General features: G+C 41.9%; 3 protein-coding genes and 1 non-coding gene across 6 annotated transcripts; 1 reads left to right on the top strand and 3 right to left on the bottom strand.

Moving 5' to 3' along the window:
• The first annotated feature begins 20,920 nt into the window (after positions 1 to 20,920).
• On the top strand, positions 20,921 to 23,585 carry ankrd53 (ankyrin repeat domain 53). Its single transcript, XM_041965615.1, has 6 exons — positions 20,921 to 20,973; positions 21,253 to 21,343; positions 22,031 to 22,230; positions 22,412 to 22,576; positions 22,663 to 22,783; positions 23,019 to 23,585. The coding sequence occupies exons 1-6, from the start codon at positions 20,921 to 20,923 to the stop codon at positions 23,583 to 23,585; spliced, it is 1,197 nt and encodes a 398-aa protein (XP_041821549.1).
• Positions 23,586 to 25,551: 1,966 nt separating this feature from the next.
• tex261 (testis expressed 261) lies at positions 25,552 to 32,631 on the bottom strand. Of its 2 annotated transcripts, XM_041965204.1 has the most exons (7): positions 32,538 to 32,631; positions 31,303 to 31,603; positions 28,597 to 28,676; positions 28,315 to 28,468; positions 28,007 to 28,074; positions 27,763 to 27,865; positions 25,552 to 26,832 (listed from the first exon to the last, which is right to left on the bottom strand). In XM_041965204.1, exons 2-7 carry the CDS (start codon positions 31,370 to 31,372, stop codon positions 26,717 to 26,719), a joined length of 591 nt encoding a protein of 196 aa, XP_041821138.1. In that variant the 5' UTR covers positions 31,373 to 31,603; positions 32,538 to 32,631; the 3' UTR covers positions 25,552 to 26,716. The 2 variants fall into 2 exon arrangements, with proteins under 2 accessions (XP_041821138.1, XP_041821139.1); XM_041965205.1 differs by lacking the exon at positions 32,538 to 32,631 and having other exon boundaries at positions 31,303 to 31,612.
• Positions 32,632 to 33,051: 420 nt separating this feature from the next.
• Positions 33,052 to 42,767, bottom strand: shtn2 (shootin 2). Of its 2 annotated transcripts, none has more exons than XM_041965291.1 (17): positions 42,629 to 42,767; positions 41,352 to 41,401; positions 40,879 to 40,939; positions 40,552 to 40,646; positions 39,542 to 39,734; positions 39,188 to 39,285; positions 39,029 to 39,110; positions 38,453 to 38,547; positions 36,130 to 36,276; positions 35,883 to 36,036; positions 34,785 to 34,914; positions 34,567 to 34,625; positions 34,365 to 34,462; positions 34,219 to 34,239; positions 34,065 to 34,118; positions 33,835 to 33,985; positions 33,052 to 33,420 (listed from the first exon to the last, which is right to left on the bottom strand). In XM_041965291.1, exons 1-17 carry the CDS (start codon positions 42,660 to 42,662, stop codon positions 33,263 to 33,265), a joined length of 1,680 nt encoding a protein of 559 aa, XP_041821225.1. In that variant the 5' UTR covers positions 42,663 to 42,767; the 3' UTR covers positions 33,052 to 33,262. The 2 variants fall into 2 exon arrangements, with proteins under 2 accessions (XP_041821225.1, XP_041821226.1); XM_041965292.1 differs by having other exon boundaries at positions 42,650 to 42,739.
• Positions 42,768 to 47,300: 4,533 nt separating this feature from the next.
• On the bottom strand, positions 47,301 to 47,383 carry trnal-cag. Its single transcript has one exon. It is a non-coding gene; the product is annotated as a tRNA-Leu (tRNA).
• Between the last annotated feature and the right edge of the window lie 22,573 nt (positions 47,384 to 69,956).

The raw sequence follows: 69,956 nt of genomic DNA, 5'->3' as shown, positions 1-69,956 counted from the left end.
ATCATTAAGCATTATTCGTTAACCGCTAATAAAGCCATTAGTTAACATTAGAGCTAAGCGTGCCTGATTAGAAAGCGGCACCTCTTTGCTTCTTTGTGCATATTATTAAGACAATATTTGGGGATTTTAACTTCACTCTTTTTCTGCAGATGTCACCACTCGGGGTGTAGCTGGCAAAGGGCGCAGTGGCGTCCAGCGTGCTGGACAGGTAGGTATTTGCATGAGCGTGGCTGTAAAGGTCACTGCTGGTCCATCGAGGGCGAGGATTTATATTGAACCTGATGGATCGTGAGGGGTTCCAGATTTGTCCCTCCTCCCGTCCCCTCCTTCGCCACCTCCCAGAGCGTGCATTTAGATAACGTTAGCCTTTCAGGATTCCACTTCTGAATTCCAGCCCATTCTGACCAGTTACATAAACCGCCCATGATCCAGCACAGGCCCTCTGGAGTCTCTGTGCCCAAAAATAGTTGCAGCGCCAAGGAGGGCCACGAAAGTACAAACTGTTCCTGCTGGGGTGAAGAGGTGGTCACGTGTCTGCGAGAAGAGGCGCTCAAACTTCAGCCAGTCCTGAAACAAGCGTTGCCTGTTGATGTGCGAGTTGTTCAGATTTTGATTGTGTAAGTGGTGGAAAACAGAATTATTACAGACATACACGGGAATTATGAGGCAAAAAATAAGTTTGCATTTTAGAAAAACAACAATGAATTAATCTCAGAAAACTGTCAAATATTGTTTAGTCTGTACCCAAAATACTGGTGGCGCGAGGGAGCACAAAACGTTCCTGCTGGGGTAAAATCAGACACTTAAAATGATTTTGAAATTCTGCTTCTGATGTGTAAAATGAGGAAATCAGAGTTTTTAGACGATGGTGTGCTGAAGATTTTCAACAAAGACAAAAAATAAAAAAGATTTGTCACCTGAGTCTGGCAGTTTTGTGCCTCTCTGTGTGTTTTACTTTCTCGCCTCTCGTTTCCTGAGCAGTGAGGAGGGGAGAGAGAGCGAGGAAGAGGAGACGATGCCGCAGATGATGAATCCCCCTCTGGACTGCATCCTTTCCGGCTGAGTGCGTCCAGTGGGCCAGAGCCAGGTCCTGGAATCTAGCTAATGAGACACACCCCCCCGAGGGCCCGGTGTCATCCTATTGGCTGAGAGGCTGGCGGCGGCCGAGACGATTGGCTGACGGAGTCCCGTGCAAGCAGCTGTCAGAGCGTGTTGCAAATCAAACTCACAGTATTCATATCCGGCATGGCACACAGTGAGGAAGCTAAATGAGCAGAGTGAAATATATACTCAAACTAACATTTGAAAGATCATAAAAAACAGTTGGTTGAATGTGAAGGCGGAGCTTCTGCTTCAGCCTTTTTAACACATGTGCAGATGAAGGATTGTTCACGTCTTCAGGAAAAAGGCATATTTCTCTAATTTTTTAACATTTTCATTTATGGCGACCTTTTTACCTCACCTGTTTTTAAAGCAATTTCACACACCACATTTAACTCTGTATCCAAAGCATACTCACTGTATGTGATCTTTTATGTCTTTAGCTTTCCTCTTAAGGCTGAATGAGTTATGATGCCTCTACAGAGAATCGTTTTTCAGGGCTGCAGTTCACTCTTTTTTAAAGGCCCCATTCAAAGTCATGTACATGATGGCTTACTTCCACTTACTGCAAAAAGAATACATATACATATAGAGTTTATTTATTTAGTGAGATATCTGAGGAGGGCTTTTGACAATGAGCGACATGCAGCGTATCTCGCAGCATGAATAAAATATTGTATTTTTTACTTCATGCAAAAGGCAGAACCTCTCATCTGGAATGTTCTACATATATTTTAGGTGCACTTGGAGTGGGATGAGCTGGCCTAACATCATGTGGACATTCGGTGTAACAAGGAACATCTTCAAAATTTACGTGCGACCGGGAAATTATATCTGAAATACTGGACCAAGAGGTGGACCAAGACAAGTTCCAGGAAGGGATGTGAAAAAGTCAAACCTTCCGCCTTTTCACCCGATCTTCGATGCTGTGCTTCTGTGTCTCGGCGACCTCCTCGGAGCTGTGAGGCGGGTTCAGCTGAAGGTCAGGGCGCAGGAAGAGCGGATGATGAACATTTGCGGTTAAAAGTGAGCGTCCTCTGATCAGCTCATGGTGGCAGGTGCCTGAAGGCTATATACAGCGGGAGAAAAGAGAGCAGCAGGGGGGAGGAAGAGGGTACGACTGGAAGCAAGAGGGAAATGGAGGTAAAGATGAAATCGAAGATGTGAAAATGTGGTGGAAGAAAAGCATGGATGGACTGTAAGACAACAGGTCCTGGGGCACAGACATGTAAAAGACCCCCCCGCCACCACTTTCGCATAGCAACACCCAGACTGAAAGAGACTTTGCAGTTGTTCATTATTTCATGTCACCTTTTGATGGTCTTTGTAGTTATTTTTTTAATTATGCATTAAGCATTTTGCATCTCTTTGTAGTCATTTTGGATCCCTTTGTGGTAGTTTTTCATCTCTTTGTGGTAGTTTTGCATCTCTTTGTAGTCATTTTGGATCCCTTTGTGGTAGTTTTTCATCTCTTTGTGGTAGTTTTGCATCTCTTAGTAGTCATTTTGGATCCCTTTGTGGTAGTTTTTCATCTCTTTGTGCTAGCTTTGCATCTCTTTGTAGTCATTTTGCATCTCTTTGTGGTCGTTTTGCATCTCTTGCTCAGTCATCTTGCACCGCTCTGTGGCTGTTCTGCGTCTCTCTTCGTGGTCACGTGACTTTCATTCACTTCAAACAGAGGCCCAGGAGGCCCTTCAGTAATCCATCCGTGGTAGAAAGGGATACGAGAGGAAAAGGCTCATGCAACAGAGGGCAAAATGAATGTACAGATCTGGGGTCAGCTGTGCGAGACAGAAAGCTTCTGTGTACTTTGATCCACACAGTCAGAGCAACACATCTTTGACTGTCAAACTGCATCAAGCAAAACACACTCGCATCCATGACCAGTCCTGTCAGTTCCTCTCTCCCGTCTCCTCCCACGTTCCCCTCTCTCTCTTTTCTCTCTTTCTCCTCTGTTTCATAGTTTGTCAATTTGCATCACTTCACGCTCTATGTTCGCTTTGCCCCTTTAATCATCCAGCGTGGGGGGAAGGATCATAGAGTCAGTGGGTACCATCATATTCGTCTAATTAATCAAAGCTACATCACGTAATAACAGATGTAGTATTGTCTGGATGCCCAGCAGCAGAGGTCAAAAGTTCACAGAAGACGAGCGCTGTCTAGTGGTGAACACAGCGTCGCATCAGTATGCTATGTTCTCTCTGGACTATGTGTTTTGCTTATCTTTTAATGCATGCAGATGTAAACTCTGAATGTATGCATGAATGTACACCCTTAGGAAATGTTAATTTCAGTGTATTTGCATCATGCTGTGATGTTTTTGTCCATGTATTTGTCTTTCGCTGTCCCGTCCTGTGTACTAACACACACACACACACAAACAGGGAGCCTAATCCAGAAGATCCTTGAATGCCCTGTTCACCTTATCTAAGATACATTATATAAGACTGGGAAAAAAGATTGGTATGACAGACGAGCAGGGAATTACATGGCTGTGTAAACTTCTTATGCACACACACACACTCATGTCAACTGCTGCAATAGAAACACAGATTTTTTTTTTTTTTACCTCTTCTGAACTATTTACTTTCTTAATCTCTTGATAAAAAAGAACAATTTCCACAATGTTGTAGTACAAAATGTCCAAGTTTATGCTGGCCTTAATCTCAAACATCAGGAAAGACAGTAACACCACGCACACACAAACACCCACACATCACCTGCTCCCCCAGGCCTCTGTAGAATATTCTATTGGAAAACACTCACACCTGATACCATTCAGTGGCCGTCGAGGCGGCATTTGGGTGGAAAAGCTCATTCAGCGAGCTGTCTGGCACCTTGTAACACCTAGAAAACGTTTTCTCTCACCTTTCCTCCGGGATTATACGGAAGGCGCAGTTATTCCATCTCAGGTTTATCTCGATTACCCTTATGAAAGTTTGATGTGCCGGCAGAGAGCGGGAGTCATGGCTCTGGAAGGATTGGAGAAGCAGATGAAAGATTAATTGAGTATGTAGAATGAAGTCAGTCTTGGAAGGAATATTATTCTTCTGCTTAGGACAAGTGTGTGCATGTGTAGACTGCAGGCTGCATGAACTAAATACATGCTAGGGGTAACCAAAATAACCACAACACCATATGATAGAGGACTTAAGAGCTGGATTGCGATTGAAATGAGCCATTTCTCTTGATTCTACTGCAGCAACCTGCTTGTTTCAAGCTCCTGACACACATTTCTAGAACAAGATGAAATAATCTGATTGATCTGGCAGAAAAATCAAGACTTTCTGGCTGGACAACCATTTTTGTGCAGTGCCAAACTAACTGCACGATTCAACGATTGCAAGCTCCAGTGATACCGTCGATGCCCGTAGTCACAAGATTAACCTGCAGTGCCCTACCACCTCCGTGCCTCTGGACCAAAGCTGTGCGCTATGAGCTATCTGGAAACAGCTTGAATCTAAGGCCACAAGGATTCACAACCTGAAATGCGACCTTCGCGATGTGGCAACACCTGAAGGACTGAAAATAAAGAAACATGATCTGATTGGTTGTTTGTCATCAGTTTATCCCACATTAAGGCAGAGGCTCTATCTGCAGAGAGGCAAAGGAGGCCCTCAGGTCAGCTCAGTATGGAGCTGTTTCATAGCACACCAAGCTGCTGCAGTCCAAGATTATCAGGTCTTAATACAAGATGCCATATATAAACAGGATTGGGCCATGAACACCACAGTAAAGTTCAATGCCATCCATGGCCTCAGCGGTCGGACCTCACACATCTTGGAAAGCAACAGAATATGAGGCCAGTTTTCTTTATTCCTAAAACACCAGGAGGCTTTTCTTGTGGCAGAAAGGTCAAATGTCCAACAACACACAGTTCAGAACTTGAATTACAGCATTCAGAGTAGAACTGGAGCTGTTCTATGGGCAAAACAGCGACCTTGGGCCTTATCAGGGGCTTATTAATAATATATTGCCTAGCTCTTTTGATCCTCTAATTACTCTGTAAAAAATATTCAACGCATGACTCATTATGTATTCTTCAAATCATCATAGACCAAAATATAACAGTCAAGTCATCAATTTTCTTCTACTTGCCTCATTTCCACTGCATATTATGGTTAAGGTCGACTCAGCTCACTTGGAGCTGCTCTTTTTTGGCTTTCCGCTGGCAAAAATTGTGGATAATACGCCATCCTTCTATATCCTGATACAAATGAGTGGAGTCGAGCTGAGCTGTACCGAGTGATCACTTCTTCACTGTCTTTTATTATATTCCTGCTCAAGATGTTGCTCCTCTACATGAGCTCGAGGAATTTAAAAACAAATCAATGAGCTTCAATGGAAAGGTACAAGGCCGGTGCTGCTGCTTCTGCTCGCCTCCACCGGGGAGGCGGATGGGTGGGAGGACATAATTTGCTCAGTGGCCGAGATGATGGGTCTCTCGTTGTTCACACACCCGTCTGACCTCCAACCACACGAATGCAGCATTTTAAACATTTGTTTCAGCTCAGATTAATTCTAGTGATTTGATTTTTTACCGCTAATTTAATGGGCACAAAGCAAAGACACTGATCCACTAGCTGCATGTAGCAACAGAGGAAAACCCAGTAAAAGCGAGGAAAAACACAGCTTACATTTGATTGAATCTACAATTTTGTTTTGTTTTTAACTACTTATTGTGTTTCTTCGCCTTGTGTGTTTTAAGTGGCTGTCTGTGCTTTGCTGTTGGTTAACTCGCCCTCTGTGGATGGACAAAGTCAATGAATAATTACTGCTATTATAATTATGCTGCCTCTTCGGGCAGGGCTCTCTCATAGAAGATATTTCAGCATTAATAGACCATCCGGGTGTAAGCAAATGAAATCTTTGATCAGTTTTCTTAAGGTCAAGCGTTTTGTCGGTCCCTCAAGTGCTACATGACAGGACGCAGTGTTGGTCTGTGGCAAAAACAGCGAGGGAAATGCTAAACAAAAAGAGACAGTGCTGGTAAAGTATGTCTTTGTGTATGCAAAGCGTCAAAGCCTGCAGCCTGCATGTTGTAGCCTGTGGAGAGCATGCAGAAGTGGGCCCTTGTGGTTACTGTAGCATTGCTGTGACTCACGATGTGCCTGAAGCTGTTAATGCATATATGCATCCTAGTCAGTTAAATTGGGTCTGCGGCGGGTTCAGCTGTGTGTATGAGTCACATGTAGAAGGTTAGGCCATTTAATTCACATTTCAGCCTGGGCTATGCTCTATATTCTTTCCAATACACTTAAATTTCTTCTATCAATCCTTGTCTGGACTGAGATTTGTCTTGAACCTGTTGCTTACAAAACACTACTGCCGAAGCCCTCGCATTTACTGTATATACAGAGGTGAAAGTACAGTTTATGCTCTATAGTTTCAAGATACAGGACGTGTGTGTGCTGCGGCAAAGCCCCAGAGCCCGTGAGCGAAGTAAATCGTTCAACCCCTGCAAGTAAGTAGGCCCACATCATAAAAAATGCACGCAGTGACATATGGTGTGCCAAGCTGCGTTAGAGGCAGCATGGCTACAGCCCATACACTCATAAATCCATATCCATTACTGCAATTTCTCTTTTTTTTTTAAAGGCAGAGGTCAATAGTTCACATCCCATCACACCGGAGAAACCCCTCAACATCTGCTGCTGTTGCCATGGCAACTGGCTGCTGCTGCTGTTGCCTGACAGCAGAGAGATAGGGAAGGGGAAAAGAGATAGAGAGAAAGAGTGAGAGTGAGTGAGAGAACAGGCTTTTTTATTGCTGCAGGTGCACTTTAATGCATTTTGACGCAAACTGGAGAGCAGTGACGCCCGCTTTTCAGGAGCACTGCAGGTCTCGGACCTCAATACTCTCACAACCCCGGACTATTACAAGTGTTTTTCCAACACATCGCAACACATCTTATTCACCTGCTCCTGAGGGAAAGGGGTGTCCAGAGGTGGCTTCTGTGGCTGATGTGCAGCACTGCACATCAGAGAAACCACAGCAACAAACGACCAATAGATTCAGAGTAGTCATAAGCACTACCAAAGCTCAAGTATTTATTTGTTGTGAGACAATTCTAGAATACAATTGAATAATCTCAGAATTTTCTCAAGAATTGAACAATGCCATTGGAGAATACTGAATAATGAATCTCATACAATTGTAAAATAGAGCTGAATACTCAAGAACTTCATACAATTCTGTTCTTGAAAACTCTGGAGATTGAAAAAAAATGTTCTAGAATACTGAAGTCCATCCCAAAATACTCGTTGGAATAAAGGACTACCATTTTATAAAAGTACATTAGATAGAATACGAGATTAAACAACTATATTGAGAAAAGTCCTTGAATATTCAAGAATACAGCAGAATGCTCTAGAGTTGTGGACAGTTCTGCTTTAGTCTACTCCGGAGACTGAACAATTCTATTTTTGAATACTCTCTGAAATAGAGTAATTCTGTTCCATTCTATTCTAAAATACTCTGAAGATTGAACAATCCTATCTTAGAATACTGTCCAGAACACTCTAGAATACAATGGAGTACTCTTATTCTATTCTATTCTATTCTATTCAATACTCCCAATGCACCCAGTACAGTAAAATTATTTTATAGTAATTAGTATTAGTATGAGCAATAGTTAGTATTACAGTAATGGAAAATTGGTGCAGTTCAGAAAGTCAGTGGCCCCACACTTCTACATCATCTAATAACTTGTAGATGTGCATTTAGACAGTACAACTGTACAGAAACATTTATTTATTTATTGGAAAAAAAGAGGCAGTATTAATGAAACATGAGAAACTCATGGCGTACCTGTAACATACTGAGGGATTCATGCAGGCAGCATGTAGCTTACCTGCATGCAAAAGGGAAAAGTAGTAAACAAGCATGACGTAGTAAGTGTGGTTGTTACATCAATTTTAAATGTTACTTCAAACCTTGACCTCGATTCAAACCATGCACACCAGCGGCTTCCTCTGAAAAGAGGGGAAAAAAATACATTGAGGAAATATATTTACTCAGTCATGAACTTACTGTGACCTAATTATGTTTGTATTCTGCCTCGACACGTGTTAACCTCCGTTTAACCGCTTCACTGTGAGGCACACACTAACCTCCTGGCTGTTTTAAAGGGGCGCGCGCACACACACACACACACACACACACACACACCAACACACACACACACCAATGGGGCTAGTGTTGTGTATGTACCACTGGAAGTCTACTTTAATTAAAGATTAAAGCAGCTGACATTAAATTCAAAAAGTACTATAGAGGGGATACAAAAAGAAATCTGCTATAGGTCTGATGTGATTATTGTCACATTTGTTGTCAATATTCAATTTTCTTAATGTTTTATTTTAACCTCTGTTAAATCTCTCCTCCTCTTGCCTACTTTGAAAAGAAATATTAGCATATTTCCACTGGCAAACAAATTGAGCTACTACACAAATTAATACTTAAATTAGCTGTTTGGAGTTTTTTTTCTTCCCCTCACAAACTGTGTTCAAATTTAAAACTAATTTCCCTGAATCTGTTTTCAAATTAACAAGAGGGTTAATGCAGGGCTATTAGAAAAATATTTTTCTCACCATCACATTAATTTAATTTCATGTTTAATCACTCGCACCAGAGATGGGAATAATAACAATAATAATGATGATAATAAAAAAGGCACCAATTAGTGGGCTCGTTTGTGGTTCTGATTGAGTGATGAATTATTCATGAAATCAGAGTCAACAAGAAGGAGAATGCAGGGGATCAGCTTGCCCACTGAGGAGGGATTTGGTATAAAGACGCTGCCTTTCTGAGAAGACACACATCCAGCCTGCTGCTGCTTGGTGGATACAACTGCTCAAATCAGGTACTTCTTCCTTGTACAAATATACCAGTTTATGCTGACACTACAACAATTTTGGGTATGTTTATAATTTGAAAAGCTACATTTAAATAATAGCACATTTTTCACAAGTATGACATTTTATAGTGCTATTTTATAAACATGAACCTTTAATTTCAGAAAACGACCCTTTTTTTTAAAAAATGCCACATATTTGTAAATATACGCTACTTTTACCTTTTTGCTTTGAATGAATAGTAGAAAATATCAAATCGGTCAAAGTCATGTATTTCTTTGCATGCTACAGTTTGTTAATATTTTATTAATTGCTAAAAAATTTAAACCTTTTTAGAGGCTATTTAGTCAAGTGGAATTTCAAAGATGATTGCTTTCAATTTCCCTTCATATACGCACAAGAAGAGGGAAAGTGAACAGAATTTTTTAAATAACCTTCATTATTTCTACTCTTCATTCAGCAACCTCATCATACAGGAAAACTTAGAAATTATTACCAGGACCTTCAACAAGGGGAGATCTTGAAAACGACAGTCTCTCGGACCCAGAAGCCTCAGCGTGGCCAAGTCCCTGCGCGCGGTGCATTCACAGTTCACAGGCATCTCGACCTAAATGCAATGTGACGGGAGAACCTTTACTGAAACAAACGGGAATATAGTATCAGGGAGGGCTGACCGAGCTGTGAACCGGGGCCCTAACATGGAGCAAATTAACATCAGCAAAAATAGCTCTGCGTTTTCAGATTGCTTATGTGCCAGGCAGCAAATGCATCAAGCCCTGTCAGGTCATTTTAGCCCGCACATGTCTCACAAATCAGGCCGATGTGAGAGGGCTCCTTCGGCCGGGCATCGTCCTCGAACTCTGACCACCGAGCTGGACCAGCTCCAGAGGTGCTGCTGTTTTGCGTCCCGCAGGCAAGCATCCCTGGGTCTGAGCTTTCAGTCACACGATCATTCGTCATGAGATCTTTTTCGTGGCGTCTTCGGCTGAGCTGAGTAGTCTAATGATGCTATCTTTGCCATTCCGCCCAGCCAGCTGAAAACACAGGGAGGAGAGGCTGCCTTCTATGAATGCAGCTTGATTTAAGGCCACTAAAGGGCTTCTCCCTGCATCCCTGCTCTTATGCAGCAGTTATGGATTCTGGTTGTGCAAGGTCAACTCCTCAGACCCATGACAGTGATGAACAGCTGTCATAGCAAAGCTTCTATTTCTGACTCACACACAGTCCATCATAGTCAGAGCACCATGCAGACCGGACTGGTTTAGGTCACATGCCAGTGGTGGGTCATGAGGAATCTATAGCAGCAACATGGCTGAGCTTGTTGTCGAAAAATTTCCAAAAACCATCCTGTTTCCTCAGTTAGGTAGGCAGTAAATATACAGAAACTAACCCACAAAAGCCATTTTTACAGCACAGAGGCTGCCGGACCCCAGCCGAGGCCAAGAACGAGGCTGATCCAACTCAAGGTACGCATCAGATTAAGACAAGTCATCAAAACAATAAAAACCTGACTGAAATCGAGGACATGCTGCTGTTTCATTAGGTGGAATGCATCACACGTGCCTTTTCATACCCATTTCACCATCTTACAGTATATTACTACACTACTACTACACTATAAGGTGTAGCGGATTAAGCTACTATTCCCTGTAGGGCAGAGATTCCCTCTTTTAAGCCGTTGTCTTCATAATCTTTCACTGTGTTCTTCTTTTCCTTCTCATCCTTTCTCGCTTTCTTTCTCTCACTGCTCTCCTCAGCTCTCTCCCACCACCACCCTCAGGCTAACCCCAATCTGATTTTGAGCACTTCAAGTGTGCGAACAGCTGGATATCTGAGCTGCAAACAGTCACCTTCACTCCAGCGTCTGTGTTTGTGTGTGAATATTGTCTTTGATTGAAGCTGGCTACAGTGCAGAAACACAGGTTAAAATGCTGCTATTTCAAAATCTTTCACATCATCTGCACTGGAGGATTTTGCCCCAAAAGCTCTGGAATCTGCATGTGAACTTGGTTTGCAGGTTCTGTATTTAGACCAGAAAATTCAGTGACAAAAATACTAAAAGGGTAGAGCTAAATCCCAGATTGTTCTTTTCAGAGCTTGAACTACAGAAATCAAACCAAAAGCTAGGTGAAGACCGAGGAGGGAAAAGGCAGATAGAGGTGCAAGGTAGTCAGTCCCCCCTCCCTTTGCTGCCTCACAGCCCATTAGGTCAGAGCAGAGCAGGGAGCGCTGCTCTTAGGCTGGCGGTGTAATATTGGCGAGGACACGGCTGAGGGAAGGACCGGGGAGGTTTTTAAAAGCCTGCGTTGTTGGCAGTGTGGGTGAGGTGAGGTGTCATTTCCTCTCACTGCCTGAGAGCACCATCGCAGTGATATAAAAGCATGCAGCTGCTGAAGGGTAGAGGCATCTGGAGCGGAGCAGGTAGACGATGAAGAAGATGAGGGAGGTACTGTTGGACAAACAGATTATTCAGATGTGTGCATATATAGCTGTTATTGATCAGAATCAAGTTTATAGTAGCAGTTATGTCCCACTTTTCTTCACGTACTATGTCTTTGCAGTAATAATAGCCGGTTTAGCATTAAAGATGAGTGTTTCCCAACTTGTTAGTCATCATCACTGGTTGGATATTTCTGTTATGACCATGTCAAGCAAAGAGTGATTTTTCAAAATTCAAGTCTCCATGATGAAAATCATCAAATTTTAGGGTGAAGACTTGGGTTTAGGTTAGAGTATGGTTAGGGCTTGGGCACATCTCCAGGAAATGAAAGTAAGTCTATGTAATGTCCTCTGACTATGACTGGTTTTCGTGGTCACTTTTTCCAAAAATAACACCCTGTTGCAAAAAATATCCCAGTGACATTGCACAGCAGGATGCAACTGAAACCTTTAAGGTCCAGTGTGTGGGACTTAGTGGCATCTAGTGGTGGGGCAGCAGATTGCAACCAGTGGCAGCACAACTCATGAACATGAAGGAAAGGCCCTCGTTACAGCCAGTGTTTTCTTTGTCCGTTCTGGACTAATGTAGGAACATGGTGGTGCAACATGGCAGACTCAGTGAAAGAGGGCCAGCTCCCTCTGTAGATATAAAGAGCTTATTCCAAGGCAACAAAAACACAATGATTCTTATTTGGTGATTATCCACCAATTAAAACAATTTAACAGTAGTTAACCATTGAATCAACAGCTTTCTTTTTCTTCACCTAAGGGAAGCCGCCACAACTCACACACTCTACTGTACGGCTGCATGTCTCCAGGGGAATTTTACATCGCTTTTAAAACTCTGAACCACTGGTGTTTGAGATGATAGAGAAGAGAGAGAACAATGGTAGCCTTTAGCAGACATGGATCCTTTCGAATCAGTTCTCCTCTCTGCACATTAGCATCATCTGAGGTGAGAGTACACCTGAGAACCAGAGGAGCCAGACTCCCGTCCGGGGTGTGATTTCACCCTGATTTCCCAGACTTCTTTTCACACTTGGCTCACAATTGTGAGGGCGACCTCGGGTCAATCATCTGCAGACACCCTCACCCGATGCAGGGAGGCAACACTGAGCATGCTCACGGGCCGGCTTTATGGGTCACACCGCTTTCCCCGAGGGTGTGCGAACGCATAACAAAACACACGAAGGCCTCCACACTCGCATGAAGAGAACCGAGTGAGCACATGAGCAGCATCCACACACTTGCAAATTAGATTAAATAAGATCATATAAATGTGTGTTTATTAAATATAATAAGCACACAGAGTGATAAACAGTACATCTGACAGAGTGTCTGAACCATATGGCGTAACACCACATGTTGCGGTGGATATACAGTTAACGTGTGACAGCAGGGAAGCGCATGGAGCTGCGGGGATGTGATAAAAAAAAAGAACTGGCATCGTCATGGATACAAAAACACACACTGGTTGCACGAACATAATACACACAGAACAATGGGTGTCGGCCTGCAGATTCGACTGAAAATGCAGAGAGAGCCCAAACATGCCAGACGGGATCAAACTCTGCTGCTCTGTGCCCCGCCGATGTCGCGACCCCCCGTAAGAGGAGCTGGACAAGAAGGGTGGCAGACCCTAGTGTCGGCACTGCGGGGGATGCTGGGGGAGGTGAGGATCACACACACAAGGCCGACCCACACACACACACACACACACACACACATGCTAACAGACATTCTGTATAGCATGTATGAGGGCGGGAACAACAAATGAGAATGAGAAAGCATGTTTTCTCTCTTTTTCACAACTGAGTCAGTCATTTTACGTCTACTTAAAGCTGCTCTTATCAATATTTCTATATTAACAATAGGTTAGATGACAGTGTAAGGTGTCACAGATAATAATCACCAAACTCAGCAGCTCCCCTCAGCTCTAAGATGCGCTTTAACATCCTTAAGCTCGTTGTTTTGGTTTTATGGCCCACAACTTTATTGTTTTTCCATCACAACAAAGCCGCTCTAAAACCATCTGACGCTACCCTGCCCAGCACCAAACAGCAGACAAGACAACGCCAGCGAATAGCTGGTGAACATAGTGGAGCATTTAGCAGCTAAAGAGCCTGGTGTTTCCCACAGCAGATGATGGAGACCAAAACGGAGCAAAAAGATAAGTGAATATTACACTTGATTTGCCAAGCTGCCAAAAAAAAAAGGACTCTCAATTAATGCTGATGTTGTTCTGTGTCTGCTGGATGTGTAAATCAACAACATGTCTGCTTTATAGGATGGATGGGTTGCCACTTGCAGTTAAAAGAAGAGTGAAAAGATTTGAATCACCAGAAACACCAAATAAACCTTTCAGCTGCAGCAAATGGAGTAATGGAGTCTTGTGGAAAGACGCTGAATTGATGCTTTACATTCTTCAGGCATTTGACTGTCAGCTCTTACAGGGTTTCCTTTTTTAATGGGAGAAGTTTGCCTGAACTTTGCGTCCGTGATGTCTTGCAGCCTTGAACTTTAAAAGTGTTTTAACTCCGACACTGGGGATTTTTACATCTGCTGAGAGGGGAATTCTTCCTCCAACCTCTTGAACTTATGAACCCTTTTCATAATCAGCCTGATAATGTGAAAAATGCTCACTTTCAAGCAGGAAAACAACACTATTTTCTTTCTCTGTGAAAAGTAAACACTCTGGTGATAGAACCTATTCATTCAACACTAATTAGAATGAAGTACCTTTTTTTTTAAATACTCTGAACACAAATGTATTTTTGTAATTTTCTTTTACCTAATTAGATTCACACCAGGAGATTATAGACAAATCAAGAAATCTCCTCGAGTGAGGTGTTTTTCTACTCATTTTACATCCAACGATCATAAACAGACACACATCTTGCTGATTATTGATGAGATTTAGATGAGCTGATATTTCCAGTGGAATTCACAAAGGAATTTTGTAATAAAGTACATGCATGTGTTCAAAATAGCACTTTTACAAAGAATCGATACCAATGAATTATCTCTAGTATTCAAATAATGTGTAATAATGTTCTGGTTTATGTGTAAATTATGAAATGTAAAGCCTTTGGGGTTAAGTTTAGGTCTGTTTCAGCGTCAGTTGAGCTTGATAAAACACTCAGCATCAATAATACAGCGATCAACATGTCCTACACAGGGTGTGAGGCTACATCCTTTCAGTCTTGTAGGTCCAAATTAATTTCAATGTTTCTGCATGTAGCCGCTATGCTGTTGAATTATTTAAGGCGGTAATTAGGTGATTGGGGTTGCTGTATCTCTCAGAAGGGGTGCAGTAACTGTCAGAACACAGTTTTTAGGAGGAGATCATCAGATCATCAGATAGCTGTCTAGCTATCAACCATCTGTTTGAAAGGCAAACCTCCCTCCACCCACCTTGTCAGCTTAGTGTGTTTATGTTGGCCTCATTCCAGCTCCTTCATAAAATGAGCAAAATACAAGCACTTTAATTGAATAGATGAAAAACCTCAGGCAAAAAATACCATTTACACTGTGTGCAGGGCTCTGTGAGCGTCTTTCGCTTCTTGTCGTGTCATGTTTGTCGAGGCAGACTGTGTACATATTATAAAGTGGCTGACTGTCCCGAAGCTGTTGTGGTATCGCTGTCCCAATGGCATTTGCATTTTTATGTCGTGTTATCTTTACCAGCACCACTTTTTATGAATATAATCAGGATGCGTGTCACGGGAACAATAGGCTTTGTGAAGCGTTGCCCTGCTGATGAACCGGGACGAGCCAATGCTCTGTGACCTGGATAGAAGCGGAGAGACCGCCATGTTAGAGAGGGTCATGGTGTCAGTGGCAACACACATGCGTGTAAGGGAAAGCAATCACATGCAATGCATACATCACATCAATGCAACTGCACGCACATGCAGCATTAGCACATTTAAATAGCGTGTGTCGTGGTGGTTGCGTTTCGGTTTGTCTCTCAATGCTTTATGTTCATGTGCATCTTAATAGTGCAAAGCAGTGACCTCTGCAGTTTCCTGGCAGAGAAGGTGTGTATGAAGTACATGTAAATTTGACCTTGTTAATGGTGTTGCTGAGCGGTTGATCTTCACAGCTTTACACTCAACCAGAGTGTGAGTTCACACAGCAGCTGAACCAGTAAACTCTGAGGTCATGGCAAAGTCCAGGAGGTTCATGTGGGAGGGGAAGGAAATACCAACTGCAATACTATCCTATAACCCTGACTCCAAAAAAGTTTGGACACTATGTAAAACATAATGTGATAATTTTGTTCATCCTTTCTGACATATACTCAACTGAAAACAGTTCAAAGACAATATATTTAATGTTTTACCTCATCAGCTTGATTGATTTTGTAAATATCTGCTTATTCTGAATTTGATGCAGCAACTCGTTTCAAACAAGTTAGGACAGGAGCAACCAAAGACTGGGAAAGATGTGGAACGCTCCAAAAACACCTGTTTGGAACAAGTTAATTGGTAACAGGTGATGTATCATGATTGCGTATGAAAGCTGCATCCTGTAAAGGCTCATTGACAGGCAAGGATGGAGCAAGGCTCAACACTCTGTGAACGTATGATTGTATAAAGGACAACACAATTTGTTTGCAAATGACTGAAATACTTTTTTATTTACGTTTTACACAGTGTGCTAACTTTTTTGGAAACAGGGTTGTATATGACTCTCACATAGAAATCAGGATTTTGATTATATCGCCCCTAAATCTAACTTTATTACAGGCTGTAAATGAGAAACGTGCCCTAATCAATTCAGGATTAGAATTTTTTTTAACTCAGCAAGGTTTTGGGGTATTTGAATCTGGATTTGACATTTAATTCTAAAACCTGGAAGCACACACATCGTCTGTTAGTGATCTGGAGCAGAGAATTAAAATCTGTTCAATTTACATTATGGTAATAAATAATAATATAGTGACTTTATTCCAGGATACTCACAGCTGTAAAGCATGTAACTATAGCACTAAACTGTCGTTCATGTATCTCCACCATATTTAATCCAAGCATCTGTTTTATTCCAACAACTGCTGAAGATTAGTGGATGACTTTTAGTAGAGTGGAGCTCACTGTTATCAGGTGTACAGCCTATGGCAGGCCGGCTTGAAAGCTGTGACAGCCAACAGATGGACAGAATCCCCCTCAGGTTTGATGGAGGAGAGACATGCTGCCCTCTTGAGAGTAATCACGACTTACAAATAAATAAAACGGGACAGGTCTGCCATGAGCTAGCCGGAGCTTTACAATCTCCTCCCATGCATAGACAAACGCACGCCTCTTTTCCTGTCCGCCATGGTAACACTGACCTTTAAGGCCTCCCTCACTCTTTTTCTCACTATCTCAGTCCTTTTATCTCTCTCCTTCCCTCCGGCCATTTCCGCTGAACTGTGAGGATTGAGAGGAACGTGTGCGAGGGATGTGGAAAAAAGGTCGGGATCATGGGAAGGTGTGATGGCGGGATGTCTGTCAGGACCTCGGGGCTGAAGGAGCGTGGCCTGACCTCAGGAAAGGAGAGGAGAGGTAAGAGTAAGGATACCCAACCCCTGCAGCAGAAAGAGCAAAAGCCAGGATAACCTGTTTTCTTCCTCCTCCCAGGACGATTATTGAAGGAGCAACACTTAAAATAATCGTTGAGAGAACCGAGATCGTCAGCAGCAGTGGTGGCTCAGCTGTTGGGTCATCGACAGGTGCAAAAATATTTGCTTTCCGCTATTCAAGAATCCACATTCATGACTCACAGAATAATCTGGTCACAGGGGCATTCGTTCATGCTTGTTGTGTGCTCCACGTGCTACAACTGCACACATGAGCACGGTACCTCCTCTGGTTTGACACTTTGATAATTCACACGTGTCTCAAAAATGTCTTTTTGGAGGGAGGAACTTAGGGTGCTTCAGCCCTTCTCAGCTGGCAGTCCATTTATCTCACTGTCATTTGATCTGATCATACCTGTCACTGGCAGTGCCCTGCTTCTTCTTCTCTCTTCCTCTCCTCCTTCATCCTCTATCCCGCCCCCACCACTCATACGCCATCCCACCCCACGCATCGCCTCCATCCTTGCCCTGAACAGGCCCCGGTACAGCACAACGCCTGTGTGCAGCGATACTGAGGGAGGTCGCCGTGCGGTCACTGCGCAAAGCCTCGTCGCATTGTGACTCGGAGCTGCAGAATGTGCCATGGTGCATTAGCGCGCTGCCGCCTGGCTGAGCATGAGGCACAGAGAGAGAGAGAGGGAGAGAGAGGAGGAGGAGGAAAAAGAGACAGAAGGAGGAGCTAAGGGATGGAGTAAAAGTAAAAAAAAGATGTGGTAGCAAAAGAGGGAGGAGGACCAGAGGAGGAGGGAGGGAGAAGGAGAAAAGTGAGGGCATCAGCGCACTTACACAAGCAGAGTTCAGAAGCCCCAGGGGCAAAGGGTCCTTGTAAGGCAGATCATTAAATATGAAGGCATATCAAGGCCGTGGGTTCACTCTAGTACCTACTCCTCATGTTCTCCTTCGCTCTGTTTTCTGTGTTTTCCACAGTCTCACTTTAACCCTCTTTACCTCCTTTCTCCCTCTCTGTTCACTGCTTCTGCTCTCCATCTTGTGCCTTCTTGAAATTCTCACTCACTGATACGACCACAATACTTTTTTTTAACATAAAAATGTCCTATATACCATTAAATGGTGATCTTTTAAGGAAGTTGTCTTCATTTTGCAGTGAAATCAATATATTTTCCCATAGAACATGTATTCCCAGCATGAGAGAGAGCCCATAAAGTGAAGCTAAATCCTGACAAAAACCCAAACTGAGGGTGCCTCGGAAGCCAATGTCCCCTGTTTGTTTCTGGCCAATGACCTTTATTGCATGCCCCTTCCTTTCCTGTCATCCCCTTACTATCCAAAACCCCAAATGAAGGGACACAATTTCATACATAACAAAAAAAAGTGTTTAGAACACACAACACTGAATGCATTTCCATCCCATGTGCACTGAGATCTGATAGCCAGTTGGCCAGGAGCCACTAGCCAAGCAGAAGCTTCTACTGCGCCACCAATAAAGACAGATGGGATGTGATTGGATGATGTAACAGACCAATGAGAGAGCCTGCCGCAAGCCTGCTGGGACATGATCTCATTTTCATCCTTGCCCTAAGCAGGTTTAGACATCTCTGATCGGCCCGTTGCTAATCTGCTCTGCACCAACTGAATGTGCAGTAGCTAATGCATGCATGCACGCTCACTGCATGCACACACGCACATGCACAGGTTTCATTGTATTTTGAGCACAATGAGCATTTCAAGCAGGAAGGAGAAATTGAGAAGGTACATCTTTGAATTTAGAATCAAAACACTCACATAAACTGTAGGTATAATCTACATGTCTTGGAAACTAAGCGACAGACGTCATGTGGCAGAAAGCTTTTAAGGTTTTGGTGCTTTTAAGGAGCATACGCTCATACAGACTGAATCTGACAGTACATGGACAATCAAACACACAAACAAACACACACACACACATGCATGCACACTCACTCACACTCAACTGTCAGAAGAAAGAGGTCATGTTGGGGGTTGTTGTCCAGGGAATTGCGCTGAAAGTCAAACATGAAAGAGCTCTACAATAAAGGTTCCGTACAACCTCCATGACATGTGACCGAGGTCGAGGGAAGCCACAGAGGCTGCAGCGGGGCCATGCTGTTCTCTTACTGTTAACTCATATACACTCACATGTACTGTGTACACACTCATGTGCACATACACACACACGGTTTACTCACTTTCTGCGCACACACATGCATGTGTCACCGAAGAAGCAGAATAGCCGTGTTGTGATAAAGGCGAAGGCGCTGGGGGGGTTGGCGCTCGGAGCAGAAAGCCAGGGGTCCGTGCCCTGTCCTTGACCCTCCAATGGATCTTGATGGCTTTGAGAGACTGAGAAAGACAGAGAATAAAAGGGAAAGTCACAAATTAAAGGACTGAATGAAAATATACAGCAGTTTTAAGACAGTTATGTTAGTCTGGAAAAGAGTAGTTAGTGAGATGCGGTGGAAAGCTCCAGAAGAAGATAGAAAGTGGACGTTGAACTGAAAATAAAGAAAAAGATGCCCAGTAACTGTCATTGTGATGATGATGGTGACAATGACAATGGTGATGATAGTGGTTGTTGTATTGTAACAGCAGTTTTTGTCACTCCTTTACAGTACAGCTACGTAAGTCGTTTTACTTGTTTCTCCTTTGTCTCATTTATTTTGGTATAATAAAGGTATTTGAGAACTGCATGAAAAAACCCAAACATTTGACAACCATAACTCTACAATAAGGTAGATTTAAGTGAGTCAGGTGGTCCTCAATCTTCTGAATCTCCTGAATTCAGAATTGCTAAAAAGTAAATAATGTGAACACGTGCTAAATCCAAACAATAGTACCATCTCTGCCATGACAGACATTGTTCTCTCACACATGTACCCAAAGTTCAGACAGGGGTCAACCGGTCAATGGCAGTGATCAGAGAGGCCCCGCTGCCTGATGAGCTCATCGACCCCTCAGCCCCACAGAGACATGGAGAACATATCTGTACTGCGGGTCTGGGCTGCAGTGGAATGAATGGGCCGTCTGAGGCCTCCACAGCATTGGCAGGATCGATCTGCTTTACTCGGGGCCAAGTGCGAGCTGACAATCCTAATGCACCATCAATACAAGCTCACCATGTATGAGGAGAGAGCTGCGGACTACACGGGAGGGTGGAAGTATCCGTTTCTGCCGTGCCTGCGGCCACTCATCTGCCTGTGTCAGTCACAAGCCATTACAATGACTCAAACACAACATGTGTTACCGAACATGCTGTACTGTAAGTGGGCTTTTATTTTCAGTTTTATTCAAGAGATGGAAGAACAGCTAGCAATTCTGAAGGCTATAGCTATGATGTTCAGTGTTGTGGCTGCATAAAAATAGTCTTACATCAGGTGGCTGTCCCAGGATACTCATTTACCACGTTTTCTTTTCTGAATTGGGCACGTGCAGCCTGTTTGCTATATTTCAGCATAAATAAGTCAAAAAATAAGAAAGTTCTTTCAATTCACAGTTTATATCTAAAATTCAACTTATTGCTTTAGTTACATTTTTAAAAAATGAAAAAAATGGACCCCAAATAAGAAGTATGGGACTGCTGTATCGTGACTATACAGTGCAAAACCAAGAAAATGAAATAAGAAATTAAGAAATAAGATTTTTTTTTTTATCAGCTTACAAAACAGAAAGATAAGTCTACCCTTACAGAAAGGTTTATATCCTCTTTAACTGTGTTAAGAAAAAAAGGTTTACCAAGCCTGTACTAAATCCGTTGGGGAAAGTCCTCATGGGACTAAATAAAAGAAGACACCATAAACTATAGGTTAAACTCAAGTACGCACCTCAGATTAAGTAATGACATATTGGATATCTGTAATATCTCTTACCTAAATCAGAAAGCTGTTGTAAATCAGGGTTCACTTCCTGGTTACCGCGTTGCCATGCAACCATGGAACCTGCCAACAAATCCGGGGAAAGGAGACGTAACGGACGTAAAAACTGGTAAATAACGTAAAGAATTTTTTTTTTCTGTGCGTACAGCCTACATTTAAACTTTTAGATATTAGTCAAGCTAGCAGCTTTGAGCGCTTAGTTAGTTATATTGGCCATTTTCAACGTTACAGGACTGTATTCAGTGTAACCTGCTAGTTATCCTGGCTAGTTATCGTACTGGAAGCGTTCGCCGTTTTAAATTTTGGGGAAAGTTGTCTTAAATCTCTCTTGTTCCTTGTGATCGACGCTAGCATTTACAACCGCAGTTTCTGTATGGTTTCCTTGTAGCAGGAAGCTAACCCACAGAGCTCCCCCGGACGGCCACATGTTTCCAGCTGTTGGGAGCCTGGAGAGACTGGATGTCAGCGTGAACAAGCAGGTAGGCTCCCTAATATCATAGTACGGTGAAGGATATGCTGCTGTACGTAGTGAAAAGAGTGTATAGTGTAGAATATACACCAATGCACGCAAAAAGCAGTGGTGAAAAAAGTACTCACAACACAAATACCCTGCTGCGACTACAAGTTCTGCATTTAAAATAATTAAAAAGTACAAAAACATTCGCATCAAGATATACTTAGGACACTAAAATCGAAAGGACTCATCATGCAGAATGGCTCATTTCAGATTAATTACTGCATGATTATTACTGATGCATCGATGTAATGTTGTTAACTTTAAGTCTTCTACTGCTGGGTGTGAATTTCCCCCATGGATCAATAAAACCTTATCTTAACCTAAAATAATCCATCCGAATTTTTTCCTTGATTATATGTATTTTGTATCATTATTCTGAATCTGCAAAATAACCATTAACTACAGTAATATAATCCAAATACTTGGAAAGGCAGCACACACAATTTGAGTATAAAAGTCTTAGAAGTACTGAGTGAGAAAAAAGTTGCTTTGAAGTGATTATTGATGTGTCATCCAGTATGCTGAATTTTTCTGGATTTTACTATTGTGGCTGGTAAAGTAAAAAATAAAAAAAATGCAATTAAATGAACAAGGGTAAAGCTTAATCTGCAAAGTAAATACTTGCTTGTTTTTGTGTTTCATCCTCCAGGGTCTGCCAGCGCTCCACGTGGCCTGCCTCTATGGCCAGCTGGCTTCCATTCAGCTCCTCGTGGAGTCCAGGCCGGGGTGGATCAACAGCAGCGATTTCCAGGGTCGCCGGCCTGTTCACATGCTTCTGTCCTCCCAGAGCGCACCCAGCGCCTCCTCCTGCCTCAGATACCTGCTGGAGCATGGGGCAGATGTCAACGTGTAAGTTATTAGGCAGGTTTTATTTTCTATTATGTGTTAGTTTAGAAAACTGGTGCTCAGATCTTTATTCAAACTCTTTTCATCAAAGTAAAGTGCTTTAATATTTGTGATGCACTGACGGTGATTATGATAACAATGAAGATTTGGCAGAGTTTTTGAAATAATTTTGACTTATTACCAGTACCACAGATTCAGGGACGACCCCATTGCACCTGGCTGCCTCTGAAGGCCTCCTGGACTGCGCAGAGATCCTCGTCCAGGCTGGAGCAGATGTGTTGGCACAGGACAGCACAGGACACACTCCTCTGGATCTAGCCCGGATCTGGTGCCGCAGGAAGGTCGCAAGGTAACGAGCTGAAAGAACAATTCACATTCAAATGTTCAGTTAAAATTGACAGATTTTTTTAACAGACTTCCTGTGTTTTTGTGTAGGTACCTGAAAAGCTGCATGTGGGACAAAGATAAGAAGAAAGAAATGCAGGAGAGGACGCTAGTACAAGCTTTGTACTGTGATCTCGTGGATATGGCCGAGCTGAATGATCTCAATAAAAAGGTTAGTTCGTGTGTTGCAGAAATCCTTTCATCCCACATTTAGGGGTAATGTGCAAATCGCCTCAAAACTGTGACAGAATCAGAGAAACATTCACATATTTAACACACTTGTTGTAATCAGCTCAACAGTCTTGGACAATTTGATCAATGTTCACATCACATTCTCTTAATCTTGATACATCCGTACTAAGTGTACGATTTCAATTTAATCAAACTTTTTTCCTATTTATTTGCAGACACTTATTGATGTGAAAATGGCAGAGTGGGCACACAAGAAAGGGTTTCCTCTCCGAAAGGATTTCTCACCCAGAGTCTTGGTAAGCCAGTACCACACCCAGTGCCTCTCATCAGATCTGAACAGTTCTAATCCAAAACATGCCAAGCACGCACTGAAGGACCAGTCGGGAGGCCCTCAGGAGGACAAGAGCACACCCACCAAGCAACCTCTGGCCTCATCCACCAGGCCCTGGACCATATTCATGGGCCTCCAGCCAGAGAAGCCCCCCAGAGTGCCAGACCTTCGGGACAGCGTTGCAGTGTGGAGGGATGGCAGCAGCAGGCGGCCTCAGTACGCCACCAAGTGGGACAGTACACCTCGCCCCGCCCCTGACCTGCCTCTGGATGTCCTTGAGAGGGTGTTGTTCCCCAGAGCCTTCCCTTCCAGGATTGCCTCCCCTCGCTCTTTTGAGCCACAGAAGATCGAGGAGGTCCGGCGTCGAGGACACCCCCAGGGGCGGAGCACCTCCCCCTGGACAGAGGTGGCCATGCACTTGGCTGAGGTGCTGGAGCCTGGACACTACTGATCATCACACTCTGTAGTGACAGAGCTTCAGCTAGACCTGAAAGTAATGGATGTGTTTCAGAAATGTATTAAAACTCGTCTGGTAGTTAAGTATTTCAGATATTTTTTACATCCAAACTTGGTTGGTGGTGGAAAGAACATGAAGCATTTTTTTTAGATTTAACATATTATAATAGTTGCTGTATATGACAATAGAAACTAGAAAAAAATTAACATGTAAGTATTCTAATTAGAGGACTCTAGGAAATCTTGTATCTGTAAAATCTCACGTCAGAGTATCAGCAGGCGGAAAAGCAGACCTCTCGTAACAAAACATCCTGCTGCCCCACGACTTCAGCTCAAAGTGACAAAATTAAAAATGCCACACACTCCAGACGCTGCACCTCCAAATGTGGGGTGAACGGAGGGGTGAGTGAAAGGTGAGAAAACCTCAGTGAACTGGGTCACCTGTCACAGATGTATCCCTGCACTTTCACTGATCCCCCCCAGGGAACCGACTCGGGATCCAGGTGAGGGCTTGTCAACAGCATGTGTGTAACTGCGAGCTGTGGCCTGTCAGCTAAAGGTGTGTGTGTGTGTATGGCGGTTTTGTCTCTTCCTTTTACTTCATGAAGCACTTCACACCTCAGTGGGGGTCAAAGTGCACACAAGCCCCAACCTGGTGCACCCACTGTGGCTGAGCCATATGGGACTTGGATAACACAATGCCATCCAGGTAGACAGTCCGACACACACACAGACACACATATTCTTGATGAAGCGGAGCTCAGGGTGTGACATCAGTTGGAAAATCCATCATTCTGCAAATGAAATTCAACATTAACTGGGTGAATTAACTGGATTTAATTGGAAATGACAAGGATCAGTACATCTATTTTTGCCTTTATTTCCTTGAACACCAACCTGTGAAAAGAACCATTTCATCTGTGAGTTATTTCAACAGAATCTCTTATTTTATTATACACTTGTGTGCATTCCAGCCTACAATGAATCGCACTCAGTAATTGATAAAGAAAAAAAAAAAGAATTTCGGTCTCTTTAATAGTAATTCTATGAAACCACTTCGAGCAGCTTTTGTCCCCGACACACACTGAAGTGTTTTCATGTGACTTTGATGTCAGGTTATCTCAACGTACAAAAATCAGTTGGTTATTACTGTGAATTTTTAAAAACAGTCCAGAAAAAGACAGGTATGTTGCAGACTACAGCGCTGGTGGTTAATTAAAGTGTAGATGTGAGACAAGAAGAAAAAGTGCAACTTCTTTGTGGCCACATGTCAGAGATGTCAATTGTAGCTCACTGTAATTTAAACGTGTTTAGTTATAAAAGTAAACCTTTACAAGTGCCTTTATTAACCCCTTTTCATCGATGTGATGGAACAGGGCTTAAAGTATTAATACCACGATGCCCCTTGTAATTGGAACAGGATGTCTCAATAGATCAGAAGCTGATCCTTTACAACAGGCATGTCAAACTCATTCCATAAAGGGCCGTGTGGCTGCAGGTTTTTGTTCCAACCAAGGAGGAGCACACCAGGCTGGAATCAATTAATCAGTTGGTCTCAGTCTTCAGCTGATAACTAAGTGAACCCTTGATGTAGATTGGTTGGCCTGGTGTGCTCCTCCTTGGTTGGAACAAAAACCTGCAGCCACACGGCCCTTTATGGAATGAGTTTGACATGCCTGCTTTACAATTTAACTTCAGACTGCCTTTCTCATTCAAAGTAATATTAATAAGCACTTCTGTGGCGACCTAAGGCATTTCTTCTGCAGCTAGTTTGCCACTTAAAACACTTTTATCCTTTCTAGAATCACTTCACATTAAAATCCAAGCTTGGAAATCAGCATTTAGCCAGAAAGAAACTGTAAAGGGTAATTCTGGTATTTTAAAACCTGGGCCTTATTATATATATATATATATATATATATATATATATATATATATATATATATATATATATATATATATATATATATATATATATATATATATATATATATGTTTTGCTGTCTACATGACAAGTCAGTACAAAAAGTTTTGTAATTGGTCCATTAGATCGCCACAGCTGGTAGCCGCGAAACAGACTGTAATGGCTGCAACAAACCCTTGGAGGGTGAATGTATTTCCACTAAAAGTGTTTGTTTTTGCCACTGACAGGCACAGATTGTTATTCTAAGTGTCTGACAACATTATGGAAAGGATCCCTACAGAGGCAGACCTTTTTGTTCGACCAAAAACAGCCGTTAAATCGCTCTGATCTAAGCCACCACACTGCATTGACAAAAACATTACTTTGAGAACACAGGAGTCGCTGGTCTACCGCTGCCTCGATCGGCGAGTTAGTTTGTGTTGTATTTTGTGACTTTGGTGTTTTAAAGGGTTACTTCAGATCTGAAATAACATGTTAAAAAAATCACAGTGTTGGTGAGTGAGGTGATCTACTGGACCAACTCCAAAACTTTTTGTATCTATTAGTCATTTAGGCATCATATTATTTAAACGATCCGGGATTAAAAATAGCGGAATTGCCCTTAAAGCTGTCTCATTTATCATCAACCCACCTTCTTTATCTAAGGAGCCGTAAAGTTTTTACTAGTCATATTTTGTCTCCTAATGCTACTTTGTGTATTGAATCAGATGAAGTGTGAGCAACACACAAATGACAGCAGAGGTCATTTCAAGAAGAAAGTGATGAGGATTTATCTGCCAAAGTCAAAACTTACAGGTTTTTTGGTGGTTGTTAATTTCAGACCCTGCACGTACTTTACATATTTTTATACCAAAGCTTAAAAAATGGAGGAGTCCAACATGACAATTAGAAAGCACTGCGCTACAGACAAGATCCCCTCAGTGAGGTCTCTATGCGATGTTGTTGGCAGTCAGTACAGACAGACAGAAAGACAAAGAGAGACGGACATGGCCTGTGTAAACTCGAGGGCTCGTCCAGCAGGAAGCTCTGTTCTGTTCATTGGTCCGTCTTCGTCGTGTGCTCTTCTTCCACTTTGGCCACTGCTTCGTTTTAGTCCCATCCAGAAAACAAATTTCCATAGTCCTTCCTGCTTCCCCCTTACTCTCACATACACACACTCAGACACCCCTGACACCCGAGGCTGCGCCCCAAGTCTGAGCTCCTCAGTACATTTTCTGTCGGCTAGGCAGCACTGCCTCCTTGAGGAAAGAGAACACAAGGAGGATCCCAGACCTCTTCCCCCTCTTGCCCTTGGTGAAGTAATTAGACACCACATCATCTAAACAAAAAAAGAAAATGGCACCTGTTAATAATATCATTTATGCATTACCCGCTTATCCCTTGCAGGGCTGAAATCTCTGCAATGGAAAGTGGCTGACAATAATGTAAAAAAAAGTAATTTGTGTTTAAGATAAAACGAACGATACTGATCCCACACAGGGAGTCTGAGAAAAGGGAACACGCACGACATGGGGCTCAAACCCATGATCCTGAGATTAAGAGTCTCGTGCTCCACCAACTAATCTAGCTAGGCTACTATTAACCACTAGAGTAGATGTAACACATGGGCTAGACCTGATACGTGTCTTTAAGATACATGATTTTCACTGGATTATGATGTTCTTTAACTTTATGAAATGAAATTGGGTTTTTCATAAGTCCAAGGGATCAGAGAACTTCCGAGATTCTTCAAACAACTTGTTGAGATGCACAGAATCCAATAAAACATACAGAGGTGCACAGTTGTCTTGATTTTTTTCTGTGGGGGGGCACTTTAAATAAAAATCTCTGAGAGGTATCTCACTGCTGGACATAAGGTAAAGGTAGGAAACCTACAACAACCAGAGTGCACTGTGCCACACTGGACGACAATGCTCCAGCTGGTGGGTGACGTACTGCGAGTCGGGCAGTGTGTCTTGTGCTACAGCTTAACAGCAATCCAACAAATGAATCTTGAATCACATTTGATCAGCGCTGCACTTTTTCTTTCTTTTTTAATCAGACTTCTGCTACATGGTGGTGGGCATGCAAACAATCTGGAAGTGCAATCTGTAGCATGAACAACAGCCCGATGTCCGGCAAAAGACTGCTTTTGCCAGCAAATGAGCAGGGAGCTCTAAGTGCAGGCAACATGGAGGAAAGTTTAACATTGTTTATTTGCACCTACCCACATTGTAAAGACAACAAGGTTGGAGAAAAAAAAGCTCACCTCCTTGTTGCATGGTGGACGGAAGCACATTTTCCCCCGCTGACAGTGACACAAAGAAGGCAAAGGGGATTACCCACAGGCAGATGGTGAAGTATGCCAGCACCTTGATGCCAGTCAGGAAGAAACGAATGATTATAGGACAGGTATAGGAGACATTGTAATGGCTGAAAATCCTTCATCAATTCATTAAAAAAGCACTACATCAAAGACTGTCCATGGTATCATAAACCTGAGATAAAATTACCTCTGAGAATGGATAATACTCTTGTGCAAAGTACTGGAAGGCCATATAATGGTTCACCACCACCAGCACTGAGGGTGAAAACAAAGGAAAAGACACAATATAAATATTCATGTACATGTCATAATGTGCATCGACAATTCACTAATTCCACACAAGATTATTTTGTTTACTGAAGTAAAAGAAGCTTTCAATTCTCACTTGAATAACAGAAAGCATCTATCCTGACTGTGCTTTTAAGTGTCTTGTTTTGTTTAGATGATGCTAATACAAGTTTGTTTTAATCCAAAGCCAGTGTCTGTCATACTTACCACAGGAGAGGATGAAGTTTGGGGAGCTCAGGAGTATGTAGGGGAAAGTCTGCAGGAGGCCGAAGTACACCAGGTTGGTGAAGAGGCCGACTCCCACCATCAACACTGGGAAGCCTTCAAAAACGTAGAGGCCTGCCAGCACACCTGTGGAGAACTGGACACATTCACACAAACGGTCAAAATGTAAGTTTTACGCATGCTTTGTTCACATATTTTACTGCAGCATGTTCTTAAAAACAAGCGCACAAGAAAAATGACATCTCCCTACATCCACTTACTCACCATTATCATGTACTTTATTATTCGACTGGTGGCTACTGTGTATTCTTCTATTAGTTCTGCCAAGTAGTACAGGCCAGCAGCTGAGTGAAGACAAAGATAAAGTGATAAACAGGCAAACAGGAAAAACAACAAAAAGAGAGACAGAATTATTTCTCATCAGTGCTGGAAACCAACACAAACAACCGGTTAAAAGCAAATGTATTAACTCAATTTGCCATTTCATTATTGTTCAATACTTAACTTTAAAGAATATTTATATACTTCTCCATAAATCACTTGGTAGTTCTCAAACATTATGAAATGTTAAATGTTAGATTTTTATTTAAAACCCTGCCAGCCACAGGCAGATATGCCAAAAAGTTAATTTTGAACCCTGAAAAGTATGAATCTGACAGCAAACTTTCAGTACTTTATGGTTTTCTATTCTTAGTACTAAAGACAAGTTTCAGTCAGTACCCAGTGCACACTGAGATTTAATACCTTACACTAGTCAACAGCCAAGAGAAAGCAACAAAGACAGGCCAAATAATATCAGCTGAATGGAGTAAGTTAATAAAAACCCACAGTTACTGAGCCCATGTGGAATGAAGGCCAAGCACAGCCGAAAAGAGGCAGGCGATTGATCAGACTAGTCATAACATGTATGCCAGGGGCTGAGAAGGTGACAGTTAACAGAGAAGAGGCTCATGAGACAGCTTCAACATGCTAAGGCAATGTGCACTTTCCAAAAGACAGACAAAAGAAAACAGAGAGGAGAATTGGGACGGCAATTTGCCTTCTGCTTTTGAACTCCATATTTGTCTGCTAGCAGACAGGCACTCGCCCTGATCTTTGTGCCTCCTGCCTTGAAAAGGAACAAGTAAACAAACTAAGAAGCTGATGAAGCCGGTCTCTAGTGTTTGACAGGTCTGTTACAGACACAGTTTGGTTGTCCTCAGGCGTCTGTTCTTTATTCATCAACTGTATCTGTTGATAAGAAGTGTGACTCACAGGTTACACATGCTCTTTCTCCTAGTTTTGATTACAGTGTCACATTGTTCCAATGTTACAAAGCCAGTTATGAGTGGCAACAAACAGCAGGAAGGAAAGCTAGAAAAGCAGTCATTGGTAATAAATCATGTCAGTGCCACTTAATAATAATAAACCATTTACACAGGGTTTAAAAATCTATCTAATGCATTTATTAACAGCTCAAATAAGTTCCTAAATTCACAGATTAGTTCTAAACTATTAACAAGTTGAGTTGCCAGGTTGTGAGAAATCCTTTTGGCTTTCGCTGACTGTTTTTATGCATTAATAATGTAGTAATTAATGTTAATAATCTCTTGATGAATGCTAAAGAGTTTCTCGCCTTCTGAGAAGCTAAGTGTGCCATATTAATGTTAATAAGTCATTCATAAAGAGATGCTCTGCAGCCCTTTTCCAGACAGTATGTGTTTGAACAGCCCATTGAAAAGAAGAACTGTCATGCTGGGATTTTGACCATCCCCTAAACCAAAAGTTTTAGCAATGGGTTATAACTGATCTACGTTGCAATTAGTAAATGTTTTACTAACTAACTTGTCAACCATTAATAGCGATTGCCCTATTAGAGGGAGGTGACATCATTCAGTCGAATGTAGTTTGTCTTTTCAGCCGGATTCATCTTTAACGTGGAAATCTGAAATCCGTGTTCCCGCATGAGAATAAAAGGACAACAACAAACCCATCCAGTCTCGTTTCTTCTGTCTGCTGCCACACTAATGCAGTATAACGAGCTAAAAAACAGAGACAAGTATGACCGATTGTGACTGACACTACCAGAGTTTGACCGTCAGAGGCCACGCCTGACAGCTGCAGCAGGTGTTACGTGGCCAGGTAACTAACTAGCAACGTGGACTGGCAGGCTCCGTAGCAACTTAAGTTTCAAACGTTTAGAGCAAACTCAACATATTTTTGGTACTGTTCGTGACAGTGAGATGTGACGCATGTTAGGTAACCAGCACGTCAACTAATCTACTGTGTTGTCTGATGTAAACAAACGAAAACCCCCCCTGGCTAACGTTAGCTGGATCTGAAGTAATATTGGCTAGTTCATATTAGCTTGCATGGTAACGTTCTTGTCGATACTTTGACTAGTATTTACTGTATGACCTTATGACCACATTAACGTTATTTGTTGAGGCATCGTCTGATTGATTAGTTTGTGTCAATAACCCAGCTGTAACGCTAGCTGACTCACAAGAGAGGGAGAGAGAACGTAAAATGCTAGCTAACAACTTGCGAACATAACTGAAGTGGTTTCCCTGCTCCTAAAACTATTCAGAAATGGGGCCATAACAAATTATAATTATTGTATGTTATTGTACTTCTGCTTACTGGTATGTAGTCCGAAAACACGAGACTATCTCATTTTTTTAACCGAAAAAATACATTTCTTTTTGTTGCCCGTAAGTGGGAAAGCTAGCTAGCTAAGCAGGTAGGCTGTTATCACTACCTCGGTGAGGTGACTTTCGTAACGTATTAATTCTTGGGGAAGCATTACTGTTTGTATTTGCATTTTTAATTAACACACTGGTCAGTGCAAACACACCCTCCAGTTTTAGTGAAACGGAGCCCCATCAACGTTAAATGGTGCAACTTCGTCTGCTACCTTGGTTCGCTAACATTAGCAAGCACAGAGTAGCTGCACGTTAGCACTTGCAGGGATTCTCAGCATGCACTTACCTATTGCTAGAGTGACGAAGGATATCTGGATCACCAACGACAGCCAGCTGAGTAAATAAATAAACCACATCTCTTTGCATATGAAACAACACAGAGAAATATGAAAATAATACAGAAAACAGCTTGCAGGCTGCTAACTAGCACTAGAACCCCGGTCAAAGTTCCTCCCCCTGTGTTTTCAGTACAGGCTGACGAGAGCAGACGAGAAGGGCCTTGTATTAATGAGGGAAACATTTGTTTTGGTTGTAGCGCCCTCTGTGGTTGGAGGAGAAGTGCAGTTGTAGTGGCAGATCCGTGATTCCTGAAAAATAAATGGTAAATGGCTGCATTGATATAGCATTTTTATCCAAAAGGGTTTAACAGTTTGCCTCTCATTCACCCACACACACCCACACCCACACCCACCCACACCCACACACACACACACACACTGATGGCAGTGAACTACCATGCTGGGTTGTGGCCTGAGAAATTTATGGGTTTGTCTTGGTAGTGATCGGTTTAGGGTTTAGTGTCTCGCCCAAGGTCATTTTAAAGATGCACACTTTGGGTGTTTATAACCAAATGCCTAATATGAGTTTATTCAAAAGATGGCTGTCCTACATTCACTCCAGTGTGCAAAGTAAAATCCTCATCTGTTCCACAGGGGTCAAGGAAGGTTGTTAAATACGAGGAAATCATGTAATTCTACATTATAGTGTCTTGTTAATACATCCTTCTTGTATCAGTGTCCTTGAATGTTGAGTATCACTTTCAGATCCTCTCATCTCTCCGTCATTATCTGTATGTCTCTATCTCTTGCTGCCTCCCGCACTCACACACATACTCTCTGGCTTTCATGTGCATTGATTCAATAACAGGGAGGAGGCAGAATACATTACTGCATCCCAAAAGCTAACACCTCTGAGATTGAGGGGGAAAACAATAAAAAATGCATGCAGGAGAGTGAAAAGACCCCGACCTTCGAGTAAAAAGAGCTAAATAAAGTAAATATATAATGTGAAACAGTGTGAAGACACTAAAATGGTGTCGGAGTCAAAGGTGAGAGTAATCTCATCCTCTTTTCAAATGCTTTTAACAAAGGCAGATAGGCAGATAGATGGATAGCATGGTGTGAGGGTGTATGTGTTCATTCATGCATGCACACATATATACAGTATCTGTGTGGAGGTGAGAAAACAAAAGGCCACCTGCCGCATTTAAAGATACTTTCAGGAGGAAGTGACACAAATCACCTGAGGCTCTTATCTCTGCAACACCTCTGGGCTCTGGGTGTGAGGGCTTTAATGTGCCTAAATAAATGGCAGCCTCCGTCTTTCTGCCGGGTCGCGCTTTAAGAGACAGACACCTCGGGAGAGAAGTGCACAAGGGTATTCATATGAGATTAGTGTTTTTTTATGGTCCAGACTATTTTTCATCTATATTCTGTTGCATAAAAAATCCTGTAACTTGCACTTAGATCAGCTAAAACCCAGGAACCCCCCCACCCCCGCAAAAAAAAAAAGAAACGATGATGGACATTAAACACGGCTGAATGAGTTTCATTTTCTTTGACACGCAACAAGTTCTGGCTATTTGATGCCGATCTGAGATAAATGGCTAAAAAAAAGCCTTTTTGTTGTTTTTCTTTACCCTGGATGTGGGATTTGATGTTCATTTGAAATGTGCAGGATAAAACAAACATTAAAAGCTGTTTTCTGGCATTATTTGATCCTGAGGTGAACATAAGTCTTGATTCTAACTTTTCAATACAGACCAAGATCACTGATATTTTATTGTAAATGATCGCAAAGGTAATGCATTCATGTATTAATCCAACAGATAGGATAAAAAAAAGTCCCTTTAAAATCTAAAAGAATGGAAATCACTGATAAAAAAAGACTCATCTTCAGCACATCATCGTATAAAACAGCAATGACACTTAAACTGCAGTGATGTTTAAAAGCTGCATTTCCTGCTCTCAGTTGTCTTGGCTGATGAGCAGTGCCGATGCTCTGATGCGAGAGTCTCTCTTCTCTCGGTTTTGTCTCAGCCTCCGGAGCACAGGGGCGCTGCCGCTCTCGCCTGCCCAGGGCACGTCTCCTGCTGCTGGGACACGCTGCGGACCTGCCTGAGGGTCTGACCAAGAGATTACCACTTCCCCAGGTTAGGCACAAAATCAGAGCCAAAGCACGATAGCTGACCACAGTGATATGATAAAGCACTTTGTTCTGATTATAAATATTGCGGATGGGAGTGCAGATCAAAGGTTTAGCCTGGAAGTGATCTGGTGGTTACATTTCACTCTTTACCTTAAGTGTATTTGCATAAATGTCATACTGCAGTCCTATAGGAAAATGCTGCATGCAAATAGCATTAGTGAATATTAACATAAGGCCCTAAACAGACCGATAATCTGGATACAAAAGAGACCAGATTACACAAATGCACTATGAACCAAAATCCATTAAACAAAAGACAAAAATAAAAGACACAGACACGCCATATGCTGCAGCATTATTATGACCACAGAGGAGTAACAGGACGGTGTACCATGTGTTTGCGTTGAGGAGGACGAGTCCCGGCTCTCTCCCATCGCTGTCCTCCTCCTCTGGAGAACCCGCAGGAGCTCCGTTTCCCCGACATTTCGGCCAGTTCGCCTCGTGGACGGCACTCTGCGGTGGGGCTGGCGTTTCATGTGGTCCTGGTGTGCACAACGCTGGCTTAAAATTTGCCACTTATCACCCAGGATTCTGCCTTCAGTGTGAGTTTAAGTACATTACCAGCATTCCTTTCAGCTCCAGGATGACGGATTTTCTGTTTTCACTCCTCTGGTCCTGTAAGGGGATTCAGGAATTTAAGAAACATTTTGGAACTGTGTCACAGCTGTTTCATAATAAAGACAAGAAGGAACCAACAGGTATGAGGATAACTGACCGTCCACGAGCTGTCATCCTCCTGTGAACAAAGCCAGATGTTAGCTATCAGCGTTTATTATTCATCACTTTGGATTCTGTTCTTACGCAAGGTCCTTGGAACAAGACATTCATGTAAAAAAGCCTTTCTGAGAACAATTTGTGCACCTGTATTTTCTTGATGGGCCTCAGGACGATGCCTTTCTTTATCCTCTCCATCATTTCATCCACCGCTTTCGCCTTCATGTCCAGTAAGGGTGCTGCTTCTAAAAGATTAGAAATGTGTCAAACCGTTAAAAAGCATTGTGGGTGACAGCTGATTGTCACGATGTCTCTGAACTCTCTCTAAAGACCAACTCTAACGACTCACTGTTCTGATCAGCCTTGCTGGATCCATTTTTCCTCCTGCTTCTCAGGAAATCAAGTGAACTTGGCACACAGAGAGAAGCAGAGAGGTCACAAGGGTCAAATTCTCAGTGAAGAATCTTTTTCTTTTGTTGCTTTCAGAGTGTAAAACAACTCTGAAACAGTGCTTGAACAATCATGAGACTGAGACTGAAACTGTAATGGTAGAGGGAAGCAACATACTTGGTGACAGTAGTAGGAGGTGGAGGAGGCGGAGGGGGAGGTGGTGGAGGTGGAGGTGGAGCAGGAGTGGATTCCTTCTCTGCTTCATCAGTTTTATCCTCTCTGTTCAGTGTATCTTGCAACTGTTTCACTACAAAGGCAAAGAGGAAATACAAAATCATATTGATCCACATTAAATGCAAAAAATGTTGGATTCAGAGAGAAAGACAGAAGCTTAACAGACAAAATGTGACATCATACATATGTTTCAACAGTGATGGAATGTAACTATGTACAATTACCTAAGTACTTTCAGGGAAATATTCTACTCTTTACTCAACTGCATTTATCTGACAGCTTTAGTTACCAGTTATTTTACAAATTACCGTTTTTTTTACACACAAAACACAAAAGTCTTGTTTTAAATTAAACTACCCAAGAGTGCAAGCGACTTCAATCAGGCAACTGATTGAAAATTAATTGGCAACTACTTTGATAATCATTTAATTTTTAATGTAAAAGCATTTCATGGTTCCAGCTTCACAGCAGTGAAGATTTGCTGCTTTATTTAAATTATCTCGGTAATTTAAATGTATTTTTCAGTAATTTAGAGGTCTGGACTGTTGGTTGGACAAAACAACCAAACAATCAAGTGATTAATGGAGAAAGTAATAAACAGATTAATCCAGATTGAAAATAATCACCTCAACTACAACAGTAAAATCCTGCTTTTCAGTAATAATAATCTAATGATATAATATATGAATATTATGTATTGTGTACTGTTGCTTTTAATAATTCTGATTTATTTCCTAATTGTAATGACATACTTTTACTTATGTGAAGGGTCTGAATTCTTCCTCCACCTCCGGGTTGTCTGAAGCAAGATTCGCTCAATCAAGTTAAGTATGCCTCCAAATATAGTGCTTTTTAGTATCTTCTTAACTGAACAATATTTTTCTAAATGAAAAATGCTTTAGGGGTTTTTGCATGTGGAGTTCTTTTGAGTCGACATCTAGAAGCCAGTGGAGGCTTCAACATTCAGCCGTTGCTTTTGTCCCTTTCCTTCAGTTACCATTAAGCATGTTAGCAGAGACATGTTTCTCCACTAGCAGCTACCTTTCTCCTGGAGCTGTGTGCTAGTGCTGTTAGCCTCAGACAGCTGAGTCTCTAAGGCCTTCCTCTCCTCCTCACTCCTGTCCAGCTGCTCTTTCAGGTTCTGCAGTTCAGAGAGGAGGCTGCTCTCCTCCATGGCGCTCTGACCTTGTTTTACCTGCACACAGGTGTGGAAGAAACCGGGGACACGCAGGAAAACATAAGTAGACCAGAGTGGATGCCCGTTTTTCTCTCTGTCATCACAACACACCTGCTCCTGGTAATGGCGTTGTATATCACTGAGGGCTGCGCTGATGGTGGAGATCTGGTCCAGCGCCTGCTGCAGCTGCAGGCTGGTCTCCGAGCTCTGCATCAGCATCATGCTCTGCCTGTGGGCCGCACTCTGCTGCGCCATCATCTGAAAAGACAACCCGAATCCCGCTTCACCTCCTGACATCTCAAAAACATCTTCATGATTTACGCCTTCTACTAACGTGAATAAGAAAACACATCGGTAACAATGGACCACAATTAAGAGGAAGAATAAAGTGAGATCTGAAAGGCTGCTTGTTAATTTTCTCCCCCAGGAGGTTGTCACAAGGCAGAGAAAATCATTTCAAGCCAGCGTTTGACTGAACAATGACTTGGAAGCCTCGTTAGAATTACTCATCGGCTTCATTGATGAGCAGCGACAATACAAACAGGACCATTAAGCTGTGAGACAAAGCATCATTTTCCCAACATTATGATAAGTGGCTTGTAAGGAAAAATGAAAAATGTCAAACTTTGCCTCGACTCACTGGGATTCTTTCTTCTATGGTGTGACAAATAAATACTACAGCTACAGTTAATAATTGTGGTTTAGAGCTCATAAATGAACAGAGCGCTCTGCACAAACCTTTTGTTCTTTCGCATGAGCTTGTGTGATGCTTAATATCGCATGTGCAGGCAAAACGCGGGTATCGATCTGCTAGATAAGCTAACTTTATTCATCCACAAAGGCCAACTAGTTCGATCTCCCACATCAAGACACGGCAGACAACACATGAAAGACATGCTAACGTCAAACTAACATTTTCTAAGAGGATGTTAATGTGGCAGGAGCTCACCAAGCCACTAAAAAACAAGGTCGGCCAAGTAATAAGTGGTTCTCTGACAACATAACCAATAAAAGAGGCAATAAGCTTGTATAATTGCCAGAAAGAGATACAATTTTAATATACTGAGTCCCAAAAATATCAGAATCAACCTTAAAAATGTGTAAAATGTGTCATTTGTGTGTAATTCTAGTCAAAGGACATGATCTCAGTGTATTGTGGTTACACTGGATTCATAAACTGTCTCTCTCACAGATTATGTTATTGAAAGCAGATCCGTGCACAGAGAACAGGAAGTGAGGAAAAGATGGTTTTCGTTTCTGTGTTTCTTTAGCGTGCGGACAAACGGGAGCCGCGGGTTTTGGTAGCTCTGTATCAGCGCATGCAGCACGAGGCTCCACGCTGCAAATTACACCGCTCTAATCTCTGGTCTCCCTTAAGCAGAGAGCAATTTTCACACAGCAATTAGCACAATTATTTCACACACACAAACACGCAGGCCCAGCCACACACGGCTACACAAAGAGACAAAGACACACAGACGGAAAAAAAAAACCCTCCAAATTGTTTCCTGTTCGAGGCCCTGCATCATTATACCACCATGCATCACAGAGAAGAGGTGTGAATGGCTGGTGTTTTCAAAACACATGAAAACAGACAAATAGCAGTGCATACAAGAGGCGTTCAGCGCAGGGGGGTCTTTTACCGTGAATTGAGAGTAAAGGGGCTGAATTGTGTGAACAGTTGGGGGTCCTTTTCACAGGTAAGGACCCCTGCGAGGCGGCCCATTGTGCGCCTGTCCGGTAAATGGAGGACACCGTGCACAAAGGCGACAATTGCTATATGCTCGGCAAAACATAAAGGTGTCAGGCAAAGACAGGTTGTGCTTAAAGACCACTATTCTGCTTCGGCAGCAGTGATGACCGCTAATTATGGGGAAGGGAGGGGCTAAATGGGAAGGGACGGGAACAGAGAGATGTTTTTTGAAAGAAAAGGCCTTCATTATAGGAGCAGCTGGGGCAGCAAAAAAACTGTGTGTTTGTGTGTGTGTGTGTGTGTTTGGGTATGTAAGTGAATTGGTGTTTTTCCTGCATGTGTACAAGTGTGTGTCTGCTTTTGTCTTGTGTGTGTGAACGCCTCACACAGAGAGCCCAGATTTGACCAAAGTGTCATCGGTGTGAAAACAGAGAATGGAGACCCCTTCTCCTGTCCCGCCACATCAGCCGCACTCTGACAGAAGTGTGTGTGTGTGTGTGTGTGTGTGTCCACCCCTCCCTTTACTCCCCATTCCCGTCCGAGTGTCCATGTGTTCGCCTTGGCTGCCCGAAGGTCAGCTCCAACACTCGTGCGCCCTTCCTGTGGCACGACCTGTCACCCTCAGTGTCTATAGGTGTGAATGTACGACAAAATGTTTTGTGCCGTGCAGAAAAACACACATGTGCGCGCACACACACACACACACACACACACACACACACGCATGCCACGAGCTCACACCTGGTGGGCGAAGACTTCAGCGTGCTGCCGGAGGCCCTGCTCCAGCTCCAGCTTCTGAGACATCTCTGTGAACTCCTCTGTGACAAGCTGGGACACTGTGCAGCCATTCACGCACACACACACACACACACACACACACACACACACAATTAAGAGCCATTTCCAATAGCATTTATACCACTCATTACGTTTTTGACTGAGGAACTGACAATGAAATGAAGCACTGATATGATTTATTGCTTAATAAATGAGATGAATCATATTGTATGTATCAGAATGGCTTATGTTCGTCATATATTCACTCATTCAAGTCTCTCAATTATGTTTTTCTCTTTTTTAAGTAAAACTCTGCATTACAGTAACAATACACACATCCACTGTTTTGGAGTGGCTGCATAAATATCAGAGAAAGAATATGTTTTTAAACACCTTTAGATTTTGGATGAACAACAAATGGACATTTTCTGGATAAATGATGAATTGATTAGCGGGGGGTATGATAGATGAACGTTAATAAAGATAATAACAGATCTATTAATAGTAAAATAATACTAGTTGAATTTAATGAGGACTCACTTCGTTTGATTTTATTCATGGTTTTGCTCTGCTTGCCCATCTTCCTCAGTATGGCCTCTTTCTCCTCGACCTCCTGAACCAGCTGAGAGAAAACAGTGTGATAAGGCGCATGCACACACACACACACACACACACACAAACACAGAGAAAATGATGCACCTGCTCTCTGAGTTGGGCCTGCTCTCTGGTCAGATCCTCCACTTGTTGCTCCAGCTGCAGCTTCTCAGCCAGCAGACCGTCCACTGACGTCTGCAGCTCTGACACACAGACAGGAAGAGGTTTGTGACGAGTTCTAGACTTGGACACCAAAAAATAACCTGCTTACCAAATCCAGGCCCAGTTCACATGTGATGATAATCTGATTCTGGAGCACATTATTACAGAAACATATTGAGGAAAAGCATTTTTAAGCTGTATATTTTCAATTCGGTTTACCAGGCAGATATAAAAATGCCAGTTATCCCAGCTGATTTTAAATCATGTGAATTTACATCGCAAGCAGTTTTCTCTAACCTGCGATCTTGGCTTGACTCTCCAGCAGCAGCGTCGCCTCATTGCTGTCCTCACCAAGGTCAACCACATCACAGTTAACCGCGGGGTCACCCTCTGGGTCAAAGGTCACAGCAGCCAAGTTTTCAGGCAGCTCGGGGATGAGGGGCATCAGCATCTGGCTCGTCCTCTTCAGGACTTTGTTCTCTTTGGTCACCTAGGCAGCAGAGGAGAGTATGGTGAATTCTGGAGGTCGCTGTTTGTGTTATTTTAATCAATGAGTGTGAAAATACCACAAACAAAGGTAAGTGAGGTTAGAGTGTGTCATCTGATGTACAGTATGTGAGGTCATCTCTTACATCAGTCTATGGGCACGTCAAGAGATGAAAGAAGAGGAAGGAAATGACAGGAAACAGCAGGAATGAAAGGAATGAAAAGGAAACATAACAAAACAAAAGGACATAGGGAGGAAAATGGGAGGAAAGGCCACAGGAAAATAAAGGACAGAGCTAGAATGGAAAGGAGAATGAAGGAAATGACATAAAAGAAAAGCACATAGAAAATGAAATGATAGGAAATTACAAACGAAAGGAAAGGAAAAGAAAGGAAAATAAATTACACAGGAAAGGTAATGAAGGAGAGGAAAGGAAAGGAAAGGACAGGCCAGGAGACAAAAGAAAACAAAATGAAGAAAAAGAAATGTCAGGAAAGAGCACGGGAAAAGAAAAGGAAAGGACATAGGGAAGAAAAAGAACAGACAGAGGAAATGAAATGACAAGAGAGGACATACAAAAGTAAAGAAAGAAAAGGAAAGGAGAGGAGAAGACATATGAAATGGGAAGACATTTCATCGGTAAGAAGAGGAAGGAAAGGAAATGGCATAGGAAAGGCAAGGAAGGAAAGGACATAGGAACGCACATGACAGGATATGATATAAGGAAGGAAAGGACATATTAAAAAGGAAATGGCATGGGAAAAGAAGGAAAAGAAGAGGAAAGGAGAGGAGCAACACTACAGTGGTTAAAAAGACATACTTTGACAGCCAGAGCCTCAGCACTCTCCCTGCAGGAGCGCTCCATCTGGAACTGGATCTCCAGTACATCGATCTCTTTCAGGAGCTGATTGGACACTGGAAATGAAAGGAGAACTGTTGGTCATCCCATAAAAATATACGACAGAGACATGAGGAGAGATTTGAGTTAACTTGTACAAAATAAACCAGAAGCTGATTTCTATGTGCAATTTGCATGCCAACATTGTTTTATCTTTCCTTCCTTCCTTCCTTATTGTTGTCCATGTTCATCTATCCTGTGATGCATGGTTATGGTCCTGAATAAATAAAATGAATAAATGATTCTCACCTTCCTCCAATTCTGACAGTCTCTGATTGGCTTCATCCCGCTGAATTTCCAGGATTTCATACTAACAATCAAACATCAACAAGCAAGGAGAAAGAGATCAATCAGATAACAACAAATTGATGTATTTGATTTTATTCACATTTCATTCTACTATCAGACAGCTGAGGCACCAACATTGAATTTGTCCTTGTTAATGTAATTAGGCTTGTGCACTTTTTAGAGCTTTTTTAACTTGTTTCCTTATTTTTTACTTAAATTTCATAATCTGATTAAACACCTAGGTTTTTTCAACCAGAGCCTGCTGAAATTTTCTGACTTTCTTTGTAGCATCACATGGGAGAAGTCATTTGACTCTTAGTAAATCTGCTTGAGCGGTATATTCAGCATTTCCTCCCATGCCGACGGTCTCTAATGCACTTTACAAAGTGGCATTAATTAACCAGTAATTGGATGTCTGTCACTGAAGGCGATACCTGAAAGTCTCTCTCATCTTCGGAGGACAAATCACTCTCTCCTCCAGACTCTGTGGGGAAAAGAGACTCATTTCATCCTCAGGCAACAGACGGACCGCCACACGGGCCGCGGCAGCAGAGAACAGCGAACGCGCTCAGCTGGGAGGCGAGAAAATCAAAGCTCCTCACATCCTGTCAGTGTGACCGAGAGAGGAACTTCACCACGCGAAGGAGGCCGATGAGCAAATGCAGGAAGTGAAATCACAGAAGGATCGTGTACAAACACGCTTTACTTTCTGTGGCTTCTGACTCACACAAGTCTCCAGCTGCTACTTCACTATCTCCAGCAAAGCGAGAGTTTTGTGCTCTTAAAGCTATAGGAAATAAGTTGATTTGCTTGTTTGCTGAGAGTTAGATGAGAACGCAACACCAGCCAAGAAACTGTCTGGCACAAAACCCTCAATGAGACCACAATGTGTTTATTCTACATTTCTGTAGAAACAAACAAGACATAACGTGTTAATTAGTGAGCTTTAGAGTTGCTGGTAGGTGGATTTTGTTGTCTTAGCACAGAGCCAGGCTAGCTGGTTTCCCCCTGTTTCCAGTCTTTGTGCTAAGCTAAGCTAATCGGCTGCTAGCTGTTGCTTTATATTTACTGGACAGATGTGAGCATGGTACCAATCTTAGCATCAATCTATCAGGAGGAAAGTTAATTAATTAGCATGTATTTAGCCTAGCGTAGCATGAAGAGTGGAAACAGCTGGTTTGGTGTTGCACAAAGGTGACAAAATCCACCTACGAGCATCTCTAAAGCTCACTTGCTAACCTGTTGAAAATTTGAGTGTAAAAATACGATTGTGGTGTTACAAGGGGTTAAATATGGTACTATTTCACTTCTCCCGGCCAAGAAAGTGTCCTGCACATAAAGCCCGGAAAGTGAACTGTAGCACTTATTCACTCCAGCTAACATTTCATTCAAGCACTGTTTTTGGATTTCTTTAAGCAACCGAAATATCACAGATCAAAGACAGTGTTGAAATAATCAAATAAAAATGTCTGAAAGAACATCTGTCACCAACGAAACCTGCTTTTATTGAATTCATGCACCAAATCACCAATATTAAAGAAACATTGAGTAAAAAAACAAATTTCTGAACTAAAATCCATTGATTATCTTACTCCACAAATGCAGATAAATAACATGACTTATTTAGAGACTGAGGGATCTTACTGAAAATGCAAAGTCATCATGTGACTAAAATAAGTCAGCAATTTATATCCACATTATGAAGTCCTACCTGCTGCTGCACTGTCCTCACCTTGCAGCCACATCCTGCCGCCTGCACAGTTTTCAGTTTTTTAGCTCCTTGGTAAACTAAATAAGCTGCACATTCCAGCACAACTAAAAAAAAAACTGCTTTCTGTCTGAGTAGCAGTCGCCTTATTATGGAGGAAGCAAGTGGGATTTCTGCTTTAACCCTCCCCCAGTGCCCACACACAAAAAGAGGAACTTTTTCCTTACACTGGTCAAAAAAAACATCTTAATCATCACAGTCTAATGTGGATTTATAGCTAAATAAGTACGATTTTATGTATTCTTTATCACATGTAACAAGCAAGCTAGAGGATGAGGGATATGTACTTTTCCCCCTTTTTCATACAGTGGAAAGAGGAAAATGTACCCTAAGTCCATGTGGTCTCTAAGGGACGACACTGTCTCTCTACTGCAAGATCAATGTCACTCATGCCACCGAAGCAAAGGCAAAGCTTCTTTTATTCCTCTATTAGCATCTGTGCTCAGAGTTCATGACCTGTGAAACATCAGAGCTGCCATGGGAACCGAATTCTGGGCGCTAATTCAGGAGACGATGTTGATGACACACATCCCTCCACTATGAATAATTTGAAAACGTCTTTCATTTATTCACCTGTACATTGAGAGTTTGGTCAGGGTTAAGTACCACTTGCATTTAACTCGTGACAGGCGATTTAGCTAGATGGGTGGGGTTTGATACATCAGGGCGAACAGGAGGTCAGATGGAGAACAGTAGTTTAAAGGATAAGGCTTGTGTTATTATATATTTTATCACTGTCCATACAATATGCTGAAAAGACTGATTTGTCTCTCAGGGCTTCCTGACTTGTCTGTGGAACTTGGCCCTAAGTGGCTGGTTCCTACTGGAGACACAAATCTTTAAAAAGGAGGTTTACAGATATAATTTCATCTTTAAAATGGGCTTGGTAATTTTTCAAACATTACCAAAACAAGAGAAAACAGCACATTTGTCAGGGACTATTTTCAGTTGTGGATTAATACACATCTGGCCTTGTAATATTTACAGTTGCAGGACAGAGTGTGTAGGATCAGCTCAAAATAAACAGTGCCAATGTTCATTGTAATGAAGGAACATGCCAAAAAATGCCATTTGCAGGGGACAGGCTTGGTTTTTTAACAGTTTTTGAACATATAGCACAGACAAATAAGTGTTATCAGGCTTTGGCTACACAGACTACGTGTTATTAGGATCACTTCATTGTTTGGAGCTGATCTTTTCATTGGTTTTCTTGATAATAAAAAAAAATTGAATATTTCCTGAACTTTAAATATGATGTACCATGTCTTCACACATGCAGCAGAGAGAACAATGAATCCGAAGTGCAATAAACAAATCTTTAATACTTGTCCACCATCTGTTCCAAGCAGTTTATTACCATTATGTCCTATTAGAAAATATAAGAACAAAGGATGTAATTATGTTATGTTATGGTTGTAATCAACCGTTATTGCTATTACAATTAATAGAAGGGTCTAATAATGCTCCAGGCTTTTAACTTGTGGAATAAACTTTGATTATTTCAATTACAAAAATATCCATACATTCTAAAATTATTCATTGAACATTTTGTGCGTGCGTTAACGTGTTAATATATGATGGCTGAATGCATAAATTTTAAATAATGATACTGGTGGTGGTGATTTCCTCATCTGCAACACAGACACGGGACAATGAATATTTTTAAATCATTTTTGGCGAAACTGAGTAATCTAAAAAAATGAAAAGGCCTTATTCAAAACATTTTGCTTCACCTTCAACATACACACAGATGAAAAGCTGCTGTGATTGATGGCAGTGATGTCCTTGTGATTTAATGAGTCTTTTCTCTCTCAGTGTGTTGCTCCCTTTACAGGCACCACCTGAGCACCAAAACGTCCTCCAGCCCGTCACCCTGACCTTTACTAATGATTCATCACCATGTTAATAAAGGTGAAATTGTCACTTAACATTAGCCGTTGTCTGGTGTTTCTTGCAGTGGGCGACATTGTCAGAGAACTCGGTCCTCATTAAAACCGGGTCTTTTAAATCGTGGTTAAATAGAGACAGATTAGAAGAGCCAGCAGGATTTGTTTCTGAAACAACACAAAGACTAAACAAGGCTTGCGTGGGGTTGCAACGAGCCTTTGGCCTTTGTGACACTCTTAAACACTGTTTTGTTTCATTTGCAGGATGGCCGCTGATTTTTTTCTTCTCGTTCTGGCCATTTAAAAAAAGAATGTCACTTATGCATGAGAGGAAAAAAGGTAATTCAAAATTCAAAAAGTGCAGCACAGTTGTAAACATGAAACTCCAGATGTTAATGAGAAATGTAGTGTCATAATTCTCCCTGGAAGATACTGTTTTTTTCATAGTGTCTTAATTTTAATCAAACATATACAGGCTTTTTCTGTTATTATCTCTGCAATATTATCTTATATTACAATAATTTTCTTTATATAAAGTACGACTGGTTGAAACAGGCCTTAATGTTGTTAGAAAGGACAAAGGATGTCATGTCCTAACTATTTTTTGCAGGACTTTTGGGGGATTTAGTAACTAGGTGGTAATCAGTACACATGCTATAGTTAAAAACTACTGATAACACTTTACTGTAAGTCCCCAGTATATAAACATTTAATAAATGGTTTATAGCACACTATAATGTAGTTGTATGCAGATATGTCAACATGTCAGTTGCTATAACCCCTCCTGTTGACAACCATTAGTGGAAGTTGGTGTATAAACAAATACTGAATGATAACATAGTAAAACACTGTAATAATAAGAGGTTGAGGCTGCTCCAGACGAATACAAAATGTATGTATATGTATAGTATTCTGCTCCTTAATTTAGATTAGGAACTACATGACATGGTGCATCTTGCCTGTAATGTGAGTGATGGTGAAGGCTGGCAGTGATGTGATGTCAAATAGTGAGGTGATGTATGATATTAGTTTTCAGCATTCAGTTTTCCAACTGTTGAAGCGGACATTAAAGTGGATCAGGTAACATCGGCGCACTTGTTTTATCCAGGGCTCCAGGGTAGTTTTTACTCAGTAGCACTCAAGTTTGTAGTTCAGGCTAAGAGTAACCAGCGTTACATTGGCTAACCAGCGTTACATTGGCGGTTTGTGGGCTGCTAATCTTAACATTTTTTCCGGGGATTATCAAGCTATCTACCTGTGATGCGTCAGCGCCTGTTTCTTACCGGGACTGCTCCTGCTACAAGCGCCAAGCTAGTGACTTGGGTCGGTGTACTGGTGGAATAAAACAAACTCTGCCTGACATTTAATCATCAGGATAGCGGCGAAGAAAGACATGTGTGACTAAAAGAGGCTCGAACAATGCACATAACGTTTTTATGCTCTGTTAAGGGATTTTCACGCAGCTTGGCGTCGGTGCGCTGCTCGTGAACTTGCCAGCGTGGGACGCTAACGTTAGCATGCTAAAGTTGTTCTGGATAGTAAAACCTCAAAGTGGACTAGCCTAGCTCACCAGGGCTAAGAATGTTAAGTTGCTTATGCCTATCCCGAACTACCAATGCACCCGATTCATTGGTAGTTCGGGAGTCATGCCTTTGCCAGTTTCCAAAAATGGTCACAGTAACGGTCAAGTTTATAGTTAATGCTAACAGTAGCCAGGCTAGCAAAACAGAGGCAGCATGCTTTCGGCAGAGCTGCAGTTGTCTAATGCATTAATAACGCCATACTATAGCCAACAAACTTAGCATGCTTGTAATTTACGAATAAAACCTTAATCAGAATCAAATTTTTCTCAGATATACAGTGACATTACCTTGATTTCCTGCTTGGAGGCGCCATTGAAAATGTAACCTACATCCTGTGATGCTGGATGCTGCTTATCTGAGCAAATTTCAGCAGATAAGGATAGTTTGTATAACAGCCAATTAATCAGTTAATCAGTAGAGCCCCAGATGCAATGATATTAAATATTGTCCATAGGATATGTTAAATAGCTGACAAATACTGTAAAGCAATAAAGACTTTAAAATGTCTTTATAGCTACAACTACATTGTACTGTTTTATAAAATATATATTTATAGAATATTTGTGTAATGTGTATACATGCCAAATAGGGGTAAAGTGTTGCCAAATTATTACTTGGCGGAAATGTACATGCTCATTCCTGTATTTTTGTGGACTGAGTGTGTGTTATTGTGATCACTTTTAGTGACAATACAATAGGTGAAAGAATTTCTAAAATATAGAGACTTGAGGATTTATTTCTTTACTTCGTGCTTAGTCATGGTTCACTCTGTCCATAATTAAGTCAGCTTCTTCACTGTTTGCAGGGGATGTTGTTTTGTATTAAAAGCTCAGGATCTGAATGTTTATAATGACAGCCTACATGTGATGCATGGTGTCGGAGGCATGACTGAGCCGGAAAGATGTGTCTTTTAAGTGGCGTTTACGGTTATTGAGGGGGACAGTCAACTGTTAGACACATTTTTCAAAATAAAAGTCTCAGATAAAAAAAATAGCTCTGTATGATTCGAATGCGGAAGTTGCCATCTGGAAAAGGATGCGTACTTGAGAATAACGTTTGAACAGTGTATTTGAGGTAAATGATAAAATTAAGTAGTGGATTATATCATTATAAATACGAAAGAGCGTTTTAAAGACAAAAAAGTACTGTCAGAAGTGGGATTCGAACCCACGCCTCCAGGGGAGACTGCGACCTGAACGCAGCGCCTTAGACCGCTCGGCCATCCTGACATGCTGCATTTAAAAATGACATGAAACATATATGTGTCATCAGCCGTATTACGCATCTTGCACGTTCAATGCAACATTTATAACGACGTTCAGATATGTTCGACTATATAATGCGTTTAAATAAAAGATATTTTTTTACGAAGACTGCATTAATAGACCTACTGTACTAGTAGGACGTAGCCTGTTAATTAGATAATGTCATATATAATGCCACACAGCGGCAGTTCTGCCCTCACCATAAAGACCTGCAGGTTCAAGGTGAAGTTCAGCTTGTTTCTTTGTGTATACATTTTATACACATTCTTCTTGACATATTTGGTGTCTTCGGAAACTTTCTTTACTAGAAAGTAGTCACAAAAATATTACAAAACAAATAAGGGGGTAAAAGATTTTATTATGGTTATTTTTCAGTTTTCAAAAAGGCTTGCCTCATCAGAATCAGAATACCTTATTTATAATGCCATATACTCCATAGGAGAGCAACACTAACTTGTTTACATTTGGTCAATAGAAATGCTTTGATACCTACATATTAATATTCAGTTAAGAAAGGCGTGTTAAACAGCATCTTCCAACAACAAAGCAACTCAAAGTGCTTCACATAAGACATAAAAAGACATTGAGATGTATAAGAAACAAAATATTAAAAGAAATAATTGAACTGTGGGAAAATTATATAAACAACAATAATCTAATGAATGTATTATTATATGCAGATCATACAACAGTATTGGGGCAAAAATCCCTACTGTTTGTATTTGTAATTAGTGAAGTAGGTTCCACTTAGATTAAAAGGGAGGCATCATCATAACAGACAGCATGAAATAACAGCCTGTATCAAATTAAAGGGCGAGGGCACCATCTGACTTAATGTAATTATCTTTTTTTAATTTTAATTGGTCTTTACAATCATTAAGAAATGCATTTTTTCCTGTCAAACTCTGCTGCAGCTCTGGAGAACCGTCAGAAAGGCATAGCCCCTGCAGCTGAAACATCTCCGCCTTGATTGGCTCGGACGTCGCACATGCCTGTCATCCTGAAATCTCAATCCTGGCAACCCCTCCCTCATCTGCATCCACACACGCTGGTCCACGACTCTGTTTAAAAGCAGAGGTTTAATGAAGCTGAAACAACTGTTTAGTTTATGAAACTATACAGCGGCATCTGGTTGTTTAATGCTCGGAGCAGTGTTGGGCCGAGGTGACAGATCGTTGGGTTTTAACGCCACTGATCTGATGTGTTTTTGAGCATGTGACAAAGGGGACAGTTGTGATTATCTTCTGGAGAAAATCTACACCTTCTGTGTGTGAAACGAGCAAAGAGGATCGTAGTGAAAGAGAGAGAGATGCACACTCACCTGCTTTGGCTCTGGCCTACTCAGCACTAATGACTGTGTGATTGGATTATCCGGGCTTTTAGCAGCACCACAGCTGCAGCTAACAGAGAAGCTAACCTGCAAAGGTCAAGCTGGGGTCAACAAGAGGTCAGCAGGGTCGTGACCTTTGCGCAAGACAAGGCTTCGGGTGGGACTGCAGGAGAGGCAGGGAAATAAAGGCAGATCTTAAGACGTGAGCGATAAGAGGAGGGTGTTTTTTTGCAGAATGGTGACAGACAGGATCCATGTTTCTGGGAATTCAGAGAGGAGGATGCTGAGAACGGCGAGAGAGGAGGGGGAGGAAGGATGGAGTGCGTTTGGTGTAGGCAGACGGGATGCGTTGTGACAGCAGAGCCTCGCAGACACTGCTGGCCTCCTGGTGACTCCACTGTACGCTGGAAACACAAACAAACAGGGCCACCGCCACCGCCGGCCCCATCCACTTCATCTCCCTCACACTTTCTCTCCTCTCTTTCATCGTCCGAGCCATTACGTCTCGTCTAAACACCAACACGCTTTTTTATGTTTGCCTCAAAACAGAAGGATATCATTTTCCATGACCCCAAACTATCCTTTAACCATCTGGTTGGAGCCAGCAGGGATTTTTATAAGCGCTTAATGGGATATTTAATATGTGGGCCACATTTACCACTTCATATTACATCACCATGTAGTCACAGATTTAAAGTGCATTCATGTTAGTGTATTTTATGATTCACGAGGAGACACATGAATATTAGAGGCTGCAGGTGATGAAATGAATGAGTCCAGTTGGCTGAGAATAGCAGCCCGTGAGTCAATTCCCCGCGGGGGATTTGTCTCTGCATTAGTTTATACCAGAGGATGATGACCGAGTCTATTAGTGTGAGTAAATGACAATATTCTCCTGTGATTAGTTCCAGCGCACGTTTGCACACAAACGCAGGCAGATTCGCTCACTGATCCACTGAACTGAGGGAAAATATTCACAAATGTGGACTGGCTCCTATTGCTGTTGATCTTCCTGCAAACTCTGCAGACTTTACAGGTTTAAGGCGACGTTTTTACCTGCGGAGCTCAAACTATATGATGGCTGATCTTAAATCCAAGTCATTTCCTGCATGTAGTTATGAGCACTTTCTATTTAATGTGCTATCAAACTTCTAGACTGTGTGTAACGACGAAGCTCATTGAGATTCTTAGTGTTGGATCAAACATTACGTGATATATATAATTTTCGGCGGTGTGCTGCTCCTCTGCGGTGTCGGACACTGCTGCACAGTGATGGATGTTCTTTTCATCTTTTGATTACTATCGAATTCTGTATTTTCACATTTTTTAACGTGTGGTAGAGTGTTTTTGTGGTTGTTGTATTTGCACACCGGCTTGTCTCAAATTTCCTCCTTAGAGATGAATGAAGTATGTTATCGAATCCAATTGATCATTTTGACTCTGTTTTCACGTAGGCAAGATTCTTGTGTGGCTGTTTTGTGTTAAGACGCAATTAAACAACAATGAGTTTGAGGACTTTTTTTTATTTTCTTGAAAAGAAAAAAAATGATTTGTATTAAAAGCAAGTTCATACCCCTCGAAGGAGGTATTGAAAAAAGGTGTTGTTCTGGTATCTTATTTTTTTTATACTGGATTTAATTTAAAATGGATGGATGGACATAAAATAGTATATAGAATAAATGTACAATTATACTTTGAACTCCACAAAACTCCACAAAATTTGGTCCATCGACGTACTCTTGTTGTACTGTATATGTATTTCTATAAAAGCCTCTCTTGGGAGAAGCAAATATAAATGCCATGATTAATATATATTTATTATCCATCCCCACAAAAAAAAAAAAAAACATTATCTAGACCTATCAAGGCTAAAGTTGCTGAGCTTTCCTTCAACAATAATTTGAGCTTCAGGCTGCTCACATACTTAGAAACGTTTACTATAAAGCCAAAACCTGCTCCTACAGGCTGTGTGGGTGCAGCTGCAGCTCGTGGTTTTTCCACCCTGAGCTCTGTAGGTGTCACTCTAACTCCGTGATCTGCCACCTGTTGCTCTGCCAGGCTTCTTCAACAGGTTCCTCCTTCTGCACTGAGCTCTAATTCTTATAACTGCAGGGGAAGACATTTGAACTCGGAATTTAGACTAAAAGAAATCTAAGAAAATACTGTAAAAAATCATATTTTCTTATCCTGCAAAACTATAATGACAACCAAAAAAAAAGATTGTGTTCTTGCTTGTGACAAAACATAGAATCCCATAATAATGTTGCTTATTATTATAGGAGCGACCTAGTGTGCAGATTCTACAGATTTTTCCTTAATATTTCCTATTTTCACCATCACCTGAGGGATTGTTTTGATGGATAAAAATGTGCTCACACCAGACTAAACTCCAAGTCTCAAGGAAGAAAACAACCACTGTACACCGCTGACAAAATAGCAGACACACTGTCAGTGTCCTCCGCCGTTGGCTTTTGCCCGGTCTCCTGTAATGGCAGCTACATCACCGTCTCACAGTGATGATGTCAGGAGGGGAAGCCGTCTGCTGAACCCGGCACAAAGTGGCACAGACGGCCCGATCACCGTCTCCGGGTCATGACAGGAGAGGAAGCAGGGTGTCTGGTCATGGTGGGCACACAGTGGCACTGTCTGCAGCTGAACACTGAACCCACACACACACACTGAAGTTTACACAGATACATGCATTCACACACACACACACACACACACACACACACACACACACACACACACACACACACACACACACAGAGTCAGTCAGCAGACTCTGGCCTGGCTGGCACAGCAGCAGACAGACTGATACTGATAGAAGCATCTGTCTGTCTGTCTGTCTGTCTGTCTGTATGGATGAGAATTATTTGTGCATAATTTAGCAGAAATGTTGCTGTTGCACAAAATAATTTTATGACCTCTCACACTTAAATCATAACTCGCTGCTCGTTAAGTCACCTCATCTTGATTGGTGCTTTTTTCTCCTCAATAAACATCAGAGCTGATTTGCTCTCATCAGTGCAGAACATTTCATATCACATACCTGCTTTAACACACTCTAATTTCTCCTGAATGCTCTTTTAAATGCAATCACACATTCTTGCTGGTGGAAGAAGTATTCAGCTCCTGTACTTGAGTAAAAGTAATACTACCACACTGAATACAAGTAAAAGTACTGCATTCAAAACCTTGTGTTAAAGTAAAAATCAGCAAAAGTAAAGTACTCACTCTGCAGTAAAATGGTACGTCAGTGTTTTATTATTATATTTGATGTTTGTGGATTAATGTCACTGCTGCATTAATGTGTATGCTGCATTTTACTGCTGCAGATGTTTCAGGTTGAGCTCATTTTAACTACTTTATATACTGTTGGCCGGTTTAATCTACAGCGATGCATCATATTCTATAAAATCATCATATGTTTGTGGTCTCACTGTCCTGTGAGAACAACGAATGTCTAAAAACTTCATCATCTCAGAAAAACAGCCTGTTTTCAGCTTTGTGACGATGCTTTTTCCAGCTAATCAAGGAGGCTTTTGATTTGTTTATTTAACTTAAGAAGCAGAAGAAGAATTTTTGTCAACCCATAAAGGAACCCCTCATCCTTCATTTATCACAAATATTCAAACATGAAAACAAATATAGTTGAGTAGAAGTATAAAGCTGGGTAAAATGGAAATGCTCAAGTAAAGTAAAAGTACTTTGAATAAATGCACGTAGTTACATTCTTGCTTATTCTCATTTCTGTTTTCATCACAGTGATCTCAAATTTATATCCTCAAAAATACTTTTTTTTTCTACAAACGGGCAAGTTTGAATGACTTACATGATAAAATATTCAATGAATTATGTTGATTACAAAGTTACACTCTAAGTAATAGATGCATTGAGGTAAAAATATGTCATTATAGGTAAAAGTCCTGCACTAAAATTTGCATTCAATACAGCATCTGTAGAATGTACTGAAGCTGTAGAAATAATTATTAAAAGTATGTACTCATGTTGCAGGATAGCCTCCTTCAGGTTTTTATATCATCAAAACTGTGTATTATTAATGATGCAGTAGCAGGTGAGCAGAATCTAATTGTATCTAGCTATTTTTATGTATCTATTTTTCCTTTATGGTCAAATTAGTTTAATCTTGTCTATTGTTTTAATCTATAAAATAAATAGTTTTATAAGATCATATATTTCTGAATATTTAAATCTGCTAATTAACCAGCAGCTACAGCTGTCAAATATATATATTTCTAGCTGAAATGTAGTAGAGAAGTATGACTTAAGCAGAGCACTTAATTAACAGTATTTGGACCATCCTCATTATGGCCCCTAAAGAATCCAACCAATCACACTCAGTTCATCTGGTACAGTATATTTAGCTGCAGCAGGTGATTTTCCTCATAGACTGTTAAAGATGTAAACAAATAAGGCGTCACATTGGGGGTCATATTAAGAAAATCAAACAGGAAATATGACATTAAAGGAGGAGACGGGATGACACCAGACGAAGACTCGAACCTGAAAAATATCTGTATTCATCACAAGGCCACACCCATTTCTCCCTCTCTCTATCTGTCCATCCCGCCATCATACCATCCCTCCTCCCTCTTTGCTTGCCTTCCTACCCAAACATCTCTCTATATCCTCTTCATCCTTACCTTGCTCTTCCTGCTGCTCATCCTCCCTCTTTCTTCCCGTTTTGTCCAACGTTTCTCAGTTTCACTCTACTTTCTTTCCAGCTTTTCTCCATCTAAAGTATTTACAGCTTGTTCTCCCTCAAAATTTCCACCCACACTCTCCCTCCCCCTCCAGCCCCTCCTCACTCACACCTCTTCTTCTCCTCTTCCTCGCCATTTCTCCTCCCACTGTCTCCCTCCAACTCCCAAATCTTCCTATCATCCATTTATTCGCTCTTTATTCACTCTTCATATTTTTTCCCTCCTCCTCCTCCTCTTCCTCCTCCTCTCTGTGCAGCTGGTGGGGCCCTTCCATTAGCCCTGACATGCAGAGGCACTGATTCTGTAAAGGTCGTGACCTCTCGCAGCGGGCTTCACCAGGGCTTAGTCCTACACACTCACACATCTGCGTGCCCCGGGATGCCACTGCATGCATAACTCACCCTTTACACAACACACACACACACACACACACACACACACACACACACACACACACACTTTGCAGACACACACTCGAATCTGCAGGGTGTATATACACAGTGACATAAAAATGCACAAATGTGGAAAACACACACATGCATGCACGGTCAGATTCACACACACACATACACAACTCTGCTTTCATCATACTGACAAGACTTAACCCCTCCCTAGCACCAACTGACTGCACAGCTGCTGTGGTTGTAAGTGTGTGTGTGAGTGTGTGTGTGTGTGCGTGTGTGTGAGTCAGATGTGGAGTGGGAGAAATCCTGCTTAATTGGACTGCTGCAGGCTTGGGAAAGACCCACAGTCACTCTACTTCTCTCTGGCTTTTTCTCACCCCTCTCTACCTCTTTTTTGTCAGCCGCTGCCGCCCACCTGTACTCGCATTATTTGTGCTTCTATGAGCGACAGCGGCGGTTGTGAGGTGCACCACAGAGCTGCAGCGACCGCAGGTGTGCTTTGGGAATCCACTCCGATGTGGCAGCAACGAAAAAAGCTCGGAGGAAAATTACTGATCATCATCATCCATCATTTGCAGGCGTTTATAGTCATTCACGCCCACCAGGTGTGCAGGGAGTCGTGTGTCGTTGCACAAAAATCAAGGACGTACTGCAGCTCAGCTGTGAAAAACAGTCTTATCAAATTTTCACAACAACTATATCAAAACATTTGTATCAGATCATCTTTGGAAGCCGATTTCAACAAGTACAAGAAACTTTTTTTAGAGCAAACAGACAACAGCTGATAGCAGCGACAGGCAACTAATGCCAATAAAGTTGTGAAAATTCAATATAATTTTGGTAAAATGTTTACTTTTACTGAATATCTTTACAAAACCTCATTTTGCTTTACTTACTTGAATCGATAATTAATGTGATGAAATAACCTTTTTAATATAACTTGCTTTGTAATGTCCCTAAATAACGTAGTTCATCTTCGACTGGACACATAATGAATAAGAGCTGAATTACAATAATATAAAAGCAATATTATAAAACCTGAAAACATATTGAAGTAAGTTCTTTTTTGTCTCTAATTAATTCTGTTGACATTTTTGCTGCATCTGAATCCCCAAACATTGACCTCACTAAATACACCTGTCGCCTTTCACAGTTTTGTATTACCTTTAACTCTTTCATTTTTGCAGACATTCAAGCAAAGGCTGATCAGATAATGAATATTTCAAGTACACGCAGCCCTGTAATTATTTTATATTGATAATTAACCACCACATTAATCTTAAATGCTGGTCCATGTGACATCTTGCAAAACAGGATCTCCGGGGGTCTGACATATGTGCACCCAGTGGAGTAAAAGCCCTCTGCTTTAACCTGAGCACATGAAGCTCCTGCTGTTTGTGAATGAAATCTGCAGACTCTGCACTCTCACACTCAAAATGTATTTCCCTCCACAGTCTCGCCTCTTCCCCGCCCCCATTTTTTCCCTGTCTTCACTTCGTTTTACCACTGTTTTCATCCGCTGAACATCTCCCCTTCCTCAGCTTTCCTCTTTCATCTCAGTCATTTCTCCCCCTCCTCGTTTCCTCCTCTTCCGCCCCTCCCTCCTCCCGCTCCGAGCCCGTCGCTTCTCACTGTAACTGGCAACTTTGCTTCTCTCCCCTTTTGTGGTGGTGACAAAGGGGGCCGGTGCCCTCTCGCAGGCTATGTTACAGGCTGTCACATGAGGCGGACACTCTGGGACGGCCCAGCGTTATCTGCTGTGACAACTCAGATTACTTCCACAGCCTCCCATCTGATCAGCACATCCAATTCAATTAGTGGCAATTAGTCCTGGTCCTCCCCACCTCTCCCTCCTCCTCCCTCTGCTGCCAACTCCCTCCTCACCCACCCGCTGCGTCTCTCCAAAAAAGCAAAGCTGCACAGCTTTGAGCAACTCGCTCAACCTGGCAGGCTGGCTGGTGAACAACTTTGGAGCGACTTGTAGCTCTCTCCCCTCCTCATTCTCCAATTACCCCACCACACACACACACACACACACACACACACACACACACACACACACAATGACTCATTCACACATTCATACTCCTGCTCACAGCCAGAGCACATATTCAAAGTGACACATCACATAGGAACCATAGTTTTCAGCACATAAACTCCCACAGATCTAATTCAGGAGCAGCAGAGAGGGACGAACATGAATGCACATTGAAATGACGGCATGTAATGCAGAGGGTGTTGCTAGTAATGCCAAAAACAAAAGACTTTCACCTAACGTTGTAGCTCCTCTCAGCTCTATGGAGCATTTTAGCATCATTCGGCTAACTCTTCTGGATTTCTGGGCCACAACCTTATTGTTTTGGTTCTGTTTAAAGGCTGCATGCTAGCTGCCATGCACCAAATGACACTGATACAGTTAGCAACTGGCTGGTGAACACAGGGGAGATTTAAGCTGATAAAGAGCGAGATGATCCCTCAGGAGTTGGAGGAGACTAAAACAGAGCAAAAAAGAGAGTGAATATTGGACCTGCATTCAACAAGCGACCAGAAACGCTTGATGTGCGTTAACTTTGACGTAAATCTGTTGTTTGCAATTAGTTTTTGCAAACAGTTTCAATTTAAAAAGGTGTTAATATGTTAGTGTTGTACTTCCTACATGTTTTTCTTTCGCCAAAAAATCCCATTATACAGGTTTATACAAACCACTCATATACAGTTTAGAGCAGTTTTTTGGATGGTGACCTCCTTTATACGAAGCTTCTTGCAAACCCTCGCCATTATAAATGCCTATTGGTAGTGACAAGCTCAACCAAAAAGTCATTTTTAGAGGCCTAAAGAGACAAAATGATGAAATTATTCAGAAAAGAGGAACGTTTTGAAAAAAGAAATATGTTGTTTTTCTGCTTTCATTTCCTGGTAATCATCTCATGACCCCTCAGGTTCTTCTTGTGACCCAAAGTTAGGAACCACAACATAAAACAGGAAATACAGCCAAACCACTATTTGAGAGAATATGCCCATAAAATAGTATGTGCCGATGCCCTCTGTTTGTGGGACCTCTTTGTGTGCCGCCCACCCCTTTTTCCCCCACGACGACCCGTTTCCTCACCCATCCTCACCCCCCTCACTGTGGGTCCGCGCACACCTGGCCTTCGCAAATTAGGGCCCTGGAAAACCAGCGAGCGGAGAGAAAAGCGGGATGCATGGTGGAAAGAGGGTAAGGAGGGGAGGGGAAGGGGGCGTTTGGTCGACGGGGTCTTTCAGCATTCCGATGGAGCAAAAAGTTAATGACGGCTCTATTGTGTTGTGAGAAAGCTGGCCGGAGCAGAAGTGTTACAGGGAATCACGGCCTGTGCCAATGAGCAGTGACAAAAGGGGGCCGGCTATAAGCTGCATTGAGTTTTTGCCATATTTATATCGCTTACATGGTCGCTTTATGTCTCGCTGCAAAAGTGCACTCCCTCATCCTCGCTTCTGCTAACAATGTTGAACTTATTTGGAGCGGCAAAGCGGCAAATAATGAGAGGACTTTGTTTTCATGAGACAAACACAACAAGACACATGAGTTAGCAAGAAAGGGGCAATGAGTTCTGGATGTTTTAGACCTTAAAAAAAAAGTTCAAAATTCAAGGAGATTTTTTAATCATATCCAATCACTTTCTTGCTCCTTAACTCCCTCCCTTGCCTCCCTCTTCATAAAAGCCGCCCTAACACGCCCGCCTTCCCTGCAGGCCTTAATGCATGCTGACAGCTTCCCTCCGTAATTGGTGATCACACCCAGATGGATGGTTCCTTAATTTGCTGTTCCCAATAAAGCCAGGCAGCTCAAGGGAAAAAGGGGCAGCAGGGGGAGTTGAGCTGTGGAGGTGGTGGTGGTAGTGAGGGGCGGGGGGATCCTTGATTTGTTGGTCATAGATACAAGAGCAGTAAACACCCTAGGCTGCGGGCCCGACAGTTTGACCAGGCTTTTGTTCACACGTCCGTTGAAAAGCAGAGAGGGGCCCCCTGCTCCGCCTCCGCCCCCTCCTCCGCCTCCCTTCCTCTTCCCGAGTAATCCCGTTCTGAGCCCCTGCTCCGTCCCTCTCACTAGCTCCCTCTGTTTTCGGTCCGGCCCGGAAATGCGCTGCATGGGCACTGAAGGATGTGAGTGTGCTTGTGTGTGTGTGTGTGCCTGTGTGTGTGTGTGTGTGTGTGTGTGTGTGTGTGTGTGTGTGTGTGTGGGCTTGAGCTGAGGGCAGGACGAGGAAGTGATCTCTTGTGTTCATGTGTCTTTTCCCTTTTCATTGACTAAACGGATTGCTGGAGTCCGAGTGAATATGAATGGGGGCGAAAAAGGTGGTGAAGTTCCCGAGGTTATAGGTTACGGTCCGGGTAGGAACCTCAGTTCATGTGTGGTCATTTTGGCTCTATTAGGGAGGACACAAATAGGGTGATGGACTGGGTCGAGGTGGAGACCCCCTGCTACTAATGAGGGCAACCTGCACTGACCCCAGGCGAGCAGAGGGTCAAGCTGAGCCTGGTTGGATGATTCAAGTGAAGGGTTGAAAACTAGATTTTTTTATGGGTGACATCAGCTGCTCTTACAAAATGAAAGTGAAACTCATTTTTGGATTTTCATTCAAAATCAGACTAATGTTTTTATATTGTCTGCATTCAAATCATACATTACATATCTTTAAAGACCATTTGTTTGTAGATTGACTTTTAGGTTGAAATACTGAACAAGGTAATCTTTTCACAAAATGGATAGTGCTGCAGGAAGGAACAATTTTCCTGTTGCTTTGTACGTCACATTGTTGCCATATTCCAATCATAGCTTAGCATCTGTAACTTTGTATGGAATGTAGCAGCACATTAGCTTACTTGGGAGCTGTGGTAAGAGAAAAAGCATGCCCTGCTAACTCCTACCTACAGTCGTAGCTACACGTTGCACCAACAACAAGGGGCATACCAACGACATTATTTTATGGGGTTGCAGGTTACGCTAGAAAAAGTACCGTCCTAGATGCTATGTTATCAGAGTTAGGCTAATGTTTGCGGCTTCCTGCTCTTTTTTGAGAAATATTGCACACTGAGGCAACATTACCCAAGACAGTGTTACATTTACCAGCATCATCAATCAGTCGTCTTTCTCAAATCTTATGCTCTTGTAAATTAAAATGTACTGTGAACAGAATAAGCGTAAATGTAACCCTCTAGTGCTTCAAGCTTTAGCTAGGTCAACACTGCAATACAAGAACAACATAGCTCCATATTAACATGTTTTCTACATGGATCAAGTCATTGTGAGATGGAGCTCTTTGCCAGGAACCTGTTAGCTTTAGCGTCTTTTGCTTTTGTCTTTTAGCACACTAGCTGTATCATGTTTCTAGCTAGTTCAAATTTAACGTACGTCTGCTGAAAGCATTGAAATGTGGAGACTTTCAACAATGTCGTGCAGTTAGCATTATTAACTAGCTAGCTAGCTGTTATCATTGTAAACTGCTAATGTGCTACGTGAGAACTGAAAGCATGACAGACAAAGCAACAGTAGCTAGCGGTCAGCTGCAGCTACTGGAAATATCTGCTTCGAAGCAAGATTAAAATAGACATAAAGCGTGCATTTGCTTGCCATGGACACAAAATGTTTTAGAAATCATCCATAACACAGCATATTGAAGGCAGCAGATGAAATTCCTTATCAAAATGGAGAAACACAAACTCAAAATGCTTTAGAAATGAAGCATGGCCCGATCAATATCTCACTAAAGAGACAACTTCATTCATATGAGAAGAGTGGCCTTAAGCTTTCAATGAGATACTTAAGACTCCAATGTAGCAACAAATGACTAACATTTAGACATACAAGGACATGCACACATTCTATTAAGATTGTCTTATACAAAATCTTAAGTACTTTCTTCGCTCTTCGCTTTCTTTCTGCTGAAATGCTGCATTTTTCACCGTAGGCTGCACTCTGCTCATCATCACCTCACCTGTTATTTCTAAAAGCACTCTCTTGTGCCGTTGAATACTAAATAACACACTCCTTCTCAGTGTCTCTGAAATGTAATTAGCTATTGTTGGTTTTCCCTGAACGCTTCGCCGGTTCAGTGAGTCTGGAAATATGGGATGATAATAAAATATAAGAAGCTTTCTGCACAAAGCCTTGCATTCATTAGTGTGGGAAGCACTCTGCATTACTTCCTGCAGAGAGACTGAGAGGAGGACAGTGAGAGGTGGATTTAAAAGTAGAGTTTAGCAAGTTTGAGCCAACTCAGGTTTCAAGGTTTCAAGACTTCTTGCGGCGGATAATGGTGAAACATCATTGCTTTAGAGGCCAGGTGCATTGTGCTAGGGCAGACAAATGAAGGTGCCATCTTGTGTCCTTGAGGTGTGATCACTTTCTGAAAATCCACTGACCTAATCAAGGAAGATGAGCGCAAGAATGGCTGCTCCACAAAAGCAGCTTTATACCCAAGGCCAGATCTACAAAGCCAATCTGCAGCCCTGTCCACTGATGCACAGCACAACAGAAAACAGCTCTGGAATGTTCTTGATGTACTCGCCGCTTGTTTCGCATAATATCACAGCCGCGCTACCTGAATACAGGCCTGAAGTTCAGAAATACAGAAGAATAGGGAAGGAGGTGATGCAAAAATGTGGCTTGATCGGGTGTTTGTGTGACAAAGCAAGAGAAGAGGTAAAGCGTCCTTGGATCCTGCAACAACAGAAAAGTGTTAATTGAAGACTTTGGGTCTTAAAAAGGAGACTTAGTTAGCAGAGCCATGGAGACGAATGAAAAGAGGAGATTGTGGCCTCTTCTCCTGTTGCACCATCACTATTATAAATCCTGCAGAAGGGCAAAACACAACATGCAATCTCAACTTTTTACAACTTCAGCTGCACCTCTTTTGTATGCAGAGGCAGGATTCATTCAGCTCCGTGAAAGGTTGAGAAATTGAAAACGGGAACAGTGCAGTGCTGCTACGTGAGTGTGTATGTGCATGTGCGAGACCACGGTGGGTCATCTCCAACGCACCCCGCTCCTCCACGTGTTCGGCCTTGACGCTGGCGTTTGCAGATGGGAGCGAAAATATGCTTTTGAAATTTTTTCATCCTCTGAAAATGCAAGGATGTTTGCTTTTGCACAATAATGCATCAGTGTACCTTCAGAAGGGGCTTGGAAAAACTACTCAGCTGCAACACAAAGGCAGAAATTTTAAGACACAATGTTACATAAATCTGTCATAAAATACTGGATTGTTTTATTTCCAATGTTGCATGAAAAACATATTCTCACATACGGTACCTTGGTCAGGATGTCCCTTTTTAAAGCACTGGACATCCCTTTAGCATCATTTTTCAGCATGTAGATAGATTTCTATGGACAGCCAATTCTCGATCCCAGCATATCAAATGATAAAGATCAAGAAAGTCCACACATGAAGGAGGTTGTGGTGGTTGGAAGGCTCGAGCACAGGATTTTCACCCAGGAGAGCAGGGTTCATGTCCTATGTGAAGGGTGAGGGTTTATTTCTTTTAATGTGATTCAAGTCACTTTTTTGGTATTAAACCAAGACCGTGATCTAACCCTAACCCTTATCCAAGTGCAATAAGTGTCTGAATATAACCATAAAAAAGAAGCATCATGCTTTAGCTGCAGTATCAACATCATACAACCTGCCAGATAAAGTTAAGTTCCCTCATTATGTTAATTGAAAAAATAAACTTATTAGCTTTCTTCACATGAGTTGTATATAAAAAGAATTTCAAGGCAGGGTTGCTTTGTTTGAGTGTCTCAACAGGCCTTTTTAGAGCATTTTGACTGAACATAGTAAAAAAAATACACGTGTTGCTAATAACATTAATGACAGCGCCGAGTGTCCGAGCAGCAGTGTGACAGTGAGCCAGCCTGCACAACGCCGAGACCAAGAAAGTCAAGCAGCTAAATGGGACTCAGCCATCATCCATTTCATCGTTTACACCTGTGCTTTTGCTGCTGCGACGTGTCAAAATGTCTCCCATGAGGAATGGCTGTGAAACCCAAAAGCGATTTAGCTTTTAATGTCTACCAAGCGCACTATTCTGTAAATGTTTGATGCACACATTTCGCTGCCTTCCTTAACACGTCCTGTCGCGCTCTTTCAAACAAATCAGCACCTCTTTCATCGTCTCATATCCCGCCGTTTCACCGCTCTGAAGAATTCCTTCGAGCTGGGCTGTTCCTCTCTCCCTCTGGAAGACTTTCGGGGTCGGTTTGGTTCTCAGGAATGCAGCCGCGAATCTTTTCGGCGAGCTTAAGCCCGACTCTTGTGTGAATCGTGTCAAAACAAGCAGACATCACTTAGTCCACGAGAGCTGGGAGAGGCGGGCGGGCTTGGGGCCTCCACTGAGCTGTCCGGCCCTTAGGGTCACCTGGCAATTAACCTCTGACCGGGCACCGTGTCCCCGCCCTAATGTCTCAACATGTCTCTTACTCTGTCATCTTACACTTCCTCTATATTTCTCTGCATATCCACCTGCTGTTTTTATAGTCAGTGCATGATGATGTTCCAGCTTTTTGAGCATGTTGTGACGAGTTTTTCCTGCATTCTGTTGCCGTCAAACAGTGATAGTGAGGCTGGGACACGCCTGTGAGTAGGTGGGTAATTTTCTTTACCTTTCCAGCTGTCTTTGTGGCACTAACTTCCTAAATAAAAACCCAGCTACTAGTCCATTTTACCCTGTCTGTCGTCTTGTTGCCTGCCGCTTTCCTCCTTTAACCCCTCTCTTTGTCTGCTCGGTCAAACTAATCCAAACCCTCCCTCTCCTCTCCCCTCCGAGTACGCGACCCCTGACCCTGCGCACCTCTTTGAATGTCACATGACCGTGCAGGTGTGGAGGGGTCTCTGCCCCGGCCAACCTCCAATTAGTGACCCTAATTAGTAGAGGGGCCCCCCTGATGGGCTGCTGAGCTGCTTTATAGGAAGGGGGAGGGCGGGGTGGGATGTAGGGAGGAGAGCAGGGGGAGGAAAGGTGGGGGCGGCAGGACAGTGATGCATTCCTAAAGGTCTGCGGACCCTCCAGAATCACACACAAACACATACGGCGCCCACTAAAAGAAACCCAGAGCCAACATGGAGCTGAGAGCTCATTTGTTGATGCACAACAAACAGCTTCTGAGTGCTGATGTGGAATTGATCCGGCACTCACTTACACACAAGACCTTAAACATGAGACTAGTGGGAAGCGTCAGGTGCACACGACAGAGGCCACTTGACGCATCCTGTCCCTCATTTATTCCTTCATTTAGCTTTATATAACGTATGTTTTTGTTCAGAAAGGCGTCAATTGTATATTTTTGCTTTCTATGTCTATGTGTATGTGTCAAGCCGACTGTGTGCCTGTACTCATGAGCCACAAAAGACAAATTAATGCCGTGTGATGTACAAAATAGTTTTTTCTTACATCTGATTCTGATAAATTACAAGCTTTTTTAAATGTCAAGACATAATAGGAAAGGAATGAATGCAGCCTCAAAGACAGTCAAATATGATGAGGTGTGTTATATTAAAGACAATGAAATAAAGAAAAGTCCTCCTGTTTAGCATTTATGAGCTGAATATAAATAGTTTAACTCTGTAATGTGGTTGTATGCAGGTATAAGTAGATTTTTAAGTACATATTAATGTGCAGTATTTATCAGCAATTATAACCTCTCCTCCATGTTTTATAATACTGCCATTAATTATCTGCTTCCACAGCAGCATCCACTTATATATTGCCACAGGACGAGCTGTAGTTGTTGAGACATTAATAAACACGTATGTCTGCTTACAACTAAATGAAAGTGTGTTTTAAATATCTTATGAAATATTAATATACTGTTTGATTCAAAGTGACTCCAAATGAGGCGTGTTTGTTATCACTCAAGAAACACTAAATACATGTCCAAAAAACATTTTTGAGCGTTTACATTAAAATCATAAACCTTAGAATATTTTCATCATCTTGAAACTGCACTTTGCTTTGAGTGAGATGTGTTTTTAACAAAGCTGTTGCAGGTTTCCAGTGGCAGGCCTGACTGTTGCACTGTTGGTATAAATCGTGGTATTATCAACATATATACAAACTTTTATGCTGTTAACGATCAACCTGAGATTATTGTTAACTGGGTTTGAGTTATACGCTGGTGGTCGAGGCTAAGTGATGCTGAGAAATTGTATTAGATGATGAAAAGTGATGATTGCTCATTTTGATGGCTACATAAACTGAATTCCTCCTGTAAAGACGAGTAAATGGTTACCTCATTTTATTCTCTTCTTTATCATTTTATTTTATTCCAAACCTAAATATTTCAAACGGCACAAAGTTGTTGATCATGTAACACGTTATTTTTTTCCTCTCTGTTATTTTCTAAGAATTTCTTTGCAAGATTCCAGGGAAGAAATGTGTAATTTGAGAATAAATAAAGGGGAAATACAGACGAGAAAAGGTTCTGAGTAAACTATTAGAGCAACAATACGTTTTCTTTAATTTCCAAAAGAATTTCCTCAAAAGAACTCTATTATTGTCAAATTTATTCTGAATATATGTTGAATCATCTTCCTGAATTAGCAGTTGACCTGCTGTGCACTGACTAAATCACATATATGAATTGGAAATAGTTAATCAGAAATGTTCCATTTCAGAATGTCCCTTTTTTCCTTATATTGCTACCAAATCATCATCATCAATAATCATATATTATTCAAGCATTCAAGTATTATTATTACCCTATAGAATTATATATTGCGTCAAGTTCTTTCTAGAAAATCTGTGGCAAACAATAATGCTTCAAATGTAAAAATAATTCAAATGTAAATTAAAAAACATATTATCGTGATTGTTTGGTTTTTATAATAACCACTGAGTTATCTCTTGTATCTTAAGGAAAATCGAGCTTCTGTTCAGTGTTTGTCTCCCTGCACACCCAGAGCTAAAGTACAGTCTTAAACTGCTATCTCATTGGTTCATTTTGCCACTTATGAAAGATCACTAATTAAAACCAGCAATAAAAACCCAATCAGTGGAGTTCTGTCGCTCCTCACAGAGAAACTGTTTACCACCACGGCCTCCTCCTCTGCTGCAGGGCAGCTCCTCCTGCCCGTCCCCTCCTGCTCACCTCCCCACCTCTAAAACAGGCCACCCATCTGGTCTCCTTTCTGCTGGCCCTCTCGCCTCTTCCTCGCTCAAATAAAGGTGCCAATCACTATAATTGGCACCCTGCAGGTCAATTGTCCCAGCTTGGAGAAGTGCCTCTCGCTGAAGTCTGGGTTTACATATATAGTGTGTTACCTTTGCAGCTTAGGAAAACCTCCGCATGACTTGCTCTTTCTTTGCAGATTATTCTTCATTTGACACGTCATTGGCAGAGTTTTGGTAAGAAATCATCAAAATGAACGAAATGAAATGAAAACTGAAGGTTGGAAACTGTGAGCTGAACCGTTTTTTTCTCTTTCGAACAATGACACAGAGCATCACACAGCCAGTGTCAGCCCAGGTAACATGTGACCTTGACAGGTGCTGCATCACGCAGGCCTACAGTGTCCTGCGGAGGTAGAAGAAGCTCTCAGATAAAGTAGCTATATCACAATGTATAAATACTCTGGTACAAGTAAAAGTCATGCATTCAATATTTCCTCAAGTAAAAGTACTTATTATGCAGAATGGCACCTTGTAGGTTAGAATAATGTAATTATATATTATATGCACTAATGTGTTCATCACTTTAATGTTGCAGCTGGTAAAATGGGCCTAATTTTACGGGATCAAAGAAGTCTGACCATATCTTAACCTAATAACCTCATAATATGTCCTGATTTATCTATTTATTATATGTTGTGTTCTTTGTAATCTGAATCTGCAAAGTGATTAAAGTTGTCAGACAAAGGCATTATTTAGAAAGTACCATATTGACCTCGGAAATGTTGTGAAACTGGAAAATTCTCAAGCACAGCTACCTCAAAATTGCACTTCAGTATTTTACTTTAGTCAATATACTTAGTTACTTTGCAGCACTGCTGGGATGTACTCTCTGATGGTCCAGGAGCATCATGGTCGACTTTGCACTAGAGGTGATATTTTTAATGCTGATGTTTAATCATACAGATGACTTTCATTAACTCTATACTTCTGTCATTCGTTGAAACACCACAGTCATAAAACTAAATTAAATAACAAAATAATGGTGGTGGTGTTCTTGTCCTGCACAAAAATGACACCTTAAACTACAGCATCACTTTTAAATGTCTCTCAGTGCATCAGATGTAAACACAAGAGTGAAAACTCTAATTAGCCCCAAATTAGAACCTTTGACTAATTTTTCATTCTAAGAAAACACTTATTTTCCCATTAAAATATCAGATATGTTTTTTTACAGGCAAAAAGCAGACTAGCCTGAGTCATTCCACATTTTTGTCAAGTATATTCTCATATTTTCATCCAATTAATGGCCCAAGGGCACATCAGTTCAGCCTTTGTGTACCACCACGCAAACCAAAACAGAATTAGAGGTGCAAAGTATTTAAAGGCAACGCCTCTGCAGAACGACTTGGAAAGGTAAAATGCCCACTGCTTTGATGCCTTTGCCACACTGACAGGAAGGACAAAGCAGCCAAGGTTTTTAATAAAGCAGCGAGCAAGCGAATACCAGTCCAAAACCCTCAGCATGAATAGAAAGAGCTCAGACATGCAGATCAGCCATGTTTGTAGATTTTGTTGACTGATGACAAAGGGACCCTCATATTTTTGCTGAATAGTCCTCGAAAAGCTGTTTTCTCAAATAGCTTTCTGATTGATACAGCGCACACATCTTTGCACCATTTATGTCTAAAGAAAAGCGTCCACACATGCAGCTCTCAGTTTAGATTTCGTAGCCGTGATGCAGGCGAGAAAGTGAAGAAAACAGAACACAGGAGGCAAATTACATAGACATATATTTATATGCATATGAATAAAAATACATATACATATTGTACAATATCTTGGCCGAGCGTGAAAACAGCTCTGTCAGCCCAGAAACAGAAGTAAGCCTCTTTAAATAAGTGCAAAATGTTAATGAGACAAAGAATTGTAAAGCATATATAAAGTCTTTTTTTTCTGAATCTTCCTTCGCATTTTGTTTTTCCTGTTAAAATCACATGGAGCGGACATGGAGATAACTTGTGCAAAGACCCATTCATATATATTCATATATAAATTTATATATATGTACATAGAGTTTGTTCATCATAAGTAGTAGCTGGTGCCATTAGCTTGACATTAAGTAACTTTTACTGCTTAAAGAAAAGAAGTTATGGCCTATGCAGGACCTTGGCTGTGCATAAAGAAAAAGTAAACCAAGCGGAATCAGTTCATTCATAAAATAAAGGAATATTTCCACACAATCTCAAAAGGACTTCACCCGTTGTGAGGCGCTAGCGGGAGCCACGAGGAGGCTCTTAATGCTTCTGAGACGGCGGTAACCTAAGCAAGTGCAAGATGTCACAGATTGCACGCAACAGAAGCAACACTTCCACTCAGCTATGAGAAGAAACTGCCTGAAAAAAAGGAAGCTGAAGAAAGCAGAAAAAGAGTGGAACCAAAAGTAAAAAACAAAAGGCTTTGTTTAACTGATGCAAGGCTTTACAAAGCATCCTGCCTGGAAGAAGAAGTGGCATCTCACTTCTTTGACTGTCTCCCTCGAGCTTCGTCCTGTAGCTGCTCTTCAGTAGCCTCATCATGACTGAGCGTACGATACAGTAACTGCAGATTTACATTACAAAACACCACCGTACAGTGACAGAATATGGAGCTGACTGAAGGTCGAGGGAAATATGGAGTGTGAGAGGTTTCTTTTGTGACCACCAAACGACAAACTCTGATATTCCTCCTGTCAAATAGCTGCAAATGAGATCAATTAAGAGGCTTTTACAGCAGTTTTGAAAGCTTGTTTCTGAGCTCTAAACCCTGCAACAAAAGATTTACATATTCCAGCTAAAAAAGGGGAACCGAGACTGTGTTTTGCTTACGATACAGCAGGAAGCAACTTAGCAACGAAGCAACACGACCCTGTTGTGAGTAAGGAAAAAAAAGAGGGCGCACGAGAAGCGAGCCTCCTGACCTCTCAGCTCCATCTCTCTGCTCAATATTTGATGCCGCAGCGTGTGAATTATGGATGGTGCTTATAGAAAATAATACAGTGTTCAACAACAGCACAGGTGCATAGCTGCAAAGAGCCGCGAGTGGATAACAGGGGTTTGTGCGGCGCTGCTGGGGTCTGAACACAACAACAACAAATCACCTGCTACCAGCCTGTGCTACACGGGTGCAAAAAGGCCTGGCGAGCAGACAGAAGGGGGGCATAGGCTGAGGTCAGAACCTCTCTGTGCACTCCCAGAGAAACACACCTGCAGCTGGAAGCTGCTTCAGAAGCAGCCTGGCCTTTGCTTGTGAGCAGCCTTTTAACTAGATGTCATGGGAGTGCCTGTTTTTCCTTAATAGGTGTCGAGTCAGGAAGGGATCGGGAAAACGTATTAAAGCTCACAATGAGGCCAAATGAATAGATACATGTGGAAATAAGAAGTGAGAATGAGAGGCGGCACACAGACGAGAGACAGAAGGTATGAAAAGGGGCCATAGCTCATGTGACATGCTTAAATTGAGGGCAAACTGCGGCGAATTGCGGGTTCTCGCAGGTGAGTCTTCATTCTCTTTGGACATGAAGGAAACCTGGACAAACGGCATCATATGGGGGGAGAGAAAAATACTACACCTTCCCTCCTTCAGCCCGTCCTGCTAGAATTTAATGTATGTTTTCTCAGTGCACAAACACACAGAAACGTGGGTCTCAGAGTGGGTTATTTTCAGATCTAGAGGTCCATTTAGGATCAAATCAATCAAATGTACATAAAGAAATAACTGAGGCGTTTTATTTCTGCAGAATACCTTTCTAAGAATAAACCAATCTTACTAGGCTGTGGGAGCTCTTTCAGTTTCTTCTCAATAAAGAGTTCAATAGATTCAAAAGTGAAAGAGGGGGGAGATACAGGAAGAAGTGTAAAAACCTACAAACATAAAGTGCTTTCAATGAGGGGCAAGCAGAGGGGATCTTTTCATGTAAGACGGGCAAATCTAACAGAGGGCCGAGCCAAAAGGGAAGCATGGAGCAAACACAAACACCAGTTCACAGAAAAGTAAAATATCATTAAAAAGACAAATCTTCAGATGTGATGCTGCAGCTCTTTGCACCCGAAGCATGTGCACACAGCAGAAAGTCTCCCGTGTGGAAATACATTGAGATTTTTTGTGATTCTGGATATGACCTGATGAAACAGTACTTCTGATAGTTATGATGTTGCAAGCCATAAAAAAGAAGGAAAATGAAAGAATCGGGACAAAACAGCAGCAGATTCTACAGGTAGTGGCTCATTGTCACGTGACATATTCGTCCCAACTGGGGCTGCAACCAACCATTATTTTTACCATTTTCTTGATTAATTGGCTTAGTGAAAAAAATACTTTTACTGTCGTACATGACCAAGAAAAACGGCAAATTGTCACGTTTTAGAAGCTGGAACCAGACAATATTTGGTGTTTCTGCTTGCAAAATGACCCCCCCCCCAAAAAAACGGTTGCGCAATTAACAAAATTGTTGCGATCAGTAAATCAATAGTCGCTGCAGCTCTTGTCCAAAACACACTGAGAAATAAGATGCAAAACAGAAATCTCTGGCTCTCTGGATCGAGTGTTGGCTGAGACTAACTCTTTCCTCGGTGAACACTTTCATCTCAAACAAATCTGGTTCTGGACAAAAAAAATTCGGCCACATGAGTCTCTTCTCTTAGACCTTTAACTAAAGGGAAACTGTGACGTGTGTGAATTAATGATTGAAAAACTAATCTGGGTTCAAAGGTCATTTCTCCGTTTGACCTTGACTTGCTTCAGCGACTGGAGGACTCAAGTGTGGCACCTCCGAAGCTTAATCCGTAAATGCTTTGGCAGAGTCTAACCAGCGTTCTCACACAAGTGTTTCTCTTTCTTCTCATGTTCTTTTATATTAAACTATCGGATCTAGATATGTGATTTTTTGCACC

The sequence above is a fragment of the Chelmon rostratus genome, chromosome 23 (genome assembly GCF_017976325.1).
Source record: "Chelmon rostratus isolate fCheRos1 chromosome 23, fCheRos1.pri, whole genome shotgun sequence".
In the NCBI taxonomy this organism is placed as follows: Eukaryota; Metazoa; Chordata; class Actinopteri; order Chaetodontiformes; family Chaetodontidae; genus Chelmon; species Chelmon rostratus.
Note: the sequence above shows the minus strand (reverse complement) of the source record. Positions and strands in the feature narration are given on the sequence as shown.

What these genes read in the sequence shown, in the direction of transcription:
- tex261 (XM_041965204.1), bottom strand. Translation starts at nt 31,372, where the DNA reads ATGTGGTTTATTTATTTACTCAGCTGGCTGTCGTTGGTGATCCAGATA. An exon ending in AGTATTATCCATTCTCAGAG is followed by an intron (nt 27,866 to 28,006) that starts GTAATTTTATCT and finishes ACTGGCATCAAG; the next exon opens with GTGCTGGCATACTTCACCAT. An exon ending in GTCCACCATGCAACAAGGAG is followed by an intron (nt 26,833 to 27,762) that starts GTGAGCTTTTTT and finishes TTTTTTGTTTAG; the next exon opens with ATGATGTGGTGTCTAATTAC.
- ankrd53 (XM_041965615.1), top strand. Translation starts at nt 20,921, where the DNA reads ATGGAACCTGCCAACAAATCCGGGGAAAGGAGACGTAACGGACGTAAA. An exon ending in CGTAACGGACGTAAAAACTG is followed by an intron (nt 20,974 to 21,252) that starts GTAAATAACGTA and finishes GTTTCCTTGTAG; the next exon opens with CAGGAAGCTAACCCACAGAG. An exon ending in TGCCGCAGGAAGGTCGCAAG is followed by an intron (nt 22,577 to 22,662) that starts GTAACGAGCTGA and finishes GTTTTTGTGTAG; the next exon opens with GTACCTGAAAAGCTGCATGT.
- shtn2 (XM_041965291.1), bottom strand. Translation starts at nt 42,662, where the DNA reads ATGTGGCTGCAAGGTGAGGACAGTGCAGCAGCAG. An exon ending in CTGAAGTCTTCGCCCACCAG is followed by an intron (nt 36,277 to 38,452) that starts GTGTGAGCTCGT and finishes TTGTCTTTTCAG; the next exon opens with ATGATGGCGCAGCAGAGTGC. An exon ending in AGGATGACAGCTCGTGGACG is followed by an intron (nt 34,119 to 34,218) that starts GTCAGTTATCCT and finishes ATCCCCTTACAG; the next exon opens with GACCAGAGGAGTGAAAACAG.